This window comes from Varroa jacobsoni, unplaced genomic scaffold (genome assembly GCF_002532875.2).
Source record: "Varroa jacobsoni isolate VJ856 unplaced genomic scaffold, vjacob_1.0 scaffold_549, whole genome shotgun sequence".
NCBI classification, from domain to species: domain Eukaryota; kingdom Metazoa; phylum Arthropoda; class Arachnida; order Mesostigmata; family Varroidae; genus Varroa; species Varroa jacobsoni.
In genome coordinates, this window is record NW_019213451.1 from 97,737 (window position 1) to 169,825 (window position 72,089).

Below are 72,089 nucleotides of genomic sequence, written 5' to 3' on the forward strand. Positions count from 1 at the left end.
TCAGAGGCAAGTATTGTTTGTACTGTTGGTCTACCCGATGAGGTTATCTTCTGAGTTGTCGTCGTTGATGACAATGCCTTACTTATCCATATGCTCGTCTTACTATCAGTGCAGCTCGGTCTTCTTGTAGCAGTTTAACTTACGATAATGCCACACAAAGGCTTCATGCGCGCCGAAAAGTACTTCGACTTAAATACGACTTGAAGAGCGGGTAAACAGGCAGGGCGAAACAGCTGACCTGTAAATAGGCCGATCGCTTTATGGTTCGCTTCACCGGCTTGTGATATGACGCTAGGCCGACAGGATTGGTTGTGGCATGGACAGGTGTGCTGCTGTTGTTGTTCCTGCTGCGGCTGGCCCTGCTGCTGTGACTGCCCGTGGCCCTTGTTCGTGCTTCTGGTCGCCAAATGCTGTTATTGTTGCATTGACGGTCTACGCACACACACGTACGCACTTTTTACAGAGCAAATTACTAGATTTTCGATGACAAGTTACTCGATTCCTCACAAAGCTCAGATAGCACCCACTGCGACTGTCTTTTCGACTATACCGCCGAAGTGTTTTTCACAGAAATAGAGAGGCTCAGAACTTTTGAAGATGGACAACATCTGATATTCGATCGTAACTTGAATGTATGTTTCTGTTCGTTCGTTAACTCGCATGTCCGTTTGCCCCTTTCTCTTTCACATTCATCGGTTGTTTTCCTTTCTCTCTGGTTCGGGTTAAAAAATGCCCCGCTTTTCGTCGCCGTTGCCGTTACTGTCGCCTGTGTAGTGACCATCAATTCAGCAGACATTTGCCCCTGCGCTTGTTTCACTCATACAGAGAGGTGTACCAGAAACACGGCATGAGTATGGTGTTGCTGGATGCCACTACGTACGAAACGAGAGCGACGATAGTCGGCTATCTCTGCAGCCAAGCCATGATGACCATCCATCTATCTCGGTTATTGCAACAATATCGTCATTAAAAAACACCGGCGGTATTATTATTACTGCATTAACGTATACACTGACGAACGCCTGCGTCTGCTGGGTGTTGTCACGTTTTTGCTAGATGCGGCAGTTGCTGCTGTTGAAAGTGTCGATAGCTAGAGCGCTTGGGACCGCTGATTCGCTGTGTTCGTTTGCCACTAACAACAGGAACAACAAGAACAATTCCAAAAGGCCTGCTAAACGGATGAGTTACGTTTTGCTGAAAAACGGACTGTCAGAATCACATACATGCACGGAGACACGCTCACGGTGTCACGACGACATGGCGATAATGCTTACGATGATAAGTTACCACTGTTATTCGCGCCGTAGCGCACCCAAATCAACTTTGGGTACACAAACACAACTGGTCGAACCTGGTGTTCTTTTTATTCTTTCATTAGTCGAATGTAGTAGCGAACCTAGGGAAAAGCTGCAGAGGATGGAGCTGCTGTGGAGTACCCGCAAACTCGCCTAAGTGTTTCTTTGAGTCAACTTAAAGAGACCAATGCAGGCTTTCTAATCTCGCCGTATTTCGTCTGGCTGTCAAAAGTCGTGAGCACTCGCCACTTTTCTCTCTGAATATTATCGAGTCTCTAACAGCACCACTCGCTGCTGTTCACCGCATCTACTCGAGCTCGATAGCTGGTAATAGGCAGTCAGGCTGACAGGGAGCTCATGATGGCTCTCTCAGTCATTCAATCACTCATACGTTCGTTCCCTGACTGGCTGCTGCTACTGACCGCCGCTAGACCATCGCTAACCGGCGACCGGAGCGCCAGTCGAGATGAGTCGATGCTGAGTCTCTGTGAGTGCTGTTCTTGCTGCGGTTGTTCGTGTCGTTATCGCCGGTACTGAGCAACGAGCAGTGATGGCAGCATCGAACGCTGGTAATGGTCAATAATAGATTTCTGATAACTCTTGCCGCCGCTGCCGTCGTTGGCAGATAGCTCTCTTTTTTTTTTCTGTCTCGTCTGTTGGTTCACTGTGCTTGTAGTCGTTGTTGTTGTTGTCGTCGATCGTAACGTCGTGCTGGGTCCGCCATGGCGCTAAAGCAGCAGAAGCGGCAATGGCGGGCGGAGCAACTTGATTTGTTGCGGCTGTTAATGCTACTTTTAGTCGCAGCATCAGCTACAGCAAAAACAGCGCTTGAGGCGACAGCAGCAGCACTAGCAGCAGCGTCATAGCCACACGCAAAGAGACAGTGGCAGCGGCGGCCGTCAATCGGCGGCCGTCAATCAGCGGCGACCGACCATTACCATTGGTGCGATTGCTGGTGTGGAAGAGAACACAAACTCCAACAATGACGGGCAGCAGACGACACCGGAGAGAAGACGATGTCGACAACATCTGCTCGGAATTTGACAGTACGCAAGGGATCAGTATACGAAGACGGAAATACACTTCACTGCAATTGCAGTGACCAGTCTGTGACAAGAGGCAGACAGGAATCGAGCGGCAGATGGCAATAAAAGACTCAGCGTCAACGGCGCCGCTGTCCTTGCCGTTTTTTGTCGTCTGGTGCCTCCGGTGGGAAAGAGCAGACGACGCGCGTTTTCATGGTGGATAGAAGATTTAAACTGTATACTGTATAGCACGCACACTATATAATGATATACTACGGCAAAAAATCAAGCGAATGCCGCATTGAACTGCAGTCGCAGGTCGTAATAGCGCGAGTAACGGAAACGCACCAACCTGCACTTGAGGCATATATAACCAGCCACTGGAAAAACAACATACGGCTGACGGAGATCGGGAAGTCATTTTAGGGACGAAGCGCAATATTTCACACATACGCAACTAATCGGGTAGCCATTATTAATGTCGGCGCTCGGAACCAAACCTTGAAAAATGCGGGCGAAGACCTTAGTGTTTCACACCTGTTATTGTTGCTTTGCTTTCGGTAAATTAGAGCAAACAAAAGTAAACTTCTGTGAGAGATCTTTATACGAAATAAATAAACTCAAACGACTTAAGCGGCTTGCTGTTAACATGATGAACTAAAATAATATAGGACAATATCTTTTTATCGCTAATCTTACCGACATCAAAAAGACAGCACAGTGTTCTAAATAAAATATTTATCTTTTATTTAACATTTCATAAATCGAAATTTGTTATGACTTCACATAACGTTTCTTGTGTAAGACTTGTCCTCGACGCAAAAATGAAGCTAAACCTTCAAGGCATGGTTTTGTCCGTGCATTTTTATTCTAACGATATCAGTTAACTTCTAATCGGAAATAAAACAGCCTAGAGCTATACCTAATCAGCATGAATATTACCTATCGATACAGTACCTGGCCTTCATGAAGCCAAAATAATTGTCTTAGTCATCACGAAAAAAAAAACGTGTCCACGTGAACTTACGCAACTAATGCTGTTTTCATCTACCGTCTTGAACTCTATAATCGTGGAGACGCAGGGCCGTTGACAAGCAATCATCACGTATCATCGTCGTTTAATAATCGATTCAAGTGAATAAATCTCAAGTTTCATTTTAGTTGATCCTTCTGGACAATTCCTACAACGACTGAACGAAGGTACCGTCTGATTCGAGGCACCAAAATAATTAAGTAGAACTTGTCGTCACGGTGAGGCAAACATGTTCGAAGTACTGCTTGACGCCAGTATCGGACATGAAGTCCAAAACATTTATTTTGGATTTGGCTAGAAATAAACAAAACAAACAAACTTACTGGCTTCGTTACGCTCTCCTAAAGTTAATTATTATTATCGTTATGTCATCTATTATTCTGTACCCTTGGCATTATAATAAAATGTACGTTCTCTCCAGAGAGCAATCACACATATATCTGGTTTTGCCTTCCTCTTCTTTTGTTTTTAGCTATTTTAGTTATAATATTGTTTTTCAGATTAAAGCACTCTCGTGATAAAGCATACCTGGGTTCTCTATTTTATGTATCTATGTCAGCGCGTACTGTTATTTAGCTAACTGAGCGTAAGCCCCATCTGAGTAGGTGAAAGAAAACGATCTGGTTCTCCAACCAGTCCTAATGCCGTGTACTGAAACAATTAATAAATATTAAATAATGAGTTGAATCAGCCGCAGTACGCATAGTTTAATCACAAATCACTGCTATGTTGCCATCCCCGATTCACAAGCAGTCTCTGCCTGTTGTCCTCGCGTATTGCATGTATTTCATTACAGGTCCTTTGGATTAAGATCATGTCGGCTGACAGACAGTTGGTTATAATTTATGATGTACGTATACTGGTCTATTCTATCTTTAGAAATTGATTGAACTTTTGTGCTTTGTTACCCTGTCACAGTGTTCACTTGAGGCTTGTTCTTTGTTCATCTCTATTGTCAACTTATATGAGGCGAGATGTAAGCGGACAAGAAAGCCATTGAAATAAGCAAACTCATTCTCATCAACAAACATAAACAAATAATTACTATCATTAATTGACAAATGGTTCTTTGTGTTTGTCCCATTTCAAAAGAAATTCTTGTTTCTATATATATATATATATATACATGTTGGCATGAATACAAAGTCTCAGTGGTTTCCTGACCTTGACTGTGTGTGGTATTCGCTTGTTTGTTCGCAAAGAAAAGCTACTTGACCAGCGCTTTCAAGGAAAAAAATGCGCTACTAGCTATATCTCATGATGTTAACTCTACAAAGACATTATCTCCACACATTCAAATACGGACTACCATGCTGTACAGAGTAGTGGCTTACATTTTTTCAATGGATGGTTTAATATATGTATAGTTTTTAAAGTATCTGTTTATTGACAATAAACTGACGTATCCAAATGATATATAGCAATGCCGAGGCAGCGACTCTTAAATATCTTGTGGCACTCATTTGAACTTAAAGACAAAGTGTCTTAACGTAGAACTTACGATAATAAGGTATCACCAAATGCCTTGTTCTAGCTAACTGACTGGACAGTTCTACGATATTCGGAGTGTTACGACACTCCGAATATGCCTTTATCGACGAATGCTTTTATCGAAGAAAAATAATAGAAAGCAGCTACAGCCGAGAAGCGACAAACAATCGGCTGTTTAGCATTTGGTATAGTCATGCATACGTTGACAGCGCTTATAGTAAGCTCAGATATATTTCTCTCAGTATTTCGAATTTATTCCTTGACAGAACATTGGTCAGCAAATCAAAACAGACTCCACCCGCCCATTTCGAATACAACAACTACAACCAACCGACATATCGACATAGCGGTGAAGATCCCAAACAGGCCGTTACATTTCCAATGCTTCTGCAAAACTCTCTGGCCCGTGTTTCCAATATAAGTAAATGTATGATGGTAGCAACCAAACAGTTGTCGATAATTATGACAGTGTTACGCACAATCAAAACTGAAAACGACAATCATCTATTCAGCGATATAAACCATGAAACAAGGAACTACACAGCTGACCACGTTACGACCAAAAGAACAGGGTCCTCGAAATTTGAAACAAAGTAGTTCAAGACTATGTTCCGCTGCGATATAACAAGTCATCGAGTATGCTTGGATCAGTAACGGTGATGACATTTACATAAATAGTAGATGACCTTGCCGCTAAGATATCGGACAACGCTCGAATATTTTCTCAAAAGCGAGCTTATCGAGAGTGCCAAACATAACGCTAAAATGAGTTACTGTACTGCGAGTCTACAGCAACAAACCGCGCAGTAGCGGCATGACTATACAACCGCTCTACCCAGTGGGGCTGGGGCAGCCATCTTGTGGCCCTGATTTCCGCCTCTACCGGAACCATTCAGTAGGAAAGTCCGATCAATAATTTCTAGTGGTCCCCACAATAGTACAATGGTAATGAATACCCATACTGTCTAGGTGTGCAAACGTGGTCATGATTCGAATTTGTTCCTAGGCGCATCTTGATCCTCCACTATAAATTCATGCAATAAAAGAGTTGATGACTACATAAAAATTCCCTGATTTGCTCAACCCCTCCAGATTACCTGTTATTCGGATTTGTGCTTCCACAGTACCAAAATTGTAGGTGGAACCGACCTTTAGAAGTCATGTATGGAAGGGGTAACGCTACCTAGGAGACGACGGAAATGGCCGGGCTCTATCTGCCACCTCGACTGTGGTCACGTAGCCAGAGTCCTTCGACGGACCACAAATTAATTATTGCCTTTGCAGCGGGTAATTCGTTTACAACAACAACCGATAGGGCAAGCTACAGGCAGCTCGGGAGCTAATCCAAAACGGTCAATGAGTTTGCTGGTCAACAAATCCAACTATGAATTCACACTAAAATGCGGATTTCTGACAAATGTCGATAGTTCGCTGGCAAACATCAAGTGGCGATCCCGATGAGCTCCTGCTCTAAGGTTGACTATCACATACTCCCACAATACTACGTTTCTACAGCACGAAAACAAAACCGAAGGTGGGATACATATAGATGTTGTGCGGCATGAGACAGGGTGCGCGCAGGTCCTGGCCTCCGTAGATATCTACGAAGAAACTCTGGAGGCGGATACTGAAGGTCCAACAGCTAGGGTCGGTCAAAAAAGAAATAGGAGTGGAAAACTGGGTGAATATGAAGTAGTGGGTGAAACTATAGCAATGAGAATCGCGAACGCGTTACGAGCACTGAACAACAGCGGCTGATGCCAGAAAACAATACAACCTTCAAATTTGCTTGTTTTTAACGACACATCTAACTGTTCATCGCGGTGTTTTGGCGTTATGAGATTGACACACTGTTCTGGAACGAAAAGGTCCTGTAAATGCTCCAATGCTGTCGCCGAAGATACCTCGACGGCGCAGCGCGTTCGATTATTAAGGTGCTAGGAGCGTGACCGTGATTTAACCGTACACTTTTTTAGTAAACGACCGGGAAGGACCTCATATTTGTTTTTGGTCCTCGATCGTTTACAGGCGCCGCGAGATCCGGGTACTGTTTTTAGTACCACGGACTTCCTTTTAGTGCTAGATCAACACTAACCTGTCTTGAATAAGGTCGTCGCAAAGTATAAACTTCGACTTGAATCACTTCACTTTCGTCGAATTGCAGTATTAAATTTCGCCGAAGGGGATCCACGATCATTCTGGCTTTCATGGCAATGCTCACCAAACGGAAAACTAAGCAATTCTGTTCGACTATTTCATGAATCGCGGAGTACAGTTGACTAAAGTGTGCTTTGGAGATGGCGAACCCCCAAAGGTATTCAGCCTCATCTGGTCTCCGACTGTCGATCATTTTTGCGTAGAGCTCACTTCGCTTGCACGGGAAGCCAACATACGTTAGCATAAGGCTAAATACAGCATTAAAGTTAATGGAATCCGTTTCCAGTTCCATTGGTTAGCTGTCACTAATATTATTGACGCTTCGCACCGACCGATTCATTCAACAATTATAATGTCGAAAATGATTTACGACGACTCAATTAGCAGCTTGCCACTCGAGACTTTTCAGGACCGAGTTTAAAAGCCCAGCGATTTACCCGAACTAAGCATCATCCGTCAGTATAGCTCAGAAAGTAAACCAGTCGAACCGTGCTATATCAGGAGAAGGTCTAAAATCGCTTACACCTTTCTTGACTGCTCGCAGACTATCTACGCAAACAATGCAAGCGACTGCGCGCTCCTAACGGTCGAATCCCGGCTAGCTTCGAGTAACAGCGACAGCCCTGCAGCGACCTTTACCCGGTCTGCAGCCGTTGACTGTACAGAGGGCAGCACGAGCAAGGTCATTTGTTGTATAATGAAAATCTTCTACTGCACCGTTGGCGTATCGTGGAAATGCGTAGAACGCCTGCCTGTACTCGAAATACAATAATTGCAGGCACCGTGAGGATGGTATTTTTGAATGATCCGAACACCGTGAATATCTCGATGCTTGGCAAACTTCACGTTAAAACTCGTCGCGAACTGAAAGTGCCGCTCGAACCTGGAAAATCTGAAGCTCCATAAGGAAAACAGGTTTGCGAAGAGCTATCTTCTACCGAAGATCGAGAGCAACCGACCGTTGCCCGCCGTCGTCTTCGCTACTGTCACTGTTACCTGCGCCATTATGCACTTCAACAAAGACAGCAGCTTTAAAAGTGTACTTTGAAACCTAGTTATGATACTGAAGTTTATTTGATTGTGCCTGCACTGTAGAAGGAAAGCCGCTAGGCCACTAACTATGTCATTCCACACCGGGTTTCGCCAGAGAAGTTCATTTTTAAACCGACGCAGCAAAATTACTTAGCACTTGAATTAACAACTAACAAAGCTGGCGGACGACCACCAGCGAAATCACCGCTTGTCACCCCCACGCTACTTATTGACGATGCTAACCCGATAAAGGCAACGGCTCAGAAGCCAGCACCAATAAGTACCCTCTTTGTTTCGCCAAGCTGTTTATTAGAGGGTCAAAAGTCAACGCATTTCAATACTTTGGGACATTGGCATTACAAAGAAAGACGCTTTTCTGAGGTATGTGAGAAAGTTAACTTAGCCATCTTACCCAAGCCGAGGAAATAACGTCTTCGGAGCACAACACTCAAGACCCCAAATGACGTCATTATAAAAAATGTTGAAGACAAAATTGAGAAAAAGTTAACTTCGTTGGCCTTTGCAAAAAAGAGTTCGCTCTGACAGCGACCCAAAGGCGTCGGACAAAACACAGACATAGAGAAGGTTAAAACAACCAGGGAAAAAGGACCTCGTACTTTTCGGTCCCCGTAAAATCAAGAGCGCGTCTGACAAGAGCAACTGGAAAGTCATTATAAGATCCCGCAAGTTTAGGGAAACAACCTCTTACCTTCAAGGGTTGATCTCCTCACACATATAGGGGATTCAATAGGGAGACTATTTACGGGGCACAACAGCAAAGGCTATAGGAATCCCTCTAAGATGCGTCCTGGTGGAACTTTGCAAATTGCATTCTGAATAACGAACTTACCCGCCGACGTTAAGCTGCAAAAACAAAGGAACTGTGCAGAAAATATCACATCAACTGAGTTCTGGAAATGACTGAAGCTTTAATAATGGAGGAACACTTTCTAAAGCCAAGCCAGAAAAGTGTGAAGCTATCGGCCCAGCCACAGCAAAAAAGATACGATGGGGTTTATGTTATGGTCAGCAATACCCTGAAAGATTAACAGGACGTCCAAGAACCTCCGAGTGATCCACACGGATGCCCTTGTTAAACGTACGGCGGGAAAGAGAGCAAGATGGGTCGAAAATTGCGCGACTGATGTCTAGGGTAGGGGAAACAGTGGAAAGTCTACTAGACATAACATTGAAATCAAAAGTTCTCTACGTCATTCTGAACGGATTCGTAATTACGGCGACAAAATAGACGTACGCGAGCTAATACACTAAGTATATGGCAAGGATAATAATCGAGGTGTAAAGTAGTTGACAATAGCCGTATTCTGGACCAAAACACGGATATGCTATACTGTAGTATAACGTAATAGGCTTTATGGGCAGCTAAGGCACTACACAAGTGACATGTTTATGGACATAGTCAATTCCAATCCTGACAAGCGGATATCTGTGTGTACCGAGCATCCGCCGTTCAAATGTGACGCCCTCTAAAATGCATGACAGTATTTAGAATAAAAAAGTTCGACACGATAGGCACTGATTGAAGAGGTCGTAGAAAATATGCCTAGATTAGATTGCAATTAGATCCAAAATCAACATGTTGACAGTGAAATACAAAATAGAAAGTTTAAAAAGACGCGGACCAGTAAGCCTTAGGAAGGGTTACTACCGGACGTTGAACCATAATACCTCGAATATTTAAATCTCCATCCTTCAGAAGTAATGCAAAACGTATACCGGTACCTGGTTGAACATCCTTGAACGATAGCGATTAGTGGGAATTATTCTGTTTGTTTTATCCTAGTTTAAAGCTGTAACTGGTGAAAGGTGAAGCTCATACTTGGCCCCCACATTTGGAATACTTAGGTAACCTACAGCGTGCATAAATGCATTCGCCATACCCCTAAGGAAAAGCCACTTGAGCCATGGTGGTGCCCCCATACAAAATAACAAGTTGAACTTTGCTGCTGAAGGTTTTGGCTACGCCTGGTTGTCTATCCTAGTGCGGGCACCGTGCACTGGCGATGATCACGCTGGCCACACGTTGTTCTCTCGCCTCACATCTAATGCACGACGACACTTTGTCACTCACGAGGTCTGTAAGTGACTAAATAACTTTGTCAAACGCCTGACTTAAACATGCCAAGGCAGCTTTAGTGAACGATGTCGGCCGATGTTTCGTATTCTGATCAATGTTGTTTTTTAAGAATTTCTAATAGTGCTTCGTAACCTGCCACGGCCATCATATGTCGCGAATCGGATGTCTCTCAAGCAAGTATATTGGCCTATTTCGCTCACACTAATCTCATCCGATCAGTGCTCGTATCAGCGGTTACCGTACTATGACCATTGTCAAAACAGTATTGAACTACTTGATCCATCCATCTTCTGCGCCATTTCAATTGTACCTTGGACATTTTCTTCTGATACGGACCCCGAATTCGATCAAAGTTAAAGATGTCCGTTTATTTAAGAACAGCATCCTTCACAGATAAAATGAACTCTTGTTGGCGAGCCGAAATGCCAAATCGGACGAGGTGGCAGCAGACATTTTATGTAATAGATTCTTCCGATGGTCACTGACCGATAGTCTTTCTCACAGCTTTTTTGCCCTCGCAAAAATTATGCAACTTAGTTATATGACGCGACCTACATCTGCTACTTAACCGACGGACTCCGATGTGTCTGGGCAGAAATCCAAACGATCTGTGATTTGTATAAGTTTAACCGTCCCTAGACAAAATAATCGAAGGAGAAAAAGTTATCAAATGGATAGTTTGACGCTCGTTTCGAGTGAGTCGTCTACTCATTAAGTAGATTTAAATTATACGCCGCTATTTCTCCTATTGAGTATGGCAAGTGTTGAACATGCTAAGTAATTACATCGGAGATGTCATTTATCTTGGTAAATGAGTCACTTACTATACCATTATGCATCTAGTGGCAACAACACAACGAATCTGGATAAAATTTTTTACAGTAGTACATGAGGCTAGGTTTAGACGGGAACGACTCTTGCGTTTTATACCTGTAGCGTTGTTAATGGGTTTCATTTGTTTCAAAATAATCACATAGTAGCTAATCGGTTGGGGTATTCAATACGGCTAAAATTCGGGTTTAGAGATGCCAAATGTTGCACAGGGAACAGTTGATTAATTGTTGGGCTTTATCTGGATGATCCAACGAACGATCTCTACTCGTAACGCGTCGCTGTGTTTCATGCTTCGATCAGCCGTAATAGAAGCAATATGGTGAAACGGCCTGCAGCTCGGAAGATCGTTCCTCGACCGAACTTGATCGGTATTTGAAGTTCACACGAGCTTTACACAGTCGTTAGACATGTCTTTGAATTGGACATCAGGAAAAGGCACCGCCATTATCCGAAAAGCTTCTTCGTCTAACTGAGCTTTGCCTGGTTTACCTGAATTCTTCTAGGCGTCCTGGCTCGACAGCGAACTGCGATCGCGTCGATGCTGCGGCGCATTTCACGGTGCTCTGCGCGCTAATTCAGGCCTAGGCTAGTTCAGGACCAGGCGGCAATGCTGATTAGACAGGAAGGAAATCTAGATGAGAAGGAAAAAATGTGTTATTATTACAATTTTAATTTCGTGCTGGTAGTTGAAGCGTCGGTGGCGTTGAGCAACAGATATTGATGAGGCTACTGACCGTAGTTGAACTGTTATGGATGAAACACGCGTATACGAAACGAGACAAAAGCTGTTAAACTGAAAAAAAAAAAAAGAAAAAAGAGATACGATAACTTCATTTCTATCGCTGACTTCTGCGTTTTCACCTCATAGATGATTAGTTAATCTTTGGGCCAGCAATATTTACTGAACACCTCGTGATCGGAATAAATCATCGTAGTAATTTTCATGAATCATTAACACTATCTACAGTTTAATGCTGAGATATACGACGTATGCCATGAACTTCACGACAAACCTACCAGTGAACAGACTTGGACACGTCATAAATAGCCTCGCGAGCTTCTAAACATGCGATCGTGATTTTGCATAAAAGGCGTACACCGATGAATAGTTGCTATTATCATTAATATAATTTTTATAAACGTTATTTACTTGATTTCAGGCATCGTTTTCTGTCTTTAAATAAAACGACGGCAAGCGGCAAGCTAGCTCCATTAATTGCATCGTCTTTATGCCTTCGTGTGCACTGCTATGCGTATAGTACCTGTTTTATTCCACATTCATAAAAAAATTTTCGCTCTTTTTATGTTGGCACAGGTAATACTAGAATGTACAACACGTGTATGTATATACATAGGGTGTCGCCAAAAATGTGTGCACGATTTGAATAATGATAATTTCACCCGTTACAATTTATGTCTAAGTTGTGAAGGAAGCTACGTAAAATGTATAACTTTTTTTCTTGTTTAAAATCACTGCCCTTTCGGTCAGTCTACCACGTATAACGGCCGCCTATTGATTCCCAAACATGTTACTTATCTTGCTCAACTGTGGCTTTTGAATTTTTCAGTGTCGTCGGCTTTCTGAATTGAACTTCGTTTTTTAGGTGTCCCTACAAAAAGATGTCTATTGGCATCGCCTAGAAAAACGAGCAAGGTATAAATAGGCAACAGAATTTCTTCGTCCGATCCATCTCTTTGGAAAATTCTCATCAAAATATGTTTTTCTATACTTCATGATAGTGTGCAGCAGGTATTTCGTTCTATCGAGAATAAGAATTCCATCTTCACCAAAGTCTTCCCAAATGCATAAGCAGGCAGACCGTTCCTCACGCCTCGTAAGCGAATACTGATCGAAATAAATCATTATAGTGATCCCCATATTTCGTTAGCGCTGTTATGGCGTTCACTAGCTACAAAATATATAGATTATTTGTATGTTCTCTATATTTTTATTGCTATCATCATTCAAGTAATTGTCCAAAAACGCTTCACTCAAAGCGCCGCATTACACAGTAATCTCCGATAGAATTATACAGTGTTTCTGCGTAACGTGTTAATCTTAAATCGTCCAGCGAATGTCGACTGATTCGAATGTAGCCTTTTAGGCCATCCTCTTCAAAAATTGCGAATCTACCATTGGAAAAACCATTTTTCTTCGGTTAGATAGCATGTATTATTGTTGAAACATAATTGCGATAGACACTTGGTTTGCTGATGCTAAGCTCATAACTTTCCGCCAGTCTTTGTTGACTGCCGAATGTCTTCCGGAACGTTGTCTACAAACCCCCGGAATAGTTCCATCCGTTTCAACCTTACATTTTACCTCATTAACTCTAAGCCGTGTTGACAGGTCTGTCGGAAACCTTATCTTTGCACTTCTGCTGCATTGTCATGCCTCGAATGGCATTTCAGATATATTTGCTAGTTTAGGTCTAGCTAATATTTCTAATTAATTTCATCTTGAAAAGAAAGAACAATCCGAAAACTATGGCCCGTTATATCGTACACTTGCTTCGTTGGTACACTCTGATATTGGAATATATATGTGTATACATACGTATACGTGTAGATGGGGTATGTACGGCGCATCATCCCCGTTTGCATCGATCGTGGCGCCGATAACTTCAGTCATTGTTTGTAATAAACGGACTGGTAGTAACGGTAGCGGCGTTAGTCAGAAGTCATTGCAGATGTCCTTCTGTACTGCTGGAACTACTAGTAGGTGTAACCGCCCTGTACCTGTATTCTTCTTCACACCTTCGCTGGTTGACGGTGCATCTTATGGCAGATTTTCATTGTGCCACAGGTGTGAAACGTGCTTCATTCTATTTGGCGTTCGAGCTGGGCACTTATTTTATGTGATATGTGTATGTGCACCTGTGTGTACATATGTGTCTATAAAAATGTCTCTCTGTATCTGAGAGTGGTACATATCTGTCGACCCAGGTGCTACCCGGTTGGATGCAAAGGGTAAACGTTAACGCTGCTGTAACTAATTCGCGCTTAACGTCAGTCGTGCGGCGCGATGGAGCAACAGTGGCAAGGGTGACTCCTGTGCTGATGGGTGTACGTCAGACGATAAATGTTTTTTTTTTTTCATAACAATTCGCTAGTATAGCAATACATATTAGCGTCAGGTTAGCTCTTTATCCTAAAGACCGTCACATATTTTCTAGTTTGTTGTTAATGTTGAAGTCGACAATGTAAAGAGAGAAAAAGAAGTTGCTTACGAGTGTCATTATTTCACTAGCTTTCCCGGTCTGCTGTTGGAGACATGTAACTTTGAAGATGTTCGCCTTGCCACCCGCCAGCATTATGTCTTCGTATCTTCTTTTTGCAGATTGCTCACTTGAAGCATTGTGTTACACGAAAAAATCAATTCAACTTTATAACTTCTTTAAATTCAAATTAACCGTAGCTGACAGCAGGAGTCCAATAAAATCGCTACTGGCTTGGGAAAAAGCCAGTAAGATGTAGAGATTTCTGTGCTATCCGCACACTTCTAGAATACAGTCGTTTCGGCTTCTACTCGTAGGCCTCACTATTTTGCTTTAAACAAGTTATCGCAATCTACGCAACATATTCTTCTTTTGTATTTAGTTTTGTAGATCTTAAGCAAAAACCAGCAATCAACGTATGATGAAAACATAAAGTTACCATCTGTGAACAGCAAAGTTTTCAAACTGAGAGACAGAAGTAAAGTTTGAAATAGAACAGTGAAAACGACTGTAATCTGTTACAAGTTGAATAAACAAGATGTTCATGAATAAAAAGTGCCTTCGCTCCCAGTCTCTCATAGCTTTTGACAGCGTATATCATAACGCAGTACGCAAAGCGCTGGCGCAGCATGCACTGAATTCTCTCGATCAATCACCATTTTCTTGGTACTTGATGTGTTTTAATTGTACATTAAGCAACTTATAGCAAATACTCGTAGAACATACGTGAACGTTGTTAAGATTCACACACACACACGTTCAAAAATACTGCACAGAAGAACATTTTCGTATCACGCACATATGATATATATATTGTTTATAATAAAATAATAGGATTTAACCCGAACAGCCCGCGAACGATATTCGCGGCCACAACGTAATAGAAAAAACACTATCTAGTAGCTTTTTCTATTTGTAAGTTGCTGTGACAGAGGCAAAGAGGATTTAGCAATTCACACTTCCATCTATACGAGCGTAATGTATCATATTGAAAGTGAGCGCGACGACGACTCAGTGACCGTATATATATATACGGTCATAAAACTTAGACTTAAGGTCACTTTCGTAGAGGATCAAAATCATTTCGAATACGTCATGGCTGGTCTATTCCGTGGGTGATCATTCATAAATGGCTGTTCTAAACAGTATAGAGACGTAAATCAGTGTGGCAGTTACTTTTCACTTCTGACTGGCTGGCTGGCCGAATGGTCTTCCTCGGCCATAACCGAGGCAGTAGTAGAACGCAACAAACGATCGTTTGTCTTCTGGCATGTTGACTATGTGCGGTGATTCGGTTTTTTCGGGGCAGCATCATTCGATTAGTGTATGTGTCTGAAACGATACGAACAGAAAGAACAAACAAATTGTTTCAATAGCCTCGATACACTAAAGGCTAGATAATGTTTTTCTAATAAATTGTTGTTTATACAATTATCTTGAGTGAAAGTGTATGGGGAATAGGAGCGGTTCGATCATAACGAATCTAACTTAAAGTACACAGTTTACACTAGAGCTTCGACTAGCTCGAAGATGAGAGTTTTCTCTAGAGGAAGGAAACACGATGAGACTGGAATTCATTTCTACGGAATAACCCATGCACCATTGTGGCTGTAGTGGATGCGTTAATAATCTCGATTGATCTTAATGCCACTAGGTTGACTGGAATAGGTCGAACTTTCGCTAACTCAAAGCTGACGAGTAAATATTAAAACGAACGAATTCGATCTTCACTGGATCCTATTTGTCATCATGTGCGTGTTTCAGATGCACCTCCCATACCCTCCCGCTGCCCTCGCACCACTGCATCAGTCGCCCCCAGTTCATTTACTCCATCGTCTTCATCTTCATGTATCGACAAATTATCAATGGCAGCAGCAGCAGCAGCATTGTCAGTCGTCGCAGTTGGTGTCGTAATTGTCTAATCATGACGATAATAATAGTCGGAGAAGAGAATCATCCTTTCCGAACCGGTTAACTCGAGGCGAGCTGGCTAGCTAATTGCTCCCGTAACGTTATTCCGGGACACAGTGCCCTTCGCGTTGGACTACTACTACTGCTGTTCTGACAAGACAGATGTGTTCAGCTCGACATGTTGACTTTCAATTCGTGTTGTGCTGTACCGTGTCATCTCCGTTGTATAATTGCCGCTAGTACAACTCGCCCCCTCGCGCTTTACCTTTTTCCTATCGGTTCGGCCGAAGAACGATCCGCCGACGAATCACCGAATCGAGCGGACGCTTGTTTCTTTCGCGAAAGCAGACGAAGCTTCACAACTAGTAGTTATTCACAACTATTCGAAATTCGACTGTTCGAGATTCACACTATTGCCATAGGACAGCCGCAGAAACCGTAGTCACAAACGCTGTCGCTGGTTTAACGCCGTTGCCGGTTCAACACACGAGATGTCCATTCTTGCGGATCGGTAGACAGACGACGAGTAGAAGGGGTCGACAACTCCGCAGCCTCTGGCACTGGGGCCAACACGAGAAGCGAGATTTCTTGCCTCGCTTCTGAGCCCCGGTTTCAGCATTTCACATTGGTCTAGCCCAACACCGGTTCACCCAGCCGGGCGCACAGCTTCTGCAAGCTGCTCTGACTGGTACCGACTGCGCAGCGGCGACGCAGGCAGTGAGCAGTATTTACTTATTGGCGATGTGCGAGTTGAAAATTGGTCGAAGTGATTGACGGGTCCCTGGTTGTTTTGTGGCAACAACGACAATGGCGGTGATGAGACCAGGACCCGTTGCTTCCTTCTAATCAACCTGGCTGCTTGTTCTACCGCTGGGCGTAGTAACAGTGCAGCTGTTGATTTCGAGGGACGAAATGCCAGCAGCGACAAGCTTCTTCCGAATCGACTTTGCTGTTGTTACTAGTGGCGACCATCCAAGTAACCACTATTAGTCGCGCCGTTGTCAATATTGTCGCAGTCGTCGTCCGCTTCCATATCGTGCCGTTACCGCTCATACAAGCAACAGCCTCAGTAAAGAGTTTATTTAGAGTAACGTTACGGGTGTTATTGCTGAACAAAGCGCAGGATTCCTATTCGTTCATTATCTTTCTCACTGGGTTTGCTTATCTTCTTTTTTCATCACCTTCCTTCTCATGCTGACCCGCTTGCCCAGGCTATATGTATACCAAGACACTGCTGGAAGCCGCCGACGACGACGACGACAAAAACTGAAATAGATTTGTACGCATATAGATTAACCCGCCAAAGTAGTGTCAACTGCTGTCTTAACAGCGCTTCATCAAGACCGCAACACGGCGGAAAGCGAAGAAAATTTCAAAAAAATATTCTTGCTAACAGTAAACGGGCCGGACAAAAAAGTGTGCTAGAGGGAACATAATAATATTATTAGTATTATTATGATGATGATAGAATATATTTGAGGTAAATGGACCCAAGACGCGGTGATATAATGTTGAGTCGACAAGTCAAGCGCGATGCGATTATTTCAAAAATTAGGTTTTTCAACCACGATCGCCTACGCAATAGCTAAGAAAAGTGGTTCTGAAAAGCTTTATTAGTGCGTTGACGAATGTTAGCGTTCGTTCATCACATTTATTTGTAAATTCAAAATTTACAGTACCGAAAGTAGATATAGTTGTTGACTATAGTCGCTATAGGAGTTTTCCTTAAAAACCTTCAGAAGAGACTTCATTTTTAAGAAGTTGGACCAATCAAATATTTCGCTTCGTAATGGGTCATCCATCCTTTCGTGTTGACCTCACTTCTTAAGCACGAAAACCGAAATCTGATGACGTTCTCGTGTGACACTTTGTACACAGACTAATGCGGTGGTAGTTGAGTTTTTTCGGCTTATAAAAAAGAAAGACAGTGTTTCGTGGCCAGCTATTCGGCACGTCATGACATCTCCGTCCTTATTGGGACTAGTACACCTATATGTAGTACCTCATTTCGGCTGCTTGGTCACCCGCCCGCACTTTTCATTAGCGCTAATATTGTAATAGAATACGCATCTGTCAGGAAACGATAGTACGTTACGGGTGTTAATAGACTGCTGAAACGCGGTTAAACAACCTGTGAGCTGGACTCTTAATTCAAAACATTTCTCTTCACGCTAAATCTACCAATTGGGTCCGTTTGACAGTTGGCCATTTTATTCGTAAGTTCATATATTTAAAGGTTATCAAGTCGCTACCGAAAATCGTCGTTTAATTAGAAAAAGATCATTTGTTATAAATAATGTGCTTTTTTTTTTTACAATTCAAACGAAAATGAACCATTGTTCGATATCTGCGTACTGAACGAATTTCCACAAAGATGAACTCGACAGTTTATATTTTTGCTACTTTAGTGAGCATCTGAAAAATCCAAATGAAATGTCCATAAGAGAGTCGTTAATAGAATTATTATATTTAAAGAGCTCGAAAATGGCCCACTTTAGATATTTACGATTTTGTTTTATATATAAGCTGATAGCCAGTTTCGATAGGGAAATATCAGTTCCTAGTTGCGTTGTCGAGGCAAACTCAAACAGTTATTCTTTTTGGAGCTTCTGTATCTTTTTACACCTTTAGGACTTTCTGAGCTCTTGCTCTTTCGGGACTTTTGGACAGATATCCAAAATTTACTTCCGCTGAAATTTTTTGTATGGTGCATATTTTTGCGTCATTTTAGCGGATTCACACCTCTCGCATGATACACGCTTGCTACTATAACGAAGAATTATTTCGAAATGACTAGCGAGAGGTGTAAGTCCCAAATGGAAGATGTGATCGCCGCGAGTGGTGATTATATTGAAAAATGATCAGCTCTTCAAAACAGTTTTTAATTTTTATGTAAAAGATCAGTGCGTATCAAAGACTGCTTTTTGAATCATTTTAATTAACTCTCGAGCCTTTTAAATCTAAATTCTATTGCGAGTCTTCAAGTTTACCTTATGAAAATCTTTTTTGCTTCCTTAGGGTGTTGCATAAAAAGTGGCAATAACGTAAACGATCAATTTCAGGTCTTTAATTTTGGTAGGAGTTTTTCCCGTGTTGCATACATTGCTGATCTTCGCCTAAATTGTGAAAACGACGCGATATTTTTCGTCATTATGAAAAATAGTTTTGTTCTAGAAAGAACTGGCTTCGTCTAGCGTCAAAAATAACGGATGAAGGAATGCCTGCTCTGACAAACAGTTCAACAAAGGCTGTCTGAATTTGAGTGCCCCTCCCTGTATATAAACAGATGAAGAAATCGACGCTGAAGCATCTCAGTAGGCATCATGTAATATCATGAAAAAAAAAGCAATAGAAGACCATTCAGCGGCTTTGCGTATTCAAGTCCGTTTCCCGTTCACAGTCAGCACGAAATAATATAACAATCGGACAATCTAGCGATTGTCTAAGATTACGCGATTTATCGATTCCAAAATACAGCTTACCGTAAACCTTTTTATTTTTTTTATGACAGATCCACTTCTTTTTTGAAGTGTTGTGTGAATTTTCAAAATAATGCCAATTTATAGATTTTACAAATTGTCTGATGAACCAGCGCCGCTAGCGGCCGCACCAGCAGCAGCCTGACGACGATCACCAAATGCACCGACCGCAGCTTTCTGCCATCGCCGCTACTGCTATATAGCAGCACCAGCTGTAGCTGACCATTTTTTTTGTTATGACAGAGCTAAGCAAATCATGCAGGTGCTGTGGACCGTGGGCTGTGTTTACCCACACTTTGCCTTTTTTTACAGGTGGCGCTGCATTATTGCGGTTGCTGCTGGCGGCTGTCGCGTTCTTTTTGAGTAAAGTTGTCCGAATTTATCCAAAAATCATTTATTCAGTTCAGCTAAAGAAGCGGGACTCTCCGTCAACATTCTTGTTTATACGGGCCGATGATCCTAGTCGCGCAAACAACCTAAGCTAAAAGTATCAGTTATCTAGTCACCACGCTTCTTCACCCGTAAAGTAACTCGACTTTGCGTCAACGGTGACGCCATTGAAGCTGCCGTAGAGCTAGATTTATTCGCGTCGTAGTGATGGCTTGGTAGCTAATGGGCTCGACGGCTGTATTAAAATGGTTAGGTTGCTATTATTACTTTATATATACGAAGTAAATAAATAGCTAATCATCTGTCAGCTGTTGCTATTGTAGTGTGAAGTGTGATGGCGATGAGAGCAACGAAGCGTCACGAGCTTTTGTCGCCTCTATTGATATTCGTTACTCTATTTGCCGAGTTTGACGAATTTTGCCGAATAACGCTATTTGTACAGATAGTTGAAAGCCTGATGAATTCGTCCTTGTACGAATAGGCTCGTTGTATTGCCATACGAATGCAGGACCATGTGTATCTCAACTGATGCTAAAAGTCCAATGTTGATCTACGATACCATGACGGTCATAGACTCTTTGCCCGATATTTTGGCTTCGATTGCGTCATGTGGGAACACTGTAAACGGCCCGACGTATTTTGTTCATTCAAAAGCTGAACATGCCTATCGTGCCGGGTTATGTTAAATTGATTTCTTTTATCGTATTCAACCACTTGAAATGTTGATGTTGTACTGCTTTTAACAGACTAAAAATTAGTTACGGGAATTATATGTATAGCATGCTATGCGTATTGTCAGAATACCTGGATGAATGGAAAATCAATGAAATGGAAAACCTCTTACGCTAAAATCGTCGCCTCAGGCTTCAAATAGCGCAACAATGCCAATAATCTAAATTTCGACTAAAAAACCATGTTCCCTCAAATGCTCTTATTTATTAACATTTATTAGGTGATCACGAAAGAACAAAAACGAAAAGGTTTATTTCTCTCTTAAAACCATTTTCCCATTATTCTTTCCCTAGACTTTGTACATGTGTACCCTATATACCCATATTTTTAAGCTCTTATCTCTAACATTTTTAGTTTTTGTACCAAACTTACCCGGAGCACAGAGAATACTTGCAACAAATCAGATATTTCTCCTTATTTCGATGGCGCCTAGCGGCAACAGCTATGTGAGGCTTAATTGTAGATGCACAACAGCGATGAAAGGAAAAAAAAATCATATATGACCAAAAAGCATTTTGCGAAAACTGAGTCTGCCTTGCATCTGTGCCTAGTGTTCCCGAAATTTTTCGTTCACTTCCGAAAAATTTAGTGAGAGATCATTTTCCTATTTTTTTGTGAGAAAGCCGAGTTACTGGCTTTTTACCATTTCTGCCGCCTCCTTTTGTTATGCTTGAACTCGTTCGAAAAACGATTACACAGTTGTGCCTATCATAGAAAATTTCTCTATTATAGATAGCAATTATTTAGCTATCGCGTAGTCGAGTTTTAATGACACCCTTCGAGAACCAATTTTCGAAATTAGCGAAACACTTCACACAGATCAGGTCTACTTAGAAAAAATCGTCAACGAATGAGCATTCGACATTTTCCTTTAAAATTCGGTGTGCAAATAAAAATTCACTGACACCTGGAAGCTGGAGCTAGAATTGCGGCAGCTTCAATATTTATTTAATAAATTTATTTCAGGTTATTTAATAAACTTGCCAGTCAAGGAAAACCCAGTCTGCTAGTCTTAGTTAAGCAGTATATGCTATGCAAATATACCTTTGTTGTTGGAGAAGAGAGCAAACATCCTTGTAATTTAGTAAGTTCCTTTAGAACACGACTGCAAACAGCTTCTGTTCCTGGCGTTGGTGAGCGCAGTGAAATGTAAATAATACCTATAAAGTTGTACATCTTTATCAAGTCCTTTGTCTATAAATATGCACCCAAAGCATATGTATAGATGCTTGACAAAGAATTTACTAATATGCATGACACTGTTGAGGTTTAGTATCGTTTAGCGCCATTCAGTTTACCCAGACATCATGCAGATTCGGTCGTTCCTTCCAATTATTTCATTTAATTAACAAAAACTAACTACAAAACATTGTTATTCATTATTAAAACATGAGTTATCCTAGCGAAGGCTCATAAACAAGCTCTAGCTTCGTACAATTTTCAAGCTTTCATTTGCCAGCTGACTGCTTGGGCTGTCTGACATGTGTACATCTTATGTCGCATCTTGTCAATGCACATATATATATGTATAATGTACTGCTATTTCCCTATGCTGTCAAATGTGGAATGCTGAACTGACACAGTTCGATATTGTACCTGAAACAATGTTTATTTTTTGTTGAGGTGTGCCATACCATTGAATGCTGACGCTACGCGCAACTGTGAAAAGCTATGAATCGTATCTGTACCACGATATACTCATGCCGCTGCTGCTTTACGTTGTGCGTTTTGCGGCTTGCACACTTGCCGCAGAAGCCGGCGCCGATCAGCGCCGTCAACGACACACAAATTACGACAGCCAGATGCCCATTTGGCTGATTTCTCGTCTTGAAACTTCTCTCGCATTTTGACTGTGAGAGTTTTTAAGGATCGCCGTAACGCAATCGGGCAGTATTTACAGTTTAGATTAAATTTTTTGATCCCTAAAACTTACACCGATAGACGAATCATAGATATCTACTAGCGGTAATTATACAAGATAGCATCTTGATTGGTTAGTACGTCCGTGTGTAATAAATAGTTTAATTGGGAACTAATGTATGTGTCGTACGGAGATCGGCGATTTTCTCCGTTATCTGCCACTAGCTCTCTTTTTCGTTACCTTTGACCTATCTGAATACCGATCGATCCACGATCGCATATATGCGTGTACACATTGACCTGTACAGTACTCGCGGATCTGAACACATTCACTCTCACAAACACACACACACACACACACACACACACACACACACACACGCACGCACACACATACACTCCTCCATAGAAATTTTATATATATATATATAGAAAGGGCAGAGAGTTACGAGCATTAGGTAGCCCTTACGTAGTATGTCGCCTGTCAGATGAAATTGACCTTTTTGTTTTTTATTTTTGACGCCCTTCTTATAAGGAGTATTGCTATTTACAATGCCAAACGCCGCTGGATGTCTGGGCCGTCGGGCGCGTCTCCGTGTGCGGTTTTTACAGGACTACGACACACAAAACGACGCCATAGAAGATCACCGTTAGCCCTACACTCTCTCCGTGTATCTCGCAATCTGTTCGTTTTTTTGGTCGCGTATAGCATTCTCACATCTCTCGCAAACGACTGCGGCGCCGAAGAGTATTATTACCAAGTAAAAACATTGCACACATGACGCTAGCTGCGTTCATGTACAGTCTGAGGCCGATACGAAAAGCTTTAGACGCACGCACAAACGGATATCAGAGCGCATCGCCACCGTTCACTGCAAGATCTTGCTGCTGTTCTTGTTGTTCGTCGGTGGAGTCGTTGTTGTGACTAAAAACTACGGACGAAGTCAAAGGCCTGTTTTGCCAGTTTCTCGTCAGCCAACACTTTCATTATAAAATTGATACATTGATATGAAAGGACCGATGCAGTTATGTCGTTTTGTCCAAACGTTCCCGCTGTATCTGCTCGGATACCTTCAAACTGCACGGGTTCATTAACATCCATTCCGAAAGGGGATGTCGCGGTCGTCTTTATCGTTGCGTTGCCGACACCGGGCATCGGCGGGCGACTGTGACGCACTTTGTTCGCCTCCCGCTGCTATAGCAGCCACGTCGAGAGCGGCATCAGTGCGAGGATCAGATGAGTGGAGAGCTTCAGTCATCTGAAAAAGGCAGCGCACGTCGAAATGACTAATGAAGTTCAGCGAATGTTTACCAACGGAACCAAAACGAACAACGAGCATTAAATGATGATGGGGCTAGAGCTAGCCGATAGAGGGAGAGAGTTTACCAACGACAGGAGTCGTTAAAAGCAACGACTAAAGAAATCACCACCGCTGGGTTATTGGGTCTCGACGATTGTAATTGACAATGACAACAACTGGGATGACTTTAAAGACAACAATATGCTCTAGTAACACTTGATAACCCTCTACTAGCATCAAATCGCTAATTATTAGGCCAAAGCCTTATACATAGCTATGTACAGACACGCATATAAACATAAGTGTCTAACAGTGAACACTGTAGCACGCGATGAGGTACGCGTATTGAATATTTGTTATAGCGTTTGTGGCGTTCGTGCAAAATTCTTGCGGAAATTGAGTGATTTTTCTGATCTAGTTCGTCGCTGTTCGATGCTGTATTGACTACGATTTACCTCAAAGCCTCCCTATAAATTAAATAATGGTAAACGTATAATACGGGCATGAATAGAAAAATCGTTTGAATAAGTTAGGTTAAGCGATTGTCAGTTGCTTTAAATAAGAAGAACTCGCTGCTGGATCCCTAGTATTATAAGTTCAGCATGTATTATACGGCAATGATAGTCGCACCCCTTTAAGGCACTTACTAATACATCGCATTGGGGACTACTACATAAATTCATTTATTATCCAGTCAATGAAAATTCTGAACGCATAAATAATGCACAAAGTGTGGCTGTGAATGAATTCTACGTAATGGAAACGCGGGCCAAGAAGTCTACCGAAGTGGTGCAAAATAATTACTTAGCTATTGAATACGCGCACAAACCAACGGCAGCAGCGTTTGAGCTGAAAAAAAGGGTAAACTATTATTTCAGGCCAAAATATAGACCCCACAATGACAGTGATTATTTGTTCTATCTCTTGCGATTACGTTAAAATGTTTTATTCATTAACGCATCTTGTTCTAAAAATGTAATGTACTTTACCTAAAAACAAGTACGTCAAATGCATCGTCAAAAAAGCGTCCATCTTAAAGATAAGCACTGGTAAACTTTCGTAATTTTTAGGCCACATTATAGAGGAGGTTTTGCCGAATACGATTTTCTTTCACCATTATAATGATTGTTTTGGACGGTCGCGGTAACTGTGGCCCGTAGGATCCTGGCATTTTCTCTAATATTTTTCGTAATAAAATCCGCGCTTTGATTGAATATTGCGGCTCTTAATTTGATTTAAATTGATCCCTACAACGTCGAAGGGTGAAAGACTTGCAATAGAAAAATTTATAAAGAATTGCAATCGCCGATAATACGCAATTTAATGAAGTAGATACACAGAGCAGAGTCAGACACACACTGATTACCCAACAAACTCCAAATCAGTTGCACACTACAGTGTTAATTGCCCTAATGAATTTTGAGAGCGATTCAAAAAATACTTTTCGACGAAATCAATGGTTTTTATGTAAAACAGAGGCACACGCAACAACAGGGCCAAAGTACATCCAATCTTAAAGCAGTGTTACAGGAAAAGATTCTCTATTAAATATGAAACAGCAACAGATTTACGATCGACTAATAAAAGCTTTTCAATGTTAGCTCATGTGAATTAGCTGGCCTGTTGGACAGCTTCATACATTCTCTATTAGAAAGTCTAGGTTTCACCCAGTAGTCGTATGCAATGGAGGAGTATAGCTATGAAAATGCTTTGAAAAAAGAAAGTGAAAAGAAAAAGATCCTTTATCGAACTTCCCAACAACGAGCCCAACAGTAGCGAATTATCGAGCGATAATTTGTTGCCGTTGGGTTGCCATTACGGCAGACAACTGGACAGCTGGACGAGTAGGGCCTACACGCACGTTCGTCAGTCTCTGATATAATTCCCAGTGAAAGACTTAAGTGATCATGATTATACTCTCCACTATGATCTAACCATGGCATAAATAGGCAGAGTGGACCTTTGGCGATGGTATTGGTGCTGGTCGATTATAAGCTTGCAAAACAATGGCAGGAAGTTTGCACCTAACAAAACAGATGGAACTCCTATGCTGCGTGTGCTAAACGCATTCAATACTCCACAAATGTTCTCCATATTGAATTAACAAAACCGGATTACTGTCTCGCAAACAATTTAGACAATGAATCTGGACGCGCTCTATCTACATGTCTATCGTAGACAAATTAACTCGATAAACGTTAGACGAAGGATAGCAAAATTGTGGTTAATTAATATAAAAAGTTCGGCGCTCTTGGGTTGCTTTAAATGCCCGCTACGCAGATCCGTCTTAATTGATGTAAAAAAAACCGCTTCATTCACGTCACGCCCTATGAAAGAGCGACTCGATCAATATAGATCTACCCAATGTAGACAAACTGGTTAACAATTTAATCTACGATCTTTCTTTACTGCTATCCGAAAATCAAGTAAAGGTGTGGTGCCACCAGTGTACGATACTCTTCATACGGTAGTTTATGCGGCTCTAATCTTTATGAATAGCTATAAATTAGATCGTTGGCATAGCGCTGATAAACTGCGTCTATTATCTTTAGTTACTTTATAGAAATCGTGATATTTTGTGAGTGACAAAAAGTAAACAGCCCTGTATCACGAACGCTATGACAAGGCATCATAAATAAATGTTTTAAAGTATCGCCGTTAAGCACTGCTTCACAGGGCTGGCAAAACGCGTTCACCTTCGCCAGATTTCAAACACGGACCACTCCACATGTTTTAAGCTTAGTGCACAAACATTCCAAGTTTTGTAAACAAACACTACGTTACCCTAAAGACAGGATAAACTTCCTTGCTGTTTGTTGATGACGAAAAGAAATAACTTGCATGACTTTATTATATTGCCATTCCATTAGCTTCTACATATCTCCTAATTATGGCATATTTGCATATTTATTCCGCTTTACAATAGTGTGCGGGCAGATGAAATGTTAATAATCATCGTTTATTGTTTATATTATAATGAATGGGAAGCAAGCGGGTTGTATCATACTTACTGCAATTTCTTAGTTTTAGTAAAATGCTATCAAGTGCCATCCAGCGAAGATATTTTTATGTGTGCCCAAGATCCAAATAGGGTGTTTAGCTAAGCTTGTCCTGATAACTTCCTCGATAATACTTTAGAGCCCATAAAGTCGGATCTATTATGTTTTACTTCAGTGTAAATGTGTGGTTCGTAATATGGTGCAGAGTGAGCGGTGGTTCGCAATCGAGCGGTTTCGTCCACCAGACTCTAAGTTCGGCCCAAACAATTATACAAAGATTTTTACCCAGGAACGAGGCTTCTTTAGGGTTCTGTAACCTTCTGGAGGAATTATCGTTGGAAGTTACTAAACTTCTGTTCTGAGTTTAAAAAGTTCTCCAAATCTGTTTACCCACTATTTTTTTGTGCATCAAACTTATTTTCAATTTAACATAGTTCACTTATAGCATATGGACATCGCATATGATTTCTCATATGTCCGTGCTATAACAAAACTGAAAAGGTTTGAAGGCTTCAAACGTGATTTATGTTTGTCCGGACGAAAAATAATCAGAACACATTTTCAGGTTACACTAAATTTTGATTAAAAGAGAAACACTCATTCAGGAATTTCTTATGCTCCAAAATATTTTTCTTTGTCTTTTTAATTATTTTTAAATACGCGTCACACTGCTCGATTATACAATCAAAAATTAATAAAAAATAAAGCATTCACATATATCTGCGAAACCATTAATGCTTGCTTAATTTCCTTTAGGTATGCATTACGTTCTGAATAACTTGCGAATGCAACAGGATGCGAAGTTCAGACAATGATCATTGATAAATGATATATTCGTACAATAACGTTGGGTACCATATGGCGCTGTGAGATGTTCCCAGCGGTTAGTGGCGCTATAGTTTCAATCCCCAGCTTTATTTCCATAAAATTCTTTTAAAATTTCTAAATTTCAAAATTTCGGAAAAAATTTGGAATAATTCTAGAAAAATAGAGAAAGAAAATACTGGCTCAAATACGGGTTTAATGGAGGGCAAATTAAATTTAAACATCGTTTTACAATATTTGATTTTCATTCTTATCTTTTTCAAGGTTCGAGGAGTAGCAGCTTTTTTTTTAAATGGAAAAAGGGTGTCTTGTCAAAATAATCGGCATGGTTATCATAAACCGATAACGTTTTACCTCCCTTTGTCCGTGTCGTGCACGTCCATCTAGCGCATGCTTTTGTATTTTTTTCGCAATCACCTAAACGCTTTCGAAAAGTCGTATATCATTTAAAGTTTTCAGAGTAAATTCAAGCTTTTGCCCTGCCAGTCATAAGCTCGATTTCAGACGCATTGCAATCGATTATCACCTTATCATCTCGGCTAGAAAAATAACATTAATCATGTGATCCAGTTTGCATTATTGCCTCACAATTAGTTCGAAATTAGACTAAGAAATTATTTCTAGCACCAGAGTTTTTGCTATATTCTTGGACAAGCTAGAGAACAAAATGGGAGTAGGACAAGACGTAGGTTCATGCGCAAAAAAAAAGAACAAGTTTATATTTATAAAAACAGCCTCATCGTTTTATAAGCATCCATTTCAATTGTGAATCTAGCTTTTCAGAATGAACCCAATCAGCCTTCAATGTTCTTCTGCCTCCGATCTCATTTCAGCAGTATTATATTGCGCGTATCGATAGTTGTTAAATCGACGGACAGATACACAATCTGTATTTCAACTTTGAACGGCTACATGTTTTTTACTCTCTAACAGACCATTAATAGGTAAGGCGTCTTCGCAAATCGCCCGCCTAAAGAGTGCCCACTGATCTCTATGTGATTCCGATGAGTTACATGAACGGCCGTCGCATGTTTATAGCGGGTAAGCAAACACAAGCGACTAGTCAAAAAAAAAACAACAGCCATCTGCGGCTGGTTAAGCGTATCGCGCACAACACGCAACTGTCATTCTGATATATCAGGACATATATATACACAAAGGCACTTTTGTGCCTATTTCCTGCTACATTGTGTGCTTTGACACCTATTTGCGTGGAAGATTAGTGCTTCAAGCAAGACCAACAAGAGTCTACTTTCTCTTATAAGGCTATTTCTATTAACTGTCTTTACTGAGCAGATATCGGCCACCTCACGATCCTCCTCTCCGCTGAACTACAGTGAAATGTAAGATGCGACGAATAGATAACAACTGCTCTTTGGTATTAATAGCACAGTGTAGAGTGTACCATTGTTATATATCGGCTGTCGAGCATCTTAATTAAATATTAATGTATAGTATTTTGTTAGAGATAGAATGATGATAACGTATAATAGTTAACTTAGAGTAGAAAAACATTTCTTGGAATTTGGCAGAATATGAGGAAGGCACATAAATAAGTACTCCTAAACACTTTGTAAATGTGAATCAATTAACTTAATTATTATCTTCGATTTAACAAAAAGTGAAAAAGACCTTTAATATATAAGATGCCATCGAGAGAGAATATTTCTCACTGATAAACGAACATTTTACGTATAAATTACACGTAAAAATATAATTATAGATGATCGTAAAATAGCAGCCAATACGTTTATATTTGAGGAAAAGCAACTAGTTATACTAAAATTACAAAGATATACTAAGAAAACATTAGTTAACTAATGCTTTTAAATTTAGAAAATATAAAATTCTTTTCCTTAAAATATAAGGCTATTAACTCTTTGGGGATCACATGTGACATGGTAATCTTTTTCGTAATTTCATCACTCGACCCAAGTTGTGAATAACCCAGGTTGTACGTCAACAGTCAAATATGAATTAGTCCAATAATATAGATCTAAATATAAATATAAATAAATAAATGAGTTTTACATTTAGTGCTGCAGTTCAGCAATGCTTCAAATCCTTCTAAACACGCAAGTGGAATAGCTCTAAACTTTTCCTGAGATACTTTTATTTTTAATATGTCGGAAGTCCTATTATATAGACTTATGATCCATGTAGTTTATCCAAATACAGATAAAAAGAATTATTCATCATATTTTGCAACCTGAAGGACATCGACAGAATGGGACGCAGAGCCTACAGAACGCGAAGCCGCGGGAGTTCCTGGAATGGAACCCGATGGCGTCATCGAGGTAATTGATTAATCTAGCTTTTTTTCGATGTGCTCGACCATATACATTGTCTTTAACGCTAAAACTAAACTAAATTAGGAGCATGGTGTTTAATTGTTTTACTTGTGCCATTTTTAGGTATGACTATAGTGTAATACGGCGCACGTAAAGCAGACATGTCGATAGAAAAGAGTGTGGTTTATTTGAACGTATACTATTTCTTTTGGTCTCTGCTTTTGCACAGAGCAACTATGATGAGGTTGTATCTTCATTTGATGACATGTGCCTTCGCGAAGAGCTACTACGGGGTATCTACGCCTACGGTTTCGAACGTCCGTCGGCCATTCAACAGAGGGCAATTCTGCCTTGTGTAAAAGGGAGAGACGTTATCGCTCAAGCGCAATCTGGTAAAGCTTACAAAAATGTCATAAGCACATAACTGGATCAAGTAACCTTTGTCGCCTGGTATGCTTTTGCTATGGCATGTACACCCCTAGGCTGTGAAAAGCTGAAATTTGATGTTTAACGAAATATCCCGGAATCAAATATTTCGAAGGTATAGTTTAAGTCTAGCGGCGTATGGGAAGGATTTCTATTTGCATTTCGGCCTGCTATCGATAAGAAAGACCCTTTAACTTAAAAGCGTAGCGATGTATCGTCAACTGTTATCGTCCATAAATGCATTGACTGTATTTGAAGACAGCGCTTCTTTTTAATGCTAACACTGTGACAAATGCACGAAATGTACTTATTTACATTTACTTCATACTGCCCATTTCGTATTGTGTAAACATGCGTAAATAAAATGCTTCATCATTCATCCATCTTTTTACCATCCCCTGCTTTATATTTTAGGAACCGGAAAAACTGCGACATTTTCTATCTCCATTCTTCAACAAATTGATGTAGCTGAGCCTCAGTGTCAGGCTTTAATACTTGCACCTACTCGAGAACTCGCTCAGCAAATACAAAAGGTATACGATAATCACAATTAATTTTCATTTTTCATCAGAAAAACAATTTTTCTAAATATCACGAAGTGCTTCAACGTAAAGGGTGAAATACAAAAAAAAACTACATATCCCGAAAATTACGACTTTGTTCGAGTAAAATGAAGCTTTGCAGGCAACAAAAACCTAGCCTGTCACACCTCTCACTTACCTGATTGCTCCTGTAAACTCTTTTACATGTATATAGATAATACAGAAGAAGCAATCATTTCTAGTCCTTCCTTGTTGCGTTGTTGGTATATTAGTATTAGTATAAAATGTGTCATAATGATTCTATTGGATATAATAATTATCTTATGATAGTTGTTACATCTCATGTTTGTGTGATAAACTGTTTTCTACATGTAAAGGTGGTGATTGCGCTGGGCGACTACATGAGTGCAAACTGTCATGCTTGCATCGGAGGCACGAATGTCCGTGAAGATATGCGCAAACTGGAAAAAGTACTTAACACCTATTTTAAGGCACACTTACATAATAAACAGTACAACGATTAAATAAGAAGCTTTCTAAAGTCTTCAGAAATGACATGCTTTGCAAACTTTGTACAAACACGATAGGTTACAACACAAATACGTACATTGTCGTCATGCTTTTTATATACATAGATATTTCACAAATAGTTGTATTTGTGAAGCATTTATGTATATCAAACGCAAACATGTAGGATCTTGTTCCTGCGATACCGCTATTAAAGGGCGTTCACGTGGTGGTCGGGACTCCAGGTCGTGTCTATGACATGATTCAAAGACAGGCACTCCGAGCAGATAAGATTAAGATGTTTGTGCTCGACGAAGCTGACGAAATGCTCTCAAGAGGCTTCAAGGATCAGATTCATGACGTCTTCAGACTGCTGCCTCACAATATACAGGTAACAGAACCGTTAATACCGGCCGCATATGACGCGGTATTCGTGCTTTAGGGGAAAAGTTTTCTCCAGTGCACTTAAAAAGATGTATATACACACTAATTTTACTAGATTGAAAAGGTGTCTGTATCTATAAAGTCATCAAAACCACTACGAATTTCCTTTCACGGCATGCTTACTGACATTATATATTAAAGCTCAATCTTGTGAATTGTTATAGTATATATGGAATATATATTTGTCAAAAATACTGCATCCAGAATACTTCGATAAAAATGTCTTGTAGAATAGATATATAACCACTATTACAATATTTCATATATTTTAGTTGTATATGCGATATGTGAAATATGCTACATGTTAAAGACTCAAAATTATAATGCGTTTGATCTGGTACGCAGGTAATCTTACTATCAGCGACAATGCCAGCAGACGTTTTAGAAGTAACAAAATGCTTCATGCGTGACCCTATCCGCATTCTTGTGAAACGTGAAGAGCTTACTCTAGAGGGTATTAAACAGTTTTATGTCGACGTGAACAAAGAAGACTGGAAGTTTGATACATTGACCGATCTCTACGAGACGCTAACTATTACGCAGGCTGTTATATTTTGTAATACCAGGTAGGGATCGTTTGGTCGAATCTTTTAAAGGTCACTGTAGGTTCTTAAATAAATGATGTGCCTTTCGACACTATAATACATGGCTAGGTTACGACATTGGAGTAAGCATACTGAATTATTCGGATGACCGTATTTAGGAGGAAGGTCGATTGGCTAACCGAAAAGATGACGGACCGCGACTTCACTGTCAGCGCCTTGCATGGGGACATGACACAACAGGAACGTGACGTCATTATGAGAGCCTTCAGGTAACATTCTGGCTCAATACTGTAAAATTCTTTTACAACGTTTTACATTTCAATCGATTATTTATTGCATCCCATGATCAATATAATTCTGTAAAAACTAAAAATAGTATACAAAACGCTGACATATAACTAGTTAATCAATTTGTTGAAATCTTTGCAAATGCAGGTCCGGCTCGTCTCGCGTACTGATCACAACAGATCTTCTTGCACGAGGCATCGATGTACAACAGGTGTCGCTTGTAATTAACTTTGATCTACCCACAAACAGAGAAAACTACATCCACAGGTACATTCTAGTTTCATCACCATTACACAATAATACTCGTGTATATATATGTTCCTCAGCGAAAAATATTTGTGTTATCATATTACTCAACAGTTTCCTCATTCGTACTTTAGTGATTGCACAAGCTTTTTTCTTGTTGATTACAGAATCGGACGTGGAGGACGTTTTGGCCGTAAAGGGGTAGCAATCAATTTAATTACTGAGGACGACAAGCGAATCCTTAAGGATATTGAGTCGTTTTACAATACCGAGGTCGAGCAGATGCCTACTAACGTTGCCGACCTTATTTAGATGAAGTAAATAGTAAAAATCGTGTATAAAGGAAGAATGAGTTTCACTCATCACAAGACCTACGCACTACGAAGCGTAAAACGTATAGGAAAACCAATGATTAGGCTGTAGTCGATAATTTATGTGCGCGGAACGAAAGACAAGAAACATGTTCTAATAGAACATAATCACGGTACTAGTTATATAAATGAATGAAAAAAAATCATTGAGAAAATCCGAGGCAATTAAAAACACTTAGATGGATGTTGTTGAATACTCTGCATAGCAGTTGCAGATCCTTTGCCGTTGATTGAAAAATCATGGGCCCCTAGTGGTTACGTACTCTTCGCTGCAAAATTTTAGCTTATGACTCAATTTGGCCTGTCTTTAGCCATTTTGGGGGTAGCTAGCTTAAATGCAAATTGACCTTGGTAAGCAGTTATGCGCCCAAGATGATCTCATTTGATGAACTGACGACGAGAAAAATTATCATTTTTAAATGCTCGAGAATTTTTATTATGCAAGATGTTCGTGTTCTCTAATAGAATTATTATTATAACTAATATTATTACTACCATTATTTATTAAGGGAGAGTTTCGACGTCAAAGATATTTATTCTTACCATTAAGATTCTACACTCAGGGAAAAACGACCGACAAACGAACCAGTCGGAGGTGATTTGATATATTATATGTAGTAATAATAAGATGTGCAAAACCAAAAAAGAGAAAAAGTATTTCTAGTATTTTAATCTGAACATGTACGCAAAGAAGATACGTATGATAGATAATAATAATTTTCTCTTTCTCCCCTTTTTTAACAATAATAATAATAATAAATATAGTTGAATAATGTATAATCGACGAAATTATGTGACAATAATTATAAGCTAATCATATTTGTGAAGTGGGATAACATGGGAAGTTGACCAAGCGGTAGGAAAGTCGATCTCCGTTTTTTACAAAACATTTTAAATTCTTTATGGTGAAGTTTTAAGAGGCAATCTTATTTTTCCCCACTTGCTTTGAGACATATTTTATTTTAAACCGGTGATGTTCTCGCTTAAGAACGTCAAAACCAAAACCACAATTTTGAATAATAAACAGTCATTATTCGTAAATCCACGTGTCTATCACGGAACATGTGATGTTCATGAGCCTCTATGTGTACCGACGAATAAACTAGCGGATTATATTGTTCATTGAAAATCATGATCAGCGGGCCGGCCAGCAGAGCTCTTAGTGTCGTTTTTTTTTTGTTCTCGCTTGTGCCATTGACGGCATTTTTTTCGTTAACGAAATAGTTACGTTAACGTTTACATCGTCCCCTAGACACCGGTAATGCTACAGAAAATGAAGTATAAATTACAATGGGAATTCAGTTGTTGACTAAACAAACAACTATCATATTTTAATCGTTCTGGCTATGATCAATCCATAGTCTCAATTTCAAAACAGCCATGTGGCATCAAACAGGACAGAACCTCATCAGCAAAAATCTATTTGTCGGCTTTGTAGCAGCATTAGTATAATCTATATATGTGAATACTGGAATTTCGACTAATTAGTCGAAACGTGCTTTCGTACTGATGCGTTTGAAGTTAACTTGGAATGCAACTGTTGTCTAACAAGGACTATACCTAGTTAATTTTTTTCTGTAGTGTTATAAAGAGTGCGAGTTAAGCAAAGTGAGTACACTGTTTCTTACCGTCGGTAACAATACTTTTCTTCCGATTTTACTACTATTCACTAGACGAGCAGGCCAATGCCATAGGAAAATAAGACAAATAAATAATGAATGTAGTTAATAGAAATGAACTTGTTGGATCCTATGAAAGACGCCAAAGATGTTGAAAAAGCTTATTTGTGTTCTGGTGAGAATATATGTAAATAGTAGTATTCACATATACGTATTAGTCGGCAAGGAAGAATATGACAATGTAATTGTTTCTAAGAATAATCCTCATCCCACTCGGTCTTCCAAAAGAAAAGTTACTGCACCTGATAGATGACTATGCTAACACAAAGGTCACACGCTTCGAAATTGTATGCTATTTATACCGTAATACACTTCTTTAGTTGCATATTTGTCTACTTGTATACAAAGCTATTCTATACATACACAAGCTGGAACGAACAAACCCTGAATTCCACATATATATACACAAATCGATATGAATATACAAATATGAATAAAATATACTCACACTGTGTAAAGCCACACCCTAAATAATTACAGATATGTATTAATAAATATATAGTTAATAAAGATATGGCTTATCTAACCCTAAAGTGCTGTTTTATCTACTAGCTAGCAATTATGTTTAGAAACAAGCGCCACTAATACTTTTTTAATTACTTGCATGCACGATGCATACTTAACAAAAAGTTGCGTCTTGCAACTGGTAATTTACTGAATGCGCATGTCTAAAGAAGTTCAAAGTTTTTACAAATGTAGCATTTGTTAGATCGTCTTTTAATGTTGTGGTAAGTTCGCAACGACTCACGCACTGTGTTAGAATAGAAAAATAAATAATCCACATGTACCATTGCACGTATCTAGAGCAAACAAGGATGACTGCAGCCATATACAAAGTGCACATAACTTGAGATTCTGTTTCGCATTTTATCTCCTTGGCAACCGTGCGGTTGTTTTTCGATGTTTCGATATATGTTCGTTTACAACTCATTCTTCCCTTACTGGATAAGGCTTATCTGCTTATTCAGAAGCACGCACAATTTCACCATATTATAAGTGCAACTCGCGTTAGTGTATCGCGATGGGCCAAACACGTATCTAAGGACCTGAATCTACTCTACAACGCTCGTGCGTTTTGAGAACGGTCATTCACAGATTTTTCTATTGCGAAATCCTTAAACGCACGCGTTCTCGTTGACTGCAGTGTAATGAGCAAATTAAATGCTCAGTTAATTCATATCACGTAGGTTCTTTGGTCTTATATTGGGTCGTTCTGCATAAAATGCGACATAGTGAACTTAATTGCAACGCTTCTCGCAAATAGCTTTCCTATTCTTAATCGAAATAAGCGCCGTTGCTATTTATGACATCCTGTCATTTTTATGATAACTTGCTTAGCTAACTGCTGTACAAGAATGGGGTACGAAGGTCTATCACACGCTCAAAAGGCAATTTCGATATGATGATGAGGCCTAAACAGTTTTTCAATTTAATAAATCGTCGAGATTTTAAAAACGTACTAATCTATGGAAGTAATATCTAATGGTGTGGCGGGTAACAGGGAATCTCTAACTGTAACTCTCGCATTTTTGCCATTTTGTTTTTGGCGATATGAAGTAGTACGTTGCCATTCAATCGGAATGATTTACCTATGATCACTAACTTTAGCTGGTTAATGCGGAACATGTTGATCATTTCTTCCAATTATTAACACGCTTCATTCATAATCGAAAAATGAAGGATTTATGAAGCTGCAACGCCTGCATTACACTACACCATGAGCATTTGCAGCTGTGCATTTGCTTCGAAGAAATGTCCCATTAGTTCAGTTGTACCGATAGAATGATGTGACCGATCTGCGACTACTGTAACAGATCTATTTTTTTTTAATCACAGATTCGATGTAAAAATGGGTAACTCTTGTAATATAATAACAACAAGTAGTAAGCGTTCTTGTATATAATCCCAACTCAAATTCGAGTACCTACCTACTTGCTTAATTTTGCCTAACAGTCTGAGCGGGGTAAATAAACGTAGTATTGTTACGTGCAGTCAGCCGGAGTGTTAACACGCGTATATTCTCAAACTAGTATCCTTCTATCACTACTTTCAGCTTGTCGTTATTTTCTTTCGAAGGTATTCTACGATATTCAGTTTTGAGCTCAGAATTTTCTTTTTAGAGTTTCTTAACCCAGCACGGCGCTTTTAGTGGTAGATCCTACAGAAGTACAAGGTCTATACAGCGCCTGTCTGAGCCTCTGTGGTCCCAAGATGAGACTTATATTTCTACACAACTCAAATTTCTGATTTCTACGGCTCACTACAACTTGCTTGTTTAGAGCCGGAGGGAATAGGGTCAGATTTCAACAAGTACAAGTGTACTTCGAAAACAAAAAAACAAGTGCCGCAAAGCGTTGCATTATTATAAGATTACGCCGTATATGAGAATATGGTGTTTTTATGTATGAGAATAACGAGTGTCACATTTTCCTTTGAACGATCTAATATATCTGATTACAATAGTGACTTACAGCTGATGAAACCTCTACTAAACCTGTATTGTAATTTCTCCATGAAGGCAGAGCTCTGGTACCATTAAAACGGCTTAAACGATGAATCTCTCCCGATTGATTGTCTACGGCTTAGTGCAACTCGCCTGATAAAAATCCGAGCGATGCCTATAGATACTCGAACATCTTGCTCGTATTCAAGTTTCTAAAATAACTTACCATAAAACTTCCCCAGCATGTTAATTGTATCGACGTTTGCCCCCAATACGATTCGCTGCCAAACTCAGCTGTGGTGCCAGTTTCCTGTGTACCCCCCCGGTACTCGGTTCCATCTCTGCCTATATCGCACATCGACGCCAGCTCGTCGTGAACTCACTGTGCCGTTGCCGCAGGCACCTAGCGCCTACATACATTTTTCTTATGTTGTTTTGAGCGCCAATTTTGTGGCACAAACGTGATACGTTTGTGGTACGATTCGAAGCGCGCCTCTTGGTTAGCCGACGAGAAATCGCACCACGCGCATATTTGCGCTCCAAAAGCCACAGTCACAACAAGATGGCGGCGGAGCAGAGATCGGTGAGCTGAGCAAGTTTTTAGTGATCTTTTCCCCTAGATTTAGACTGATTTTGGCGGTTTTACTGTGACTAAACGATAGCGTAAGGTTCACCGAAAAGTTGTGTCCTGGCGATAGCCCTTTGACGGTCAGGCTGCGCTAGTCGACGACTTTGTTTCAAAGTGAGGCGCCCAATGCTGTTAGTAGCAGGCTAGCAGCGAGCCGGCCAGGTTGTCCGCCAACGGAGGCCACCGGTCTGCCTTCGTTGAGTTGAGTCTGTGTGTATTTAGAACCGGTGTTTTCAGCCAGGTCCGAAAGCATGCTACTGCTGCTGCGGCGGTCAGTGTAGACAGAAGACAGTGTATACAAAGTCTGACGAAGCTGGCTGGCTGGCTGCCTGCCTGCCTGCCTGTGTTTGACTGAGAGCAGCACCGTATCACCTCTCTTCGCCGTTGACGTGCTCGAACAGTACTACTCCTGTGGTAGAGATGTCGGAGTATTCGGTGCGTGTTTTGGCGTCAGCGGTAGTGTACGTTTTGTCTAGAAAACGTCGAAATTCGCACATTATACGATTTGTGAGCGAAGTTGAACTGAAACATCCGCACAGAAGGCGAGCTGTCTAATGGAGGAAAATACAGACGCGTCTCTTTCGTTTAGTCTAAACAAGAAAAGACGGAAAATTTGTGTATATGCGTGCTTGTTTGTGTGCTCTTGTCTAGCGCACTTGCTAAACGTAATCCGAGCACAAATAGTTGTTCTGTTCTACCAGCAGCTATTGTTGGTGTGTCGTCCTTTCTGTCGGTCCGATGTTTCTTTTATGATGGTGCTACCTGTACAGATTACTGAGAGTCTGTTAAGGGGTTAGTTTTTGGTGCGGGCTAGGGGTAATTGTTCCATAATTTTCTGGAGGTTAGAAATCCAACTTTCATACAACATGATTATTTGAAAACGTCGGTTGTTGATTGGTGTTGTCAGAACAAAAGAAAAATTAAGTTTTCTGCCTGTAGCTTACTACTGCATTTGGCTAGCATCAGTCTTCTACTTTATTACTAGAAATCGTAACGCAGTCGATAACGGATTACAGTGGATGTCTAAACAACGAACTGAGTCTAGCAGTACCTCAGAATATTGGTTCCCAGTATTGAAAAGGATTTTTCGTTGTATTTAGTACATTTTATCGCCGTGCTATGAAATTTACCAGGCTATTTATTATTTTTTTAAACTGTTAAAGCTTAAGTCTTACAAACTAAGTTTGTGTGTCAGGTAGTAAATTAATGATTAGAAGATTGTGTATCCGGGAGAGTTCAGTTTTGAAAAAGTAGTACCCTAATGTCGGTGGGAATTTGCCACCCAACACATTTAATTTTTTAGTTAAAAATTTGTACTTTAGTATAAATGCGATCGAGTACCTGAGTGATCTGTACCCGCAGGTAAATTTGCCAAGGGCAAACTGCATTGGTCAAATGTATGGCATTTTTTGCACTCACTATTTGATCAATGTGTCATGTCATGATAGATTCGAGTTCGTCGTTAGTGCTACGGGAGTGAAATATGAGTTTACGTCAACAATAACAAAAATCGCTCTTAGATGGCGGTTTTTAAATGTTTTTCTCTGAACGCAACAATTTAACTGCGTGCGGTATCGCAATATTTACTAGCTAACGTATTCTTAAACAAATGGATCTTCTCTTGTTTTTGCTGTCAAGATTTTTCCAGGGTGCAAAGACATAAAAGTCATCTGGAAGCTGGATTATTTTGATGCTTTACGAGTTACTTTTATATATGATTGTCAATGAAATATAGATTAAAAACGTTTTAATGTTTCATATATCAACCATGTAGCGTTGTAGGATATGTTGTCTTCGCCTGCTGCCACCAATATATTGTTAAACGCCTGGTCGACTCGGCATGGCGTACATAATAGAAAGCGTTAACGTAATTGTAAAGCCTCTGTTGTTTCAGGTCGGTGAGCCAATATGGGCGCGTATGAAGGGGTACAAACCATGGCCTGGTAAGATCGCGGCTCCAACGAGAGATCTTAAGGATCCGCCACGGAATAAAAAGAATTATTGCGTCTTTTTCTTTGGCACATTCAACTACTCTTGGATTCCTGCAGAAAACGTTATTCAGTGCGTATAAAAAATTAATTCTGAGACTTCTGTTATTTCCCATTAATGAGTTAATTGGTCTGCATAATAATAGTAAATAAGTTTTATTATTATAATTGAATATGACTTTCTTGGAACTTTGTTCTAAAAATTTAACACTCGCCTTTTTAGGTATGGCATTAAAACTGAAGAAGATGAAAAACTCATTAAGTCAGGTCCAAAAGGACAAAAGTTCAGAGATGCAGTTGACCAGATCGCACAATACTTTGAGGACTGGATAAAGCTTGGAAAGAACGACATCAAATTACCTCAGGAGACTCCAGACGGCGATGATTCGAAGGACGATGAATCAAGGGATGATGAAGCAGAGTCTGGTGTAGATTCAGTAGACTTATCAGTAATTGAAGTACGCGATAGGGACGATAAACCTTCTGGGGTAGGTGCAAGTATTGCATTAATAGGTTACTCGATAGAACCTTGCATATTGGTTATGTCAGTTGGGAACGCTTGGCGCTTTGCGTAATATTTATTGATATAATTTGTTGTTTTTATCAGTGTGCAGAAGGAAGTGTGCATACCATCGGTACTTATTATTGATGCAATTGTTTGCATGAAAATGCTACTGGACGCTATTTTTGTTGTATATCGGGTGCAGGCCACGGGCTTTTTATTGTCTTTTTGCCTCGTGTATTATAGATTAAATTTGTTGCCGAACTTTGCAACCCAGTAAAGAATTAGAAGAAAGTGATCCAAGTGAATTTTTTCTATTCCATAGGTTCCGAAACGCAAGTCTACGAGCCTTTTGAAGACGCCTGGAAAGAGAGGTAGGCCTTCGAAACAAAGAACATCTTCGATTGACGACGATCGTGCTGGACGAACAACGGATCTCAATCTCGATGAGGATACCACCGAAGAACAAGGAGCCGCATCTGATCTCAAAAAATCGCCGACCGTGATCAAGAAACGGCGTAGCGAGAACGGCTCATCAAGCCTGCTAAAGAGTTCAGCTGCTCCAGTCGTGCCTAAAGCTCCAGCAAGCAAACCAACAGAATATATTCCTCGGCCAGCTACACCTCCCTTCGATGTTAACGAGGTCAACCGTCGTGATTGAACTTTACGAAATGTCCTTTCACTTAAAATAGTTCAGATTTCTCATTGTATATAGGGTCTAATATTACATACATGAAATACAGAGAAACTCTGCAATCTTTTCTGCTGGTTACACATGCTTGAGTTTATAAGTCGAAAGCACGCTTGGAAGTTGCAATAGCGACGAAGGGTGAAATCAGTAAAGGTCTGCACGTACACAAGCGAGAAGTATCCTACTCTGAATATTTAGGAAATTATTATAAATAAGGCAGATCAATAACTCTGCTTCTACAGATCGACACAGAGTCTTGCCATCTTTCATAAGTATTTCTTACCAGTTCGCTAGGAATTCAACTGCTAGCTTTTTCTAAAGTCATAACTTGGTCCAATTTCAATTTAAATATTACGTCCATATTTAAAGATAACGTTCAATTCTGCGCTTAGACGTTCCGTTCCCGTTATTGCAAACAATGTTGTTAAAGCTTTATTTCATTATTTGTATAATCTCATTCAATTCAATAAAAGGAACGCTTTTCGTCTGTTATCTCTTGAAGAGTATAGATGTTTCTGATTCATGAAATGCAGACATCCGACTTAAAGTCGTTCTTTTCACATATTGTTAGCGAATTACTCAACTCGCCTCTTCAAGCACGGGTTTGATAGTAGTAAAAGGATGCGCAGTTTTTTTCTTCAAGTTGCCGTGACCAGTCAGTGTTACCGCTACGACAAATAATTGCCTTATCTTGTCGCCCCATTTGATTCTAATGAAGAGAAGTAGTAAAAAAGGTTTCAACTGTCTACTGCTGCCTATTTAATATAATATGGTATTTTTCTCGCGCTTGTTGTCTTAGGTGAGCGATGTGCTGAAACTGAAGAAAGTGAACGCCACTCAGGGCCTCAAAGTCGGAGTTCTGGGGTTAGGAAATATTGGGCAAGGACTTGTCAAAAACCTTCTGCATAGTGGGCATCAGGTGAGTGCAATTGGTGCCATGTGCATGGTTTATCTAAATTTAAACTCTGCATCTCTGTTGCCTGTAAAGAGTGACTTTCGTCGAAAAAGTGATTATGGTATGCCTATGCTAACTTTCTTTTGTTTTGTTTTTAACGTTAGGTGGTGTTATGGAATCGCACTTCAAGCAAAATTAAGGAGTTTGCAAAGGCTGGAGCAGAAAAACGCATCACGCCTGGCGATGTTGTGTCTGAATGCGACATTATCTTCTCCTGTTTAGCCACTCCGGATGCCTGTCGGGACATCGTAAGTTGCTAGATTAAGCCATGCTTATTATAACAAAAAGACCAGTTAACTTTTCGCTGCTAAATTTTTTGGTTAAACGCAGTTCGTATTGAGTACTTACTAAGTAGTTCTTTGTGCATACGGTTCGTAGGTGTTTGGCAACTATGGCGTCATTTCGGAGATGAAGAATGGCAAAGGATATGTGGAAATGTCTTCAATCGATCCGGAGACGTCGCGAGATCTTGCCGAAGCTATTGTAGCCCGAGGAGGTCGTTACCTGGAAGCGCCTTTTGTTGGCTCCCGTACACTCGCACACCAGGTAAGACAGACAGGAATAAACATTATTATTATTATTATAAAAATTAGTTTGGTGTGGTAATCTATTGATGATCACAAGTAAACCACTTACGAAATTAATGCTTATAAAAAGGACTTAATGTAACTCGGCGTGGACAATACCATATTTTAGTGTGAGTATGATTTCCAGAAATATCTTTTTTGTAAAAACAACCTTAAACATGCGTAAGACACAAGTTACTCCATCAGCATCAATTTTTACTTATTGATATTATATATTTTATGTGTTTGTAGGGACAACTTACGATCACCGCGTGTGGCGATAAATCCCTGTTCGATGATTGCGACTCAGTATTCACCGCTATTTCGGTACAGTGTATGTATCTTGGCGAAAATGTGGGTAATGCTGCTAAAATGAATTTAGCTCTGTCGCTATTGTACGGTGCTACTTCGGCAGCCCTCGCTGAAGCCATGGCACTTGTGGAAGCAAGTGAAATGTCACATAAGGACTTTGTTGACGCTCTCAGTGCTACGAAGTTGGCGTCACCTTTTCTACTCGACAAGTGCAGGTTGGTTGGATGCCTCGATCCATCTGTGTTATCGATGGTACCTATTCGTAGTTGGCACAAGGTGAAAACTCAGTTTTTTCTCTAAGAGGTAAATGTAATAATACAAAGTGGAAGTTGCGCAACAAAAGCTATTAGAAACGATCCTAGAAAAGCATCTACTCAGTGTTTTAACTAAGTAGTTTCCTTGTATATCTTTCAGTACGATTCTGGACGGCAAATATACGCTGGAAACGCCTTTGGCCCACGTCCAAAAGGATCTTCGATTGGCATTGGATGTTGGTCACGACTGTGAGCTGCCTCTTGCCGTTACGGCGGCCGCATCAACTCATTTCGAAAATGCACGCCGTTACGGCTATGGTGAACACGACGCGGCTGCTGTCTACGTGAAAATTAAGAAATAATTATAATAATAATAGTTTAGTGTGCGATTTCGCACGCATAAATTGTGCTCAGGAGATGAATTTCACCTTGGCGGAAATTGAAAGAATTGAATGATAGACGTTCAATTGAACAGCAAGCGACTGTTAGCAGAATTAGCCAGCCTCAACGGGGTGTATGGTAGCAACTACATAGAGTAAAAAAAAGCAACGCCGGCAACGATTCGAGGTACTTCACATGCATGTCATGACTTTTCTGCGCTTGTACCATTTTACAGCCAATTTCCGTTCAATTTGCGACCACACAGAAAGAAAGAAAAAAATGTGGTGTTTTGAGCCGGAACCTTAAGGCGTTCGGTGCAAGAGAGAAAGCCGCCGGTAATTCCATGCGACTTCCTCTGAAAAGTAGATTATATGTGGGTCTGAATCGGGAATATATGTTAAAAAAGGTAAAACTATAAATACATTGAAATTATGCCGATATGGCCCCAAGCGTTAGGGCCGAATCAGATTATAATTGCAGAAATTATCATAAGCTCAGTCGCTGAACCTTGAGTAATACATTTACTTTATGAAAATTCATTATTACATTACTCTTAACTATCGAACTCCAAACTCCCGCCAGCCTCACAATAATCAATGTGTACTTTTCTGTGCGCATTGTCAGTGTGCGATTGTGTAAATTATTTCCTACGCCTTGAAAAGGACATCAAAAACCGGCTAATAAATACTGTTCTGCAATGGCCTCGCTTTTAAACACCTGTCGTACATGAGCTACGCTCAGAACAGCATACGAAAACTCTGTACAAATTATAGTGCTATATATTCTAATACAAATGGTGTGGTTATATAGGGCTGATCGACGAAGCAATTGGATGTTGAGAAGCTACGTCGTCGACGGACCCGGGTGGGTTCTTGTAGTATTCCGCATCATCTTAGACATCAATCACCACATATATTATTATTGGATAAGTTATTGGCTTCTAGCTAATACATACAACACGAGACGAGCGGTGCAGACGGAGAAAGAGGAACACGCATGTTCATGATCGCTGTACGTTGAAACATCATTTACATATAGATATGAAAACATTCGTGAAAGAAAAATAAGAAAACCCGAAAAGGACCGCCAGAATCAATAACTGGTCGTTAATACTAATTATAAATGCAAATAGGGTCGAGAAGGCCAGAAGATATGCGTAGGGATTCATGCGTAGGTAAATTGTGGCCAAGGAGATAAGGAGACGCTGGGGTGTGTACGAAAGGCGTCGCATAGTATATATATATATATATATATATATGTGTTGTGTAGAACAGATAATGACAGGCAAGAAGAAGCGGACAAAATAAGTTAGGAAGAGGCAAACAAGGCGGTTCAGTATGTAACGCACGAAGGGATCTGGAAAATTAATTTTTCGCAACATTGCATAGCAGCATGATAAATATATAAACATATGTACGAAGTATGTACTATGAAAAATTGCTGAATCTTGAAAGGGAAAAATTGCAGCGACAGAAAGTCGTACGCTGCTATTGAACAGAAACAAAGAATTTTCAAAAGGGTTCTGACAGAATCGTATATTCAATCAACTAAGTGACGCTATCGATGACTAGACGTCGACATTTAACACTATTGCTGTGAATGTAACTCTGTTCTAGTTACCAACAACAAAATGCCTTTTTCGCATACTGCATGTAAATTAATATGAAAATATGTCTATACAAAAAATATTAATCTTTGTCGTTTTCTTTTTTCAGAAGACAGTTCTCTTATGTATTTTATCATTCGGCTAAACATGAGCAGCCAGAGGGATGAAAAATTTATTGATCAATCTCTATGTTTTTAAATAATAGCAAAACAATTAGGAAACATATTTTTTGATCAATAAGTTTTTCAATAATATCTATAAGAATAGCTCTAAACAGCATCATGTGATTACATACAGATAAAATTCTATAGCACGCAGCACATATCGCTTCGAAATAAAAATTACTTTTTACTTGGCCTGACTAGCTGGGAATTTACGCCCATTTTCTTAGTGCGATTTTTCAGGATATTTTTAGATATATTTTCGACGTTTCTCACAAATATACTTCATCAGCACCTGAACTTTGACGCTCTATATAGTTAGAGAATAAACGTACTTTGATTTAGAGAAAATGATGTGATATATCCTTTTGGTTATTTCTTTTTGTGTATATTTCTAGTTACCGTTTTATTCGACTGGCGTTTATTTAACTTGTAGAATTTACTAATGATCTTATTCTCCCTCCTTAAAATAACGAGGGTTAATGTCGGTAAAACCTGATGAATTGCAGTCATTGTTATAGATATTACTCTTATTATTATTGTTGTTAATCGCTTGTGTCATTTAAAGCACTCTTTTTCTTTCTACCTTCATAGACCATCCCTAGAGAATCTCATTTTTTCTTCGATGGTTATTTTACGGGCCGTTGTGCCCGACTAGCATGAATTGAAGGTTTTACGATGTCATTTATTGTTTGCTACCAGTTACCGGATGAGCTTTTAAGAACCCGAACTGAGGAAGCATATTGACAAATTTAAATGCTATATGCTTAATTTGAATAGGAAAATATCTCAGGTATTGTATGCGCATTCCTGCCTTCATGCAATTTTGCAAAATGGTTTTTCATTAAAAACACAAGGTGGCGATCATAGTTACGTCGTAAGACGGAGCCCCTTTGATGATACTTTCTGGCCACTATATTTTCATCGGTTTTTTCACATATTATTTATATAGAGTTTAGTGAAATACTGTAAGCAACATATTTGCAAGTTTTCAATCCTTTCCTACAATTAAATCCTTCGCTTAAATGTAATACGTTCTACTATAGACCGAAATACCAAATTTAACGCTGTTATACGGTGCGACATGCAGTTGTCATTATAATATCTATGTTAAATGTAAATGAACAATGGGGCAAAATTACTAAATCTTTTCGATGACGACTTTTCCATGAAGAGTAGGTTAGTACTGATTAATATCACATCTTAGCTTTATTATGGTAAACATTATGGAACAAATTATTGTGAACGATCTGGGAGAACTAGAAACAGTTTCTCGTGACTCATTAATGTGGTGTGACTAAAATATGAGAAAATTTCCGTAATCATGCATTTGTCTAGAAAGGGTAGTGGTCCTTCCACTGTGTACAGTGTGGCACAAAAAAGGAGTCTTCCTGTTGAAAATTGGGTCTGCGGTGCTGGGGAGAATGTAATTACTTAAAGAAGATAACGCGTACCTATTAGCTAACCACGCTAATCAGGTTTATTAAAAAGGCTGTCAGGAAGTTTAGAATATAGGACCTGAGCTATATATAATTTCTCTACAAAGCAATAGATTAACTCTTCTTTGTAATGTATTTAACAAAAACGAGTGCTGGATAGAAAAAGAAAGCACGACGTGTTACAGATAAGTTCTTCTGTCTTGTAACCTCATCATTACAGCTGCTTTTACCCTGACGGACGGAACTTTTGGCGGTCCGATTTGAACAGGTTTTATGTGGCTGCATAGTAAGTCAACATCATTTCCTGCCAACCTTTGACTGCCGCCTGAGGATACGTCGGCTATTGATAAGGAAGTTCCAAAATAGTAACTTAAAAGAGAAATACTGCGAAAATATGTGCGGAAAAGACAGTAATTTTTTTAATACAAGAAATACGCAAAATGCAGTCTTCGTGTTTGTAACTCAGATACGCGCTCCAATTTTTGGTACCAGTGAATGTGTGTGCGTGGAAAGACTACAATCTGTCGTAACAAATGGAAAAGGCTAAAGTGTATAACGTACAGATATGCATAAAAAATAAAAAAAAAAGCTAAAAGCACAGTATAATGAAGAAGCACGGACCACGCATACGTATCTAGTCTTTTTAGGTATCTACGTTTTGATTTGAACGATCAGATCTCGTGCTTTCCATTCAAACATAAAAATATAATTGGAGCCCCCCAACTGTAACGATATGTTTGCTCGGGTCCGATCGCCACACATCACCACTAAAGTCGGTGCAAATAAAACAAGAATCATTTAGATGGTAAGATAGGTGAGATTCAATTAAAAAACACGGGAGAAGGGTACTGCATAAAAAAGAGAAAAATCATTGTGCTTGTAGTATGAATATCAAAAATAAATATAAAGGGTTATTACGGTTACATGCAGATTATGCGTACATTCGACAAATTTGCTTAGCGGTTCGCCGCTTATCACAGGACGAAGTCATGGCTTGGGTTTTTACATATTTATGAGCTGATATAGGCCTTTCTTTTTTCGAGACTATTTTAAGACCTTGTAAATTGTTTTGTGAAAGCCTCCTACTTTCTAAGTTTAGAATTATCCGCATAAACTTTAAAAAACATACAAACAATTTTGCAGTTTTTTATTCTTCAGTGCTTTTTACGATTACCAGGTAATTTACCCTAATCGGTTCCAATATTTTTAATAGTTTTATGCTATTGTTGTACTGATGGTGACTCGTTTCTTGTTTTACTTAGTCTTCGCAAATAACTTCTGTGGCCATACAAACCGTAGCCGTTACACTATGTTAATACTATTATATGGACCACTGAAAACAGAATGAACCTGAGAACAAATACATTTATTTAAACCGTGCAGTGGGTAAATGAGTAATGAGCGATTATCTGTGAATGTACTGCGTGGACAGGGACTAGCCAAGTTCAAGTACCCGTTTTCTGTTCACATCGGCTGGAATTCACATTTATCTACAAGTCCTTTAATGAATAAATATAATAATAATTATAGAAACCTTTTATTATAGACTGCTCGCAAATGTCCGAACGGTAATGGCGTGCTCAATTGCAAATCAGAGCATTCGTGTGTAACGCTTAGACATTGTTTTCCTAATATAGATTAGCTTATAAGTTAACATATTTACACGAACTATGTAAAAATAAATCTGATTATTAGATAAGCCAATTCTCATTTAAAAAATATAACAGCAATGCTCGCCTACATTCATGAGCATATACACTGCATTATATAAACGTGCTCATCGAACAGGATATATGTTGACGCTGCTAATAGAAGCGAGCATATTTTTGGCCAAAAGATTAGTCATTGAATTATTTACTCAGTTCATACTTCAGCTTCTCGTAGACAGCAAATATAGGATACGCAGAAGCAAACTATTTACAGGTTGTTTGCGTCACTAACTAAGAATTGGCTGACCTAATCGATCTGAAGATAGTAGCCTATAAAGTCAAAACAAAGGTCTCATACATATTTTAAGCTCCGATTTAACTTACTTTTAGGAACTACTTATGTGTAGGGAAGAGGGTTCGCAAAATGGACAATAAAACTTCGTGTCGCTATATTCGGTAATCGCGAAATCGTATTATAGAATCGTATTATAAAAATTCGACGTATATAATGTGTATAAGTATATTTATGCTGATGCTCACGACTTCGTTTTGATAACGGACGTTTCAATGCGACGCACTTTGTGAGCCTCCTCGCAAGGTCGACGATGGGGACACACAAAATTGATAATTTCGAAAATTAAAATGAATGAAGATAGATCTAATTTTATTCAAATTTTGAAGTACAACTCTTATTTTGAATTCCGTTACAGAAGTAATAATTATGGTTCAGGTTTTACGTTTGCTATAGGAGTTCATTGCAGAAAACTGGCCATATTATATAAATGCAAAATACAACCATTATAATTACCGTGTAAATATTTCCATCTCTGCTCTTATTAAAACTATTAGAAAGGGTAGCGGTAATCATAAATAAAAGATTTGTTACAAATTTGATGTATGATTTTATTTTGAAAGTTCCTTTTAAATTAGTTTTATGATAGACAGCTACCTTTTTATTGTTTTATTACTGTTATATATCAAAACGCTTCATTCAGTGATCTGCTAAATTTTGTGATGGTGAAATACCCGATAAGTGAGTACCTAGAAATTACTCTTCTTTTCGTAATGCTAAACCTTAGAAACGGTATATTTTTCATCACTACAATACTTAAGAGGACTTTAGCCGGTATGTCATTGTCTGTTCTGACGAAACGGCTAAGTTTGTTAAAAGTACCCAACTTATGAAGTTTTGAAAAACGGTTACTCTAAGGAGCCTAGTACGAAGTAGGATCAAGAGTTGCTGCGAAACCATAGAAAAACTGCAAACTCTATAGCACGAAAGTGTAAATTTGAAGTCCTTCAATTGAAATTAATGCACTTCAATGCCTCGAACATCGTCGAGATGAACCCTGCATTTTTCATTTACTGGAGAAAATTGTACACTTACCCTTTTGCGGCTTCCGCATGAAAGAGCCACATTTTTTTCACATCAAAAGTTCTTTCCTGTACTATCAATTTATATGAAAAAAAATATATATCTGCTAACCAACCAGCCCACTAAACAATGTGAATGTTGGATCTAAGTAAGAAGATAACTTCATTAACCATCAAATATTTGTAACGACGATAGCCTGGACGCCTTACAGTTGGCTGAGAGACAAGCAAGGCTCCTTGGCCTAAGCCCTGCCAACGAACTATTTTACGCAACAAGTACGGACAAATAGATAAATAAATCGAATATGTAAATCCATATGCCTCCTTATCACACGTTACGATGATATCTTTGTTGGTGCACAAAAAAAGATTTAATTAGTATGATTAATTAATTGTTAGCCTCTTAATTATTTTTTAGATTAACTGAGCGAATTCGAACATTTCCAACGACGTGAGAACAGATCTAGTTAACAAACTAATAAAACGGCAGTGAGTGACAATATTTATTTCACAGTTGAGTGGAGCAAAAACCACCCGCAAGTTGAAACAGACACGATTTGATTAAAAAATGTTTAGCTTCTCGTTTGTTTCTAACGATATTTTTAGCTGCCACGATACCAGTCATGGTTTTCGCGACCTTATGCGGTCTGAAAAGGACAATCAGTTGTGCGGCAGCCAGCTATGTGAACTAACCTTCGATTGCGATTAGATCTTTGTTGACCTTCTCGTATGTTTTTGATCTTCTTGAAGTACTTCTTCTTATCCTTCAGACCACCATCATCTACGTGAAAAACACCAGGCGAGCACGACTTCTCTCTCTTTCAATTATGTTACAATTTATATAGTTTCACCTCCTGAACTCTTAACTAACCATTATATTATAAATAAGTGAAGGTCTTTGATACCTTTTATACTATAGACTCACTGCAATAGCTACAGAAATGTCAGTAAGGTATAGTGATTTTATTTGGCGTGTCAATGTGTAAGTGTGATAAATTATAGAAAGACGAATAAAATCACTCACCGATAAGTGTCAATATTGCGTTCGAACAATGATCTACTTTTGTTATGAATAGCTTTGGAAATAGGGCTCTATTAATTTAGTAGATGGGGTATCCATAAAGCCTTATTATTCCTGGGATGCACTGTAATAAAAATAAATGCCCATATTTATTTGTCTCTTCTTATTTATAGTCCTGTGTTTTCTGATGGTCAGGCGTTGCAAAAGCCGTTGGAAGTCTCTTTTATGATTATTATCATAATATTATTCGAATCGTGGAAGTTTTCCTTAATTTGGAGCTTCAAAAAATGAAAAAAAAATAAATTAATTTGTGACACGAACTTTTGCCGATGACAAGCCGCAGCGAAACTAAAGCAGAAAAGTTGTTCAAATTCCGGTCAGAGGACTCTATAACTAGGACATATAGACTCATCCAACAACCAATATGCTTCGAAAAAATCGAGGTGCATGTTTTCATTAAACCGAGGGTGCTATTATTTATCCAGCAACACTTCCTTTGAGCAGTGCATCGCGTATGCTACATCTGTTCTGGGTTGCTTAGGTTAGTTTTTGACCTTCGCTAACGATGCATAAGAAATGTCAAAGGTTCTGTCCTGTTCGTACCCTGATATACCCTTCTCTGAAATGAAGTGCGTAATACTTGAGCACTGATAAATAAAAAAATATGAAGGTTACTAGTAAAAAAAAATTGTTCTTTTACTTATTTCGCAACCCATTATAGCAGTTGTATGCACTGTGTAAACTCTATTTAAACCCTGAGGCTTTTCTAAACATGTACAATATTATTCATTATCGATAATATTTGTCTATTGGTTATGTTAAGCTCCTGTACGTGAGATAAAAAGATAAATTATTAGGTTATGTGTATCCTTAAATGTTTGTTGAAGTTTCAAGTGAGCTCTGTTATAATTGAATGATACGGGGCGACCACACTCGAAAATGGCTTCGACTGAATTAGAGTGGTGCATCTCCAACTCACCAACAAACCAAATGCATCTTGAAATTTTTATGACGGTATAAACAAACAAAACTGCCATAAAATCTGTTATGTTGAAAATGCGTTTGCTTTGAAAATGTTCTTAGAAACGAATGTCGAAGCTGTCTTAACTACCAGCACTGTATCTTGCTCTTTATTTTTGTTTGTCAAGTGATATTTCTGAATCTCCACTAGAAATACATTATGAGACGTTAGCTTCAGTCATGCAATAATATATATTGAATATACGACAAGAAAAGAAAGATGTTAACGAAGCCAAATGTATATAATGCCAAGCATATGGGTCTTTTGAGGGTTCTACTCTCGCAACACGTATATAAAGCTAATCTAACTGTTATACCGCTTGTAAATAGTGTTGGCAATTTCCTTGGTAAGAAACTTTCCTGTTCTATATTCAAAGTTACTTACAGTTAGAGAATCTTGTTTCTGTTGAAGCGCCATGAAAATAGCAAAAACAGGTTCTGTCTGGAGAGTTCATAGTTTGAGCGCACTAATCAGGCAGTAAACTTGAACAGATATTTCCGTCACAAAAATACTGTATTGAAGGTCCACATGTTATCACGCAAACGTTTCAACTAGAAAATCTGCTCATTTTGTCATGATTGTCAGACCAACAATGTGTTGGTAGACGATTTGTTATAACGTACTCTCCGGCTTCTTGAAGCGCTGGTCAGACAATGGTCAGAATCGTCTACGGGTTTAGTTGGTAATGGCAGTGATGGAACTATAGAAGACGGGAAATTGTTTCTCACTAAGAGAGTGTATCTGTCATATTTGTCACGTCTCCCTCGAGCGACTTTAAATTAAGCAACTTGAATTTTGTTTTCTAGAAATGGACACTGGACTTGAAACCCCACGCAGGATGCTAAAGTGAATGCAGTAAGGCTTGAGTAGTTACCGTCTACTGCTCGGCTGGATATAATACGATTCAACCTGTTGTTATTCCTTCTTTAATTTAGTGCACCATTGAAGGTTGTTCAGTTTATTTGAATCCATATTAATTTAACGAGCGAATGCACCCGTTTACAAACTGCGAACAAACGTGGTGCTCTATGTTTTTTTATAGCTAACTTAGCAGACAGACGCTTACAGATAAAAAAAAAACACACGAAATTCATATTATAAGTAGCTTAAAAACAACTATTATGTATACCTTTATATTCTAACTCTCAGTGAACTGCCACTAGCTTACGTATCTTATCTATGATAAACGCAAAGGACATTTTCAGAAGCAAGCTCACAAATAGATGCTTGGGATTAAAAAGGCTATCTGCTACGACAGAATTCAGTTTGAATATGTTGAAAGATCTAAAGAATTATTTGGACTTTTGTATAGTTTTCCTATTGTTCGCTCGAGCGCGTTCGTTGATCGACGAAGGATGAAAGCTACTACAAACATGACTGTTATATTTTTCATTGATTAATATTATAATAGTTATGACAACTTCGAGCTTCTTAAAATACACATCTATCCGAGTTAGACATTGAATTGGTATACTTCAATATGTATCGTGGAACTGTCATTCAGGAATAAACTTAGTTAACTTATGCTTCGCAACGCATCTTTTATTGCTATATCAATTTAGACAAATACTTTTCAATTTACCAGTTCAAATTCAAACAGGCTTCAATTCATCGGTCCTGAACGGAGACCAATTAGGACAGGTGACTAATGTATTCAAATGTCCTAACCTAAAGTGGATTATTGTTCGCCTACATAATTCCAGTAAAGTGTCCCAACTTTTACCTATCGAAACCATACAGAGATAGTTGTAAAGCATCAAAGTAAATATTTGGTAAATGTTGGCTATTTAAGTTGACGTACATGTTACGTTAGCAATGTATTCTCTCTAATGTTTTAAAGCTGACAGTGCGAAAATTTCGGTTAGCGAAATTCGATAAGAATCTATTAGATAGGCTCATGCCTCTCGAACAGAGCTGGGCTATCAGACATTTTGCAACTCGTCGAGAATTTTATAACACAGCCACGTAGGACATCGCCAATACGAAAAATACTTTTGCAAGATGTTACAGGCACCAGCATGCCGGGCAGCCGTAATGTCCTTTTAATAGATCCTGTTTGCTTCAGTTCAAACAGAACATGTATAGATAAAGGTCGCTCATGTCAGAATGGCTAGCAACAGAAATAACAGCCAACCTTTAAAGAACTCAACACTGACGAGTACTTATTCTGACAAACATGTCGTTAGGAATTAGGAACCACGTAATTTACCTACCAGCCCATCGCATAGCAACGGGAAAACGTTACCAATTGTCTGAACTATTAGTAGCGCAATAATTAATAGAAGCGCTTGAATTGTACAGTAGTTCGAAAGGGTACAGACATTAACAATAAGCGACAAATTCATCATTATCAACTTGATACTTATTGAGATTCACCAAAAAGCGAGCAATTTTACAAAGGTTACTCTTTAAGTCGTTGAAGTTCCTTCTTCTCTCTGAAATATATTCGAAAAGACATAATCCACGTTTTCCTCGTCCATGATTCGTACGGCAAAAAAAAGGTCTGTAGATAACTATAGAGTAGCGACCTTTCGTGTGTCGCTGATGTTTATGTTTGTTGCACAATATAAAATCAACATATTAACGATATTCCATTTATTTAATACGCTGTCATGCAATCGGGATCACGGCTAGATACTTATATCTAAATGGAAAATTTGCCACTAAGCAGATGGGCCGTCCTAAACCGTATCCTTATTACAGTAACGAGTTGCACGCCAAAGATCGTTTTGCCCTATGATAATAAAATGTTATTCGTGAACGGCTGAAACAGGTATAGCGTTGTCATTGAGTGGACCCTGTAGCCGGGCCATCACAGGATCTAGTTGACCTTTTTATACCCACCCATCTCTGATTGTTTGACTCAAGATAAACGATTGTATGATCCGTAAGCCGATTTTTTGTCCCATCGCTTTATGCGTGTTGCAACGGGTATTTCGCAGCGCTTTGCTTTGTGGTAATCGCCATCAATCTCTTGTCTTCACCGATTGGCTTCGCGGCTTGAATAAACACTTGAAGAGAATAGATCAGAAACGATAATGAGAAAAACTAGTGGTAATTACGGTTAACTAATACGTACGTACGTGTGATATTCCTGTTGCATACTCCTATTTTAAGAAATAACAAGCATTAGCATGCGCTTTCTTGTTATACAAATGCAGTGACCTTGACGAAGTGAAACAACTGTGCTCCTTCCATTGCTAAACAAATTAGGGTACACAGACAGGTTTAATTTCCAAGGCGGGATAACGCGGGCCACGGGCAAGAGGAAGTAGCGCAAAGCAAAGAACCCCACGAAGGGGTGGCTGCACTTGCCGTCATCTAAATACGTATGTTTGTGTGTGTATCCGATTCCATTGGTTCTCTCCTCTCCATGCTTATGTCTCCCGAAAATTCCCGAGAGTTGCGCCCCTGGGACGCAATCTCCAGCGATAGAATACACTCTCGTTGCCGTTCCTGTTGGATTAGCCCGCCGATGCCGATGTCGACACCGATTCCGATCCAGCGAGCATCAAAGTTATCGGCAAACGAGCTTAGTTTTCTAAGTTTTTCCGGACTGGGCCGCTCGTTTATTTGTACCCTTTCCACTCCCCCAACTGGCCTGATCTCTTTTCTGACAGCTTCGTTACCAGCCAGCTGTGGCGTGTATAATCGCTCTACAGGCAACGCGGTGGAGTTCACTCGCGGAGTAGTTAGACATAGCTTGCCACTCGACTGTGTACTGTGTAGTCGCAGAACGGATTCCGGAACAGAAGTCGAAATAGGGGTAAATAAACAGGGGGAGCTGGACTTATTTGTGTACAATGCCAGCAGAAGCAGTAGCAAACTAAATAGCTCGTGGACACAGACGGTAAGAATGGAAAGTCATTGAAAGGACCGCCGCACGTGCGTAGCCCGTTCGGGCGTACTGCAGAGTCGATGTTCGAAGGATTAAGTTGGATGTGCAACGAGATAATGGTTCGTCGCTAGATTTGGTGGGATCAAGCGGTTTCGAGGCAGAGCGACTGTTGGCACAGGAGATGCTCAAAAACATTGATGGAGGTGTAAGGGTAAACGTATGAGATGACGGCTCTTTTTTCGTTTGTAATGTAATAATAACGAGAAAGTCGCGAAACGCTTTATATAATAGTAATTGATACGGTCATGTGACATAGGAAGATTTGAGTGTGGTTTATGAGCTTGGAAATGTTAGATAGAATACAACAATACATTATGGTGTATTGTAGAATTGTATTGGCGTAAGATAATGACGCTGAAGTAAGAGTCTATGGTAAAACCCATTGACAGGAAGGCAAGTGACGATATGTCCGTTTAGCCTATTCGTCTCTTTCCACTCGTTGTATCTGATTGCATTTATAGCAAAGAAATGTCTATGGATTTACGTGAATTTTCGTTCTAGTTCCTAAGGTTTCTCTAAACGTTTCCGTCGCTGGAAGTTTAAAGCAATGGCGTAGGTTCTCGGACAATGGTGACAAGTCGACTAAAAGATATGCGAGACGATTTCGGATGGTTATGTGCAGTCCCAATACCCTTTTGAGCAAAAAGGCTTTGCCGTCAATGCGGCAGACACTACCTTCTTGCATTTTTCGGTTACGTGTATGGTGAAGCTTCTGTCGTCGGCCAGGATGAGAAACCCCAAGCACAAAAGAAAAATACATATAGGCAAGAGGCGACCTGGCGAGACACTATATCTCAATGGCTGCTGCCCTGTTTCCCTTTTTAAATTTCACCCCCTTTGTCTTGGTCAGGTTTACCGTCAGTCCCAAATCTGTGGTTGCCGCGTGAAGCCGGGCTAGAGCTTGTTGCATTATTCGACCTGTACATCACTAGATCGTTTGCATAGAAGATAACTTTGGCTGATTTCCTTGGTCTTGTTATTTGACCAGAGAGATTGCGCAGCCAAATGGGGAATAATAATGGGCTTAGGTTGTCTCCCTAACTCAGGCCACTTGTCTGTATAAAAGCCGGGAGTTCGGCCACTCCGACATCGATGGGTATTCTATTTTCTTGTAAAATCTCGACGAGAAGGTTGAACATATTTACAGGCTCAGTCACGTGAGTATAATCTTGTCCCTGGGTGCCGAGTCGAAACCTGTCTTGGAAGCGACCAACATCGCATTTGGCGCATTACACGGCCTTGACCAGTAGCTTTCTTGATGTCGGCTATCAGGATCTCCATGTGGATTTTATGGATGTTGCCTCTGTGTTGATGCTATTCCTACCATTCCGTCGTGTAAGGTATACCACGGATAGACCGAACGAGTGTCTGTAGGAGGATTGTGCTTGAACGACGAGACGTACATTACAACGCTGTCATTCATTTTTTAACTTGAAGAGAATCGCGTAAGTGATCTTGCAGGATGGATTAGCACATGTGCAGGGATAAGGAACTGTTTGCTTATAACCTCCTGCAAATAGAAAATAAATGCACTATTTCGGGATGCACGAAATAAAGACGGCCGGATTGATGCCTAGCACACCTGGCGTGGCAAACGTCCATATAAATCAAAGAGCATACGCTCACAAAACCAAAAAATCAGTGGATCCTAGGAAACATACATATACTAACGTTAGATATGCACTATGCAAAATTTACAAAAATCTATGTACTACATAAATCATGTACTTGTATGCCTTTCTGTTCGGGTTGTTCGATCATTTCGCTTTTCTTATTGTGTATTACTCTTAGTTAGCGTGACCTGTGCTTACGTCCCTGGCACGCAGGCTACTGACAATCGTATTTTACCTACAGTTATCAAAGAGCCGTGTTCTATCTAAGAATATACACGTTACTACTGACGTCACCACGCTGTTTTGTAAAAGGCAAGGTGATCTCAAGTGAGTCTTCTCTATCTAGTGGGCTATCAATTAATCATGCCCTGTCGATTGGTTCAGTCATATAGGACTGGCTGGGTGAAAATGTCGCTTGCTTGTTTACTTCCTAGTCTGCTGGCCTCAGGGAACGCGAATAGATTTAATACAACAGAGAATCGTTTACTACAATTCTTAGACTGATAGCTACAGCTCCGAACTTTACGTTTGCCATTTTCTTCGTTATACCGTTAGTGCTAGTGTTTGGAGTCGATGTCCTATCCGCTCGTAAAAGATACCTTAAGCCTATGACAATTACAGAGGCCAGAACACTAGCAAGTGTGTAAGCTGGTACTTACGTGCAGAAAAATAGACTGCAATAGGCCGCTATACAAAGTTTTGCGGTAATGCATATTTTTGCTTGACTTTCGACTTTTTAACCGTTAGATATCACATTATGTACAGAACAACGGTATGAAATAAATAGATGATGACCGGTCCGGTGTACACGATATTTTAACGAGGATTTTCTTAATATGACAGTTTAGAATTTGTGTCGGAACTATGTTAGGACTGAGATGACTAAAAAATACGTAATCATCTATATTGACATGATGTCCTTGCAATAGGTAGTTATTTACGGTTATCATTACTATAAATCTATAATTCGATATCTCTGTTTACCTTCTGGCGTATTGTCGCCAAGCCAGCAATCAACATAATTTATTTTTGAAACATCGATTTCTTTAGGCCAGAAGTTCAGCGTACCTTTTACAGCATGTGCCTCAAGTTGTCACTCTTACGAATCCAGTTCTGTGCTTTTGCCATAATAGAAATTCATCAAATAATTTAGATAGAAACTGATTAGCCAGAGAGTGATTTAAACAAGTAGTTATTTGTAGCTAGTAATGTATAATTATCTATTCATGTTGATTATTCGCCAGTCGAGTATCAGGGATCTCAACTGTACTACTAATTATCTACTTTAAAAACCACTCAGCCTACAATATAATACCGTCTCGGTCACATCATGATCTTTCGATTATTAAGCAAGCTTGCATAGCGATGAATGAAGAACAAAGATCGGCCGCTTTGAAGGAAGTCACGTGGATAAAGAATAATGAAAGACCAGTCTCACGTTTGCTAGCTTTCTTCTGGTGTTTTTCTCTTCTACGGTCCTGAATTCCACAAGCCAAAGACCTTCGATCTTTGACTCAGTCATAGTGAGTGTCAAACCATTTTGATAGGGAGATCAGAGTTGACCCATGTTACCTCTTTACAAACCTGTCTTTTCGAGCCTCAAATGAACCAATACGAACAAGCTAATAATTTGGTCTGCTTTTTTTGATGTCGGAAGCTGGTCCGGTGGATGAGGTACATATGTTTACTATAAATAAAACAGGCACACAACAAGTGAAGCCTACCATTGCTGAAATTCGGAATGATCGACGCAGGTAACTGAGCACGACGGATAAAAAGTTTCAAAAACTTCGTGTATACTGTCCTACCGGATGATTCCGCAAACAAAGCTCTGACGGAGACGGCACCCATCTATTGAAAGTGTGAAACTATTAGTTGCTTTCTCATGAATGTAAGTTAGATACATCGTTGTGGAGAGATTATAAATAAGCATCTGTGGCAACATCCATGATACCGCTTGAAAAAAGCAAACGTTTAAATAAACAACAATGATCCAGTAATATGTCGCATATACTTTAATGCAGTTACATCGAAGTAATAATTCGCGAAATGTGGGATTGACATCAGCAAGTCCTCAATCCATGCTCTAATACGGCGCAAGACACAAGTCTCGTTTAGTGCGTGAGGGTACTTATCTCAATTCATCTCGTCCCGTTAGCATCCCGTAGAAGACTATGCGTTTGCTAGTTTTTCAGTATTTAAATATGGGTTTCAAAGGCAGTCAGTGCAGTAACAGATAAAAATAACTAGTTGTTCCATTTGCGGGTTAACTGAAGGGGTAGAAATAGGAATGGTATATTTCAGGCGCTATAGTGCTAGCTCTATGATATGTGTACGCATAGAAAGCGATCTGTGACCGTGTGGACTGACCCGATCTAGTCCATCAATTCTTTCTCAACGTTCTAAAAAAACATCATCTAGGAAAAACGTGCCCTAGGTTTCCATTTTTCGATGTGTTACGGCTAAGCAATCAAACAAGTTACTGGACCTTATAAAAAATTGAACTTTACATTTTCAAATTCACGCACAAATGCCCTATGTCGAAACATACACTTTTTGTAATAGTCTACCGCACTAACAGGAAGTTAATCCGAGTTTTGGACGTTTTCCAGGAAGACAGGTCTAGCTTCCAGTTTGTCATGCCCAGTCTGTGTCCCTGAATAGGTACACGCTTATGTGTTTTTTATCGGAGGTCATTGATAAGCAATTAAGTTTTCGCAAAAAAACATTTCTTCTAACCAAGATCTGTAAGGCGCTAAATCATTTAAGAATTAATCTTTAAAGGTCTTTAAATTTTTAGGCTCGTCTAATTGGGCTATATCGCTATAATTTTTTTCTATAATAAGTAAGAGATTTAAAATCGGTGCCAAAGACATACGATTCTATGCGGGTCATTTTAATCTACATTCAAATCTCACAAGTCTTCAGTCGTATCCGTTGCTTAAAGGTCCTCTCCCATATAAACAATAAAATTAATATCTTCTTCTCTATCTATCCATTAATGTTGCATGATATATCTGTATGGTTTCGTTCGTAGTCGATTGTCAGTATAAAACTGGAATGATACTCCGTCTATCGGGATGCAAAGGCAATTGAAAAGATCCGTAGATAGTGCCGCCAAACAAACAAATTGCTCCTCTAACTGGATAGACCCACCAGTTTACGTTTTATATTTCCTAAATTATATTTTGCAAAGACATATAGGGCCAAATAAAACATACTGAAGATAATAAAAAGAAACATGCTATACAAGGATGCGGTTACTAAAGCTTATAGCTTTTATATCAGAAATGTGTACACAGTATTGCACTTTATGTATAACTTCTCCCCTAGATATTAACGCCTTAGCTATGGCAGTTACCATTTGCTAACAGCGGATAGATCTCTGGCAGTGTATGCCCGCTTATTGACTACGGCTCATTATTATAACGGGCCTTCCTTTTCGTACGGCGTTGCCAGCGTCATAAGGTCGAAACAGCTCGCCAAAACTCATCAAATTGGTAGACTCCCTACTTTTGTTGATGATTAACCTAACACACACAGTGGCATACTCAGATAATGTCAACAATACAAACAATGGCGGTCAGTTTAACCGGTGACTGGCAATCTGCGGCTGTTTTCGTTGGAGCCCCATGACCTCGATTATATTCAACCTCCGTTGTGTCTGGCAGATATAGTACTATTAGAGGCTAGCGGCGGTAGGAACCACCCTGTTCAAGCTTCGCTATTTGCCACTTGTCAGGGCTATCTGATTAACATTAGAGTACCACGTAGCAGCTTAATTGGGTAGCAGAGTGGCGGGCAGATTTCAAAAGCGAAAAGGAGCCATGCTGTTGCGGCGCTCCAACCCGACGTGCGTTAAAACGTACGTCGGGACGCGGCACAGGACCAATGGCACCATAAAAGTGTACATATACACGCATAAATAAGTGAAGGTTAGAAACAGTTGTACACTCGATAAGCTTTATGTCAGTTGATAATTATAGGCTACATGTAGTTTGTACTTATTTCCACAATTGAACTAATATGCACACTTTAAAAATAATGGTCCGTGCCACTAACTCTAATTTTCTAAGTGAATTTTTTTATCAAGATGTGAGAGTAGAAGGTGACACGTCAGCCTTTTCAAAGGGCAAAGAGTTAATATCTTGTAGTCGAGATGGCCAGTCATCGCAAATATCCTGAAATAAAATCCGCTATCATTTAACTGACACAATCTCATTAAAAATAGGAGCGGCCCTCTTTAAAAACTCTAATGTCATTCGCAGCCCGCTAGGTACATTTTAATAAACTCCTGGTCTTCATATTGTAAACACAATAAAATAAATACTAATAAATTTAAGGAAAACGAAGCTTCGTGACTTTTTATATTATTCGTTAGATAAACTTGCATTAATTGAACTTTCACAAACCATCATCGCGAGAATGGAGTCAAAGCAGCAGTTCCTGGCTCTTTACAGACAGGAAGGCTTGGACGTGCAGACAATCTTGTTTACGTTAAAGAGACCTGTTATGTACATGTATGAAGTACATCGAGGAAAGTCTACTCTTTGTCATAGCGCACAAAAATAGTCGAGTATCCTAGTAAAGCTGAGCACCAGCCACAGTAGAGGCTTTGCAACCTTAATCATCCTGCGGGCAAGACTTCTTCGATCTCGAGCCGTAGTATCCTAAATGAGTGTGTCTCTTCGACGCACTCTATGAGATTGAGGTTAGTTCTTAGAGCTTACTTAATTTTCGATCAAAATGACTTGATCTCCTTTCTCTCCTCTCTGCTTTTCTTCTAAATATATATAAATAAATAATTTATATATATATAAAAAACAATAAAATTGTCGGATACGGCAGCCTTGTTTGGATCTCTTATGAGGAGACGAACTTCGCTAAGGCATATTGTTTGTTGGGCATGTCAATTCGACGCAGCAATGGTGCGCTTTGCTGCTACAACAGAAAAATTCAAGCTTGCCTGAAGCTTTGATACATCACTCTCCGGAAAATGCAGATTGTGCTCTAGAGTATAATAACGAGATAGGTCGTAACCTTTCTACGAAAAGCTGAAGAGCGCACACATTATGCATATGTGCCGTAAGGGAAACCGGATGATATTGCATGTCAACTTTGTAGTCTCATTTCTCGTGGGTGTTCGCTTCTGGAGCTGGAAGTTAAATTAAATCTATATGAAATTACACACCGCAAAGTCAGGTTCGTGTCCCCTTTCTGTGTTCGGTCTTTTTATACTACAGGGTCGATGTACCAATATATATATAATGTGAGAATTGGAGCAGATAGGCAAAAATAAAGCTTGCCTAACTCACTAATGCGTGTTGAAAAAATCCTCTTTTCATCCTACAGTGAGTTCCCGATAAAATGTTATGGTTCTGAAAAGGGTCACTCTTTACGCTGGCAACAGGGAAGGTTGTCCTGTATGTGCAAACTTCTGAATCCGAAGGGTGCCATGAAGTTAACTTCGAAGTTATGCGGGGCTGTCAACAGTCAACAATACACTATTAGAAGCCAACTCCCATAGGGGTCGCCATGGTGCTAAAACCTATTCCGTGTATTTCAAATATACGCGCCCCTCCTACTATATGGCTGAAAATAGATGCTGCTACAGGAGATTCGTAACCAGCCGACGAGATGCTGTAGTCTAACAGGATCTGTCAGCTCCCGAGAGGACGCATTATCCATTCGGTAATATAGGATCGGGTCGTAGTAGAAGATTGCTTATTCCAGATAATCGTGCGTTGTGTTTTAGGTCAGGGTAAACAATTTAGCGATAATTTTGGAGGGAATAATGGACAGGTTTCCCTCCCTAAGAATGAAGACCTTTAAATAGCTTTCAGATAAATACATTTTATCATTTTCTCATTGCTCTATAAAGCATTTTAACTGGAATACAGTATTACATTTAAATCCCACTATTAATGGACGAAACACCATTGACCATTGCGCAGTTGGCGCATATCTGCGTCAATAAGCCAGCACAAAAACAATAAAATACTGTTTAGACAATTGCCTCATAATTAAATATAAGGCGCGCCATCGCTAGGTTAGGCAAAATTTGATACTTCAACACCATAGGAATATCCAGATGCAATAGTCCTTCACTTATTTTTAAACGCGGATCAGCTAGTAATAAGACAAACTTTATAAATAGCTGTCGCGTCTCTTGCTTTGATGATATTTCAGCTTCAAACGCCATACCTACCATCAGTGTTAGCATCCGTGAGCTCACGAATACGATAGATCTGCTACTCGTTTTCATCACAATTGGCCTTTTTTGAATAACCCGCTATCGTTGGCATGCGGCTTAAATCATTGGAGCTATCTGTATTTCGTGTTTAGGTTCGACCATTAATCCCGACGATTGCACAATCCCCTTGTCAAATTTCTCAGAATTAAACTTAGCATTTCGTGCCACAAAAAGCGGGCTGCATTTTCCCTGAATTTGCTCGCTTTGCTACCGAGCAAACGACATACTGTGCTATCCCTGATTACATAAATAGATCTTGAGTATAAAAACCACGCTTTCGAGTATCAATTAGTATTAGCTAATTGGAAACATGAAAAATTAGTTCAGTTAACCATATCTCTTCCTCCTGCCACGATTGTCATACTATCCTGGCTTCTATTTACTACGTTGCTCGAAAATATCAAATTGCCAGCAGCCATGTGAGGTCTAATTGTATGGTCTAATTGGACCCCAAATTGAATCCCGGTAGTAGGGATCATTGCACCGACCTTTGCTTTTCAAGTATCGCTCGAATCTTTCGGATCATCAAAGTCGAAGTTTGACCAGAATGACCAACAACATAATTGACATTAATAGGCTTATTCGTATATATGCATGTTTGCTTTGTCCGTGTTTTTTTTCCGCATGACGGGCCTGCGAGCGTATTTAAGACAACTCCTCCAACGTTTTTTCAGTCTACGAGAAACGGACAAGACAGCTCTATATTTTCGACGAAACATTTTTGCTAGCGTTGCTATTAGGAAATCCGTTTTAGGAGCATTCTATCTGACTCTCTGTCAAGAGTGTTAAAGGGCAATCAAGTGCGTGGAGTGATAGGTGGGCGGAATGTCCGTGCTGTTGTTGTTAAAAGAGATCATACGCTATTTTCGTGCGCAGTAGCTATAAAGTTGTAAGTAAAGACGGTGTCTATTGAATGCATGCATATACATTTGTTATCGTGCTTCGCCGTGAGCGCAAAAGTAAGAAGATAATAAAAATACAAATTGAATTAAATAGTTAACAACGGTTATATAGTTAGACAATATTTGGATAAATCGTATATGATATACGTCGTCCGCCGGTTGTGCTTAGGACGCGCGCGACGTCCCAGTCAGAGCCAAACGCTCAGTTTTCTGTACTCGCACGCCCTTATGTCGAAAGTGAGCAAGGTCAAGGGAAAAGAGAAAGGTCGTCTTCTGACTCATTTTTATCGAAACATCTACAATCTGAGTGACAAACATTTCCTCTCTAGCTGAATAGATGCAGAAGAAGAGAAAAAGCCAGACAGACATGTAGAAGTGCGTAGTTTCTGCAATCTACTCATAGCTGTCATATATTATGCAGCAATGCAAAGCGACCTTCAATTTCCCGTAATATTAGGGAACTGCACAGTTATAAGAACGCCTAGAAATTTAAATTCGTTCACTTATTAATTTTATTACTTAGAGAGCTTTTTGATAATCAAGTTCGCTTATGGTACGTGCTTCTCACCGCCATGAGTTCTTTTTTATGCGCTTTGCGATCCAGAAATCGGGACAGGTCTCAATGTTATTGCTTCGGTACTACTCTCAAAGGAGTATATACATGTATAAAAGGGATGGTAAGGCTTAATAAGAAAAGCTGTTTTTGTTTTCATATTTAGGACTCCGGCAAACGCATGTGGTAAAGCAGGGTGGACTATCTTCCATTATGATGAAAAATGTTTTATGGAAGTTACATCGCACTGAAATCTGGCTTTCAATATCCGTTAAAACTATGCTCATATGTTGTCGTCCCACGCCTGCCGTATGTACGATTGAGTATGACGGATCAAGCTCGGGACGTTTTGGAATACTGATACAGGTTATTTACTTTAGTTATATCATTTCTTTTTTCTGTACGCGTTTCGTATCGATAGTCTACGGGATTGGTGTTACCAGTTAAATTGATGTAAAAGTATCGCGGAGCTCTGAAGCCCGTGAAGAAAGGTATGTTTAGGTTTAATAAGTGGGCCGCGTCGTTTACTACGCGTGTCACCGTAAGGTATACTTGATCGAATAGTGTTAACCTTGATAACGATACAGCAGGTCAGTCTTCGCACAACGAAATATTATCAGGTCTAGATAGAATGTCTGACTAGATTCTCGGTAAATCTTGTCCATTATATTAGAAGTTCTTACCTATTTTATAGCAAAACAAAAGAACTTATCATATTAATTACAATGTAAATACTTTGAATCACCAAACTAACGCAATTTTTTATTCATTGTTGTTGTCGCATTTCCTCATTGCAGTATCAACACTATCATTCAAGTCATCATATTATATATATAATATATAGATTATCGCATGAACTACTTATAATTAATCAATGGCATACTTGCAAGTTTAGGCTAGCGGTATTTTGTGTAAGAGCACTCTTCTGCTTCGCATCATATCGCGATGCTTCTTCACTCGGTTACCCCATTGAAGCTGTGATCTTTGACCGTTCAGAGGGACGATGTGGGACTTGGACCAAGCTTCCTTTATATGCCTGAACAAAGGCTTTGCGTTCGAACATTCTGTTAGGCATTACATAAGATTAGCTGATCTACGTCCAAATAAGGTTATGTAAAGGTTATTATTAACCTTCACAACGCAACGGATTTGTATTAGGTTTTCTTGTATCGCATTGGTGCACACGAAAGCGAGGTCATATTTTTATTATTCTCTACAGAGCTTTAAATCAAGCTTCAATGCCCGATAATAACGGTCCAAGTTTGTATAATATATGGAGAAATTTTTAGGAATTCTTCATAATTAGCTAGTCTGCTGGCTAAAAAAGTACTACTACATAGTTAAACCTCATGGCTCACACATGCAGTTTCAGGGTAAAGTTCATCGTATAAACACTACGTAGTATGATAATAATATCATTCAGGCCGACCTTAGTTTCCTCCTCGTTAGGTGAATTTATCTAAACGTCCTCCAAAAAAATACAGCCATATTCAAAATGATACATGAACAAAAACGGCAATATCGTTGGAACTACAAATCCTTCGATAGTTTGTTGCTAAACGTTTTCACCAACAGAGATAATTTTTTGTTGTATGTGCAACAATTTCGAATATGATTTCTGTGAGAGAAATCAAACTTCGCTAAGTGGGGCTATAATAAAATAAGGCCTTTTGCAGTCATATCCTTGCGGACAAACCCAACAGAACACCTTTCGGTACGGTAGCTAAATAGTACTTTATCTAACTATATATACTAACTAAATATATATTATTTTTGCTTTTTTATAGTTTGAAGCTTCATGTATGACAGAACATGAGGTTTTTTAAATTATAAGAAATGGAAAAAGTCACACAATGGGACCGAAAAGCACTTAGCATTACATTATTCCTATGTTCTATGTTTTTGTTTCATTGTTCTCCGCTCATTGAGAGGCATACGAATTTCACTCAACGGTGCGGTGCGATAGGTGGAACGATTTTACGGGAACGGATTTAAAAAGCAATTGCGCCGCACAGATACAGGGTCCTTCGAGCGGGTCTTGTAACGAGCACACGCACACTTGCTTTACCTGTTCGCTTTTAACCTGTAGTCTAATTTGCAGCCAACTAATATCATTCATCTCAAGTTCTTGTTGGATCTTCTTTGATCGCAACTGTTAATTACAAAAATAAATTACTACCCCTACCATCACAGCTGTTCTATATGGTATGCTATAAGCTCATCGACAACTTTTAGTAAAAAAACGTGTAATGTCTGGACGAAAGTTCTGTCACAGAGTGGCCGTCCCACTCAGCACGAAGATATATCCACTATCTCTCGATCCCATGACAATTGCATACTGCAAGATAAAGGCCACTTGCCAAATCGAACTTTTTCCTACATGGTGGTGCTCATATCCACAATAGTGTTTTGTTTATGGACATCTTTTTGCATGAAGTGCCAACCAATGATTTCAAGCTGATATACAGCGAACTGGAAACATCTTCTTAGAAGGGTTAGCATATTTCAAAGAACGTCGACGTGAGGCAGCGTTGCTAAAGGTGTAATCATTATTCCTATATTGTCGTGGATCATCAGGAATGCTGAATGGTGCAGCAGTGTTATCATTTGGCACGTGCATCCGACCCAACCGATTACGCTATGAGGTACCAAGCCCATTTAAGCTTCGTTCAATTCAATATTTATCCCAAATCAACTTGATTATATCGACAGGATCTTAACTACTTCCAGCTCTTCTTAGATTACAAGAGTACACATGGAGTAGAGTACGTGCCTGTACAGGCTAGAGCTGTCACGCCTACTTCCTTTAAGTTAAGAATATATTTCACTGGGATCCATCATGGCGGACTAACACACGCGGCAGGATACAGAAAATAATACCATGCTAATACTATTAATCTACCACGGCCGTATGACAGTACTCCTTGCTTTCTACAGCAGGTTATTGTGTTTCGTAACTATTGTGATACTGTTACTATCCTTGTACTACGTCTCCTGTCACAACAAACGCTAGCGTACGCCTCCGTTACGCCGCTTTTAGCCGCCGCTGTATATAGTCAGACGTTTGATTAGCGTAGGCCGTCTCCGACGAAATTTTTTGACCGGAGCAGATCATTTCGTCTATCTGTTCGCCGTCGTCAATTTTTATTAGAACATTGGTGACATCAATAACAGTGGCGACGACCACGATAACAGCCGCCGTCTGAGTACGTCGACTTTACCGCTGCTTTTACCGCCTACAGGCAAACTTAAAAAACGTCTATCCTTTCCTAAGCGCGTGATTTTAACCTGGCGACCTCGCTATCGAGTTGTGACAGCCGTTAATGTCTAAATTCGCAAGGTTGTTATAGAACGCAGGTGTAGAAACCGAAGTACGCTTGCTTACTTCTAGACTTTGTATAGTCAGTGGACCTTGTATTGCAATTGTGCCACTGACTACGCAGCAACAGTGGCAATTGCAATGCAAAGGAAGGATTTGACAATATAGAAAACGTCTTGAGAACAATGAATTTATTGATCTGTTACCGATGGCGTGTCCCAAACAGATCAACCGACCGATAAATACCGCTACTAAAACTTTAGCGAAGCTTGTAGGCTCGACTTCGGAAAAATATAAATAGCGTCTGTTTTGTCTCTGACCTGTTTTCGTTGGTAAAATGTTAGCTGGAGTTAATGTCTAGCTTTCGTTCTTACGTGGCTGATTTTTGTATACATTCGAATTTTTTTTTTAGGGAAGCTTGATTCAGCTGTGAAAATTCGCGTCAACTGCGAACGATATATACTAAATCAATAGCAAATGACTATTCTAAGCGTTTCCTTGATGCAAAATTCGTTCGCCAAAGGACACAAAAAAGAGAGGCAGGCATACTTTATTTATTACCCACTGTAACCAAAGGAAAACGTATTTATCATGCGCCCCTTGTACTGTGGAGGTATTAGACGTTCTACTGTATGATGCACAGCATTGGTTCTTGTTCGGCAATTTTTCGCTAAACCTTACCTAGCAAGCACGTGCTCCGTTGCCTAGGAGCAAGGTAACACATTGTCAATGATGTATAGTTGTATGTATCAGTTTGAAAATATGATCGTATTACCGTTGGATGTCTGATAAAGAGGCGCAGTCATTTTTAAAGTACCCCTATCCTGACGCTCTCGACGCTGCGGACTGATGATCACACTCACTACTTTCTATGACTTGCGCCTTGTTCGAAACGAGAAGTGTCGAAGAGATGTAAATGACGATTTCGGAACCCGGCTTGTAGAGGACATTAGACATCTAGGGAATCGGAACTAGATGTCTATGACCCTTTGCTAATGATACAGCGTCCCTTTGATAGCATAACGATACTGCATAACCTAACATTCCATCTAGCAAGGACAATATTATCTGTGTATATTATATCCAAACATTGACCTGTGCCTCCGCCTTCTATTAGCCGGAATACCATTCGTGATGATGTAGCGCCGACCAGACCGACCCATTGTCAATCTTTCTTTCACTATGAACCCACCCCGAAGACTCACCCTGCTCCTATCGGCTGGCTGCTGCTGCTCGCTGTTACATGTTTTCTTCATCATCCAGCTGATGGTGGCATCCTTGTCTTGCAATAATATGGAACAGAACATTTTTGTTTGGGTTTTGCCTTGTTAGACCGTCACCGTATGTTCTATGCCCATTTATCTAACACCCTGTTGGCCCAAAATGCTGCGTTTGGCTGAAGCAAATGGTTACCGGTTTGCTATATTCTCGTACTACTTGGATTGGTTGGAACAACAAGAAGAAACGATCGGGTTGATATGTGTCCTTTTGTGTGTGCCAGCATGTCCGTTCGGCGCACGCGTGTATCGCGCAAGCAGACCAGACGATACACTTGCGGTTACTCTTAATCTGCTTGTTTTCGAGGCAAAGTAAGCGGAAAGGATGCAGTTTCCTATTCTAGCATATCGTCGACCGAAGTTTTTGTTGCGAACCAGACCGGCAAAAAGGATGGTTCAGATATACAATTGACCCTGCGACCTTTTCGTTAAACTGTTTTAAGCCCAACTGATGTGTAGTGGCTCGGAGCAACTGGAAAAAGCCCAGTGCCGAAAAAAAAAAAACCTGAATAGAGTAAAACGAAATATCGGCCCCCGTTGCCGCAGGTAACGGATGAACTCAAAGGACGCGGTGGTTCACGAAGAATATGGTAGCGATACAGCTGTCCAACGATACAAAGAATGAAAAACAAAAAACGTGTTTAAAATTTCACAACAAATATCGTAAACTTGTCTCCCCAAAAATCTGTCTGTGGGTTGCTTTTATGCTGGGAAACTGCAACGATTCGCCTAGAGAGTCAATTATTGTAATAGTAATATTATGCAACAATGGCTCTTCAGGAAGGAAGCCATGTTTCTGAAATGCTGAAGAACAATTAAATTTGTTAAAGTAGAATTTTCTCTAGGAATAACTAATCGCTAGAAGTAAGCTCACCATTAAATGCATTATCATCATATCAGAGACACCCCAGAACACCCCTCATAGAATGTGCATTGATGAAAGGGGTCACAACACATTCAGATTGCTTTAGGCGACCATAATACCTGGTCCAGTTTATTTGTTTCTTACATTAACTGCTGTTTTTTTTGCATGTTTATGCAATGACGCCCGTTGGGTCTAGTGACGAACAGATAGAAGAGATGAGATGGTTATGCGCTATGTAAATTTGTTCAGTAATGGACCAGAATGGACCCCTGACGGCATGGCGTAATTGAATCGGGCCAAGAAGACGAGGATGTTGCCAGGATCCGATGGTCTCATTGACAACGAAGCTAGCTGTCAACATCGCCGTCACGACCACCACCTATATCGACCTCTAGCCTTAGGCTAGCTATCGACGTTGCCTGCAGCCGATTACGTTCTGAATGTATGTTCTGCTTCTAATACAGGTACGCCAGACAGGGCTGGACCTTCTTCGGGGCAATCTCTGTTCATGGCTGACATCTACGACCTTGCGTGGCCAGTTAGCTGTTGGTCTTCGTAGTATAGCTTGTTTACGTCTACTAGACGCACGAAACTTCGGGAAGTTGCCCACCTACCTTGAGCGTGCTGTGTTTTCTCTAGCATCGTGTCTTGCGTCAATGTAGCATCATATGTATTTTTTAGCCAAAGTTCCGACCGAGCGACCCGATCTCATACTGACGTTGTATATAAGTAACAACCAAATTTAACATGTCGAAGTAAAGGTAACAGTTTTGACAATTAACCTGACTTTTGCCAGAGTACTTTTGCTGATAAAGTGAGAAAAAACGAAGGTCCACATAAGGCGCGAGTATTTAGAGCACTGCTCACGCAATTTGGACAGGAGCAGGCCTGCACACATTACCATGCAGTGTTAAACTTTAAGCAGTAACACATGCTTGAAATGCTTTCTAACAATTCTTGTACTAAACACAACACAATGCTTGATCTAGTCGCTAGTTAACAGCGTACACGATCACGCATCATGAAACGTAGTAACTCGGCATATATCTTCACTCTGAAGCAATTCGATTATCTCGGCGGTGAAGGATCCACGTTCAATAAATTTTAGTTACCCGCAGATTCGGGCTCAAGCTGCCAGGCTGGCAAACAACACTATCATGATAAGAAGACTTCGCATACTTTTTGAGCAAAAGCGAAAAGCATATCTCTAGAATAGAATTTGTTTTGCAATAGTACTGCTCAGATTTCAGAGTTTCATATCTCCAACAATCAACAGATCCCTGGCACCTAGAGACACGCTTAAATTGAATAAAAATATTTCCAGTTTACGCTGAAGACTTCTTCAAACATGCTCGTTTGATCGCTTTCATATATATCTAGCGTACATCGACTATACTGG

At 39.8% G+C, this 72,089-nt stretch overlaps 2 protein-coding genes and 2 long non-coding RNA genes across 7 annotated transcripts; 2 read left to right on the forward strand and 2 right to left on the reverse strand.

The window, feature by feature from the left end:
- Positions 1 to 10,499: 10,499 nt before the first annotated feature.
- Positions 10,500 to 18,331, reverse strand: LOC147753342 (uncharacterized). Its single transcript, XR_015311470.1, has 4 exons — positions 16,360 to 18,331; positions 15,360 to 15,515; positions 11,700 to 11,758; positions 10,500 to 11,596 (listed from the first exon to the last, which is right to left on the reverse strand). It is a non-coding gene; the product is annotated as an uncharacterized LOC147753342 (long non-coding RNA).
- Positions 18,332 to 21,596: 3,265 nt separating this feature from the next.
- On the reverse strand, positions 21,597 to 37,857 carry LOC147753343 (uncharacterized). Its single transcript, XR_015311471.1, has 2 exons — positions 37,689 to 37,857; positions 21,597 to 23,814 (listed from the first exon to the last, which is right to left on the reverse strand). It is a non-coding gene; the product is annotated as an uncharacterized LOC147753343 (long non-coding RNA).
- Positions 28,490 to 35,552, forward strand: eIF4A (eukaryotic translation initiation factor 4A). Of its 2 annotated transcripts, none has more exons than XM_022834802.2 (10): positions 28,490 to 29,023; positions 29,896 to 29,977; positions 30,201 to 30,363; positions 30,812 to 30,930; positions 31,317 to 31,409; positions 31,664 to 31,837; positions 32,236 to 32,456; positions 32,594 to 32,704; positions 32,871 to 32,990; positions 33,137 to 35,552. In XM_022834802.2, coding segments are annotated over exons 1-10 (1,230 nt in total). In that variant the 5' UTR covers positions 28,490 to 29,021; the 3' UTR covers positions 33,282 to 35,552. The 2 variants fall into 2 exon arrangements, with proteins under 2 accessions (XP_022690537.1, XP_022690536.1); XM_022834801.1 differs by having other exon boundaries at positions 28,498 to 29,023; positions 31,634 to 31,837.
- Positions 37,858 to 38,009: 152 nt separating the features above from the next.
- LOC111261357 (uncharacterized) lies at positions 38,010 to 45,857 on the forward strand. 3 transcript variants are annotated; one of them, XM_022834796.1, is made up of 9 exons: positions 38,010 to 38,045; positions 39,985 to 40,151; positions 40,302 to 40,566; positions 40,906 to 41,223; positions 42,071 to 42,190; positions 42,331 to 42,474; positions 42,605 to 42,772; positions 43,045 to 43,319; positions 43,519 to 45,857. In XM_022834796.1, the coding sequence occupies exons 1-9, from the start codon at positions 38,025 to 38,027 to the stop codon at positions 43,718 to 43,720; spliced, it is 1,680 nt and encodes a 559-aa protein (XP_022690531.1). In that variant the 5' UTR covers positions 38,010 to 38,024; the 3' UTR covers positions 43,721 to 45,857. The 3 variants fall into 3 exon arrangements, with proteins under 3 accessions (XP_022690531.1, XP_022690532.1, XP_022690533.1); XM_022834797.2 differs by lacking the exon at positions 38,010 to 38,045 and adding an exon at positions 38,077 to 38,525; XM_022834798.2 differs by lacking the exon at positions 38,010 to 38,045 and adding an exon at positions 38,628 to 38,882.
- The last annotated feature ends 26,232 nt before the right edge of the window (positions 45,858 to 72,089 follow it).

What these genes read in the sequence shown, in the direction of transcription:
- eIF4A (XM_022834801.1), top strand. An exon ending in ATATGCGCAAACTGGAAAAA is followed by an intron (nt 31,410 to 31,633) that starts GTACTTAACACC and finishes GCAAACATGTAG; the next exon opens with GATCTTGTTCCTGCGATACC. An exon ending in GTTATATTTTGTAATACCAG is followed by an intron (nt 32,457 to 32,593) that starts GTAGGGATCGTT and finishes GACCGTATTTAG; the next exon opens with GAGGAAGGTCGATTGGCTAA.
- LOC111261357 (XM_022834796.1), top strand. Translation starts at nt 38,025, where the DNA reads ATGGCGGCGGAGCAGAGATCG. An exon ending in TGGCGGCGGAGCAGAGATCG is followed by an intron (nt 38,046 to 39,984) that starts GTGAGCTGAGCA and finishes CTGTTGTTTCAG; the next exon opens with GTCGGTGAGCCAATATGGGC. An exon ending in CCCGTACACTCGCACACCAG is followed by an intron (nt 42,773 to 43,044) that starts GTAAGACAGACA and finishes ATGTGTTTGTAG; the next exon opens with GGACAACTTACGATCACCGC.